We start from the raw sequence: 72,089 nt of genomic DNA, 5'->3' as shown, positions 1-72,089 counted from the left end.
ACTTCACTAATTTGTGAAGCTCAATTATATTTTGCTGCACATCAGAAATATATTGTTTGGTTTTTCTCATTGTGATGGATGATTAAGGGAATTTGGGCTTTGTTTTCCCTCCTATTTATATTTCTGTGAAACAGGAAGCCATGGCTGGATAATTTCATGTTCATAATCACCCTGGAGTGCTCAGAATTGTGAATATGAATGGGAATATACTTCAGAGATATTTTACTCATAAGAATGTCTAGGGGTGCCAATAATTGTGTCCAACGTGTATTTGAGAAAAACATTTATTTCATAATGATATTTCCCCCCATTTTAAATTCTTCTTATCCAATGAAAGGTTCGATTTTTGTGAATTTTTTTAATAAAAGATCAAAAGGATTAACAATGCAGATTAATTTTCACAGCCTTTCTTTGATCATGTTTACAGAGGGTGCCGACATTTTTGGTCATGACTGTATGTCATGCCACACCACATGTTTATCACAAAAGATGTAAAGAAAGACTGTTGGTGTTCTGAAAATATTGGTCAGTGTCGGATGTTTAATGCCTCATGCTCACTTCCTCTATTTTGTTTTTCTTCATTTAGATTAGCTTTGCCATCTTCTAACGCTCACTTAAAGCTAAGCTTTTAAACACTGCATAAATTATTATTTGTTTTACTTAGTATTTTTTATATTGTGTTCCAGTACAAATATCTAAAAATTTTTAAATCAAGATACATTGGTAACACTTTACATAACATCTTTAGGTATAATGTATTATAAAGGTATTCGTAATGTAATGCAATGTATAATGCAGTATTTCTTTTCATAAACAATTGTAATCAAATTTAAAATGCATTATAATATTTTCTGATCCCTTGTTATATTGAAATTGGTTGTTTATGCATTTTGTCATATACTTTGTGTTCAATTAATAAATAAGTGTTTATAATGTGTTTACAAATAACACATATATTACATTTAAGTGAGTTCATGCTCACAACAAGCGGGGAAATCTGCCAATGGAATCAGAAACAAATAAACTAGTTTTGCTTTGAATGAAGTTTAATTTTATTTCCCCATTTGTAGATTTTATTTCTTGATTTAAGCTTAAATGTAATTTCAATACATCCTTTTCAGAAAACAAGACTTAAAGAAAATTGCGGTCTAGTAATTTAAACATTTTTTAAGCAAATTTCAATAATAATATATGCATTTTCATACTGTACAGTATACAATTATGATGGCCAAATTCACTTTTTTAGCATTCAAGACTTTTTGTATTTATATAGACAAAATGATATCAAATTTAAACACTGACCATTTATTGGTAATCTTTCATAACATGACCATAATTATTCCCTCATTGCTATCGGCCAAAACTGTAAGTTGGTGCATTTACAACCAAAACAACCCAAACACAGGGAAGGGACTTTTCCGCCTCTTTATATCGCCATGTATCTTGCTAAGTGTCTTAAAAATAATTCACTATGTGTAAAACGCTGCCTCAAACAAACAGGACATACTGTTCACGTCACGTAATTCACCGTAATTCGGGTCGTCTCTCACAAACGGCTGGTATTAGGTTCTCCCGATGGGGACAGCTTACTAAAACCACCATTGCCAACGATGTCTAGCGAGTGCAAATGTTTATTTAAAACGTTACGTTTGAGTATTGATTTGATTTGATTTCTCTCTCTCTCTCCTTCTTTACTTGGCTAAAGTACTCCGTCTGTCCATCATGCTTTTCAGCGCCAGGCAGGTCTCATTAAGGTCCTCTCCGGTCCCAGCCAGCGATGATAAGAGAGACACAATGTCGACCCGGCCAAGAAAAACACTTAAACCCTGAGCTGGCTTCATGTTGGAACCTGGATATAGAATATCTCACCTTTGCGAGGAGAAAGAAATGAACAGAAACATTACGATCCGACATGTTCCTCCCCCCTTTTCTCCCCGTCGTCCACAGTGTGTATTTAATTACCACCAAATGAGGTTATGTTTCATTTGCAGTGAAACAACTCTTCTACAATTCTAATAAAATGTTCTGCATTTCTCTTATTATGGTTTCCCGTTCGCTCGGCGCGAGGCCTAGGTAAATGGCAAGCCGTTCCAGTGGAACCCACAAACCTTTCGTCCGCTGGCATTACCGAGTCGTGCCAAAGAGTCCATCTCATTCTGAAAACCTAGACGCATCAATATACCTCTTCCACATGAGGGCAGGAAAAACTAATTATAAAGGGGAAGGGTATGTTTGGAGCCGTCCGGACAATTGTGACAGGTGAACATAAACCATTCCCTCCATGAACTCAGTTTGCTTTGTCAATATGGGAGTATTCATTAGGTCCACGCTTGGAGAAACCTCTGAAATATTATGCACTGGCGTTTGAGAGATCATAAATACTGAGTGCACATCTGATTTAATCAAATATTGAAAGTTCACAAAATACTCACTTTTTGTTTTGCGTGATACAGCAGTCGTCTGAGACTAAAGAGTTTTTAATGCTGTTGAAATAGTCTCTTCTGCTCACTGAGGCTGCATTTGTTTGATCAAAAACACAGTAAAAATACTCAAATTTGTGAAATATTATTGCAATTTAAAATAACTGTTTTCTATGTGAATATATGTTAAAATGTAATTTATTTCTGTGATGCGCAGCTGAATTTTCAGCATCATTACTCAGTCTTCAGTGTCACATGATCCTTCAGAAATCATTCTAATATGCTGATTTGCTTCTCAAGATTTCTGATTATTATCAACACTGAGCTGCTGAATATTTTTGTGAAAACCATTAAACACACCAAAAAAAAAAAAAAAAATTATTATATATAAATGGTAGACACATACACAAGGAGACATTCAGGTCTAACGCTCCTGAATCCAGACAATCATTAGCTGTTGAGGATGTCCAGCGCTGCATTAGAGTCGTTCCTCAGGCACACATAAAGTGCTTTTGGAGGTTTATTGAGAATTAGGAGATGTTGGCGTTCATGGAATCAGGTGAGTAAACAGAAGGAGCCGTAACAAGCTGGAGACTCCCTGAGGAAACATGCAGACAGCAGATAGGGCAGAGCTCTGAAAAAACATGTATAAATAGCACTGAGCACTGCGTAGGTAGTTTGTGAACAGCACACAACCACTGAAACTTAAATAAACTTAACGGCAGAGAACAAATTGTACCTGAATCCGTCCAAATGATGTGTACAAATGTCTGTTCTGATATTACACCATCAACTTGATGAGCAAACACATTCAAACCTATTTAGTCAATATACATAATATATGTATATATCTACACACACACACACACTTGTCAAAAATTTAAAAGTTTATTTTTTATGTTTTTGAAATTAGTCTCTTAAGTCTGCTAATAATTTTGCTATTTTTTTTAAAGATTCTTGACCTTTATTTATTCATAATTACATTATAAATGTCTACCGTCACATTTTATCATTGCATTGTTGCTAAATAAAAGTATTATTTCCTCTGAAATATTTTGGTATATGAAACTAAATATATTTTCAATTTCAAAAATATATATTTTGTTGAACATTACATATTTACACATCATTATTACATATATTTAGCAGAAAAATATAATTTGTACAGAAAAAGAACATTAATATATAATATAATATAATATAATACAATATAATATTGCGTCTTGTCTTGTCTTCGCGAGCACTTTTTACATGTAATTTTCAGCATGTTTAGGTCTTTTATGTGCATATACATTTTTAAATTAAGAACTGTTTAAACATTTTTGAATGTCTGACACATTTAGTATTTTTGCATATGTAAAATTATATGCAATTTAATGCTAAATTGACTAAAAATAATAAATATGACATGACAAAATATTGTGTAACTTCAAAATAAACAAAAAACATTTTTATCAAAATAACTTAAACGAGTAAAACTAAACCCTACAGGTTTATGGTTATTGTTCTCCATGCCCTTTATGATAAGTTTTATGGATATTGTCTTACAATTCAAGTTAGCCCACTATAATCAGCTGAGTGTTTCTGGGAAAGCACATGCACACACGACCGATGCTGTGCTCTGATAGACGGCTTTGCTTGTTATCAGATCCCGCGCTTTAACTTCTGCTCCCTTTGGAGTTGTGACCAGCAGTTCAGTCTTTCATGCCATTTCTCCAAGAGTCATAAAAACAATACCCTTCAATTAGAGGAACTCCTGCATCTGATTAATCTACTTACATTGGCAGTAGCTGAGCATATCTCCACATATCATTACATCAGCTCATAAGCGCTGCAGTTATTAGTACAAGAAATTGCTGTTTGGTCTACAGCGCCGAATGAAGCGTATCGAGGTGGCGCACAAAACAATTTGACGGACGTTCTGTTTTGCCCTCTTAGCTTCTTATTTTCCAGAACGTTTTGTAAAGAAAAGCCTCATATTTCTGGTCCAAGAGCACTGGAGAAGGGTCTTATGTCATGATTGGGCAGAGTAACTGGCAAATAGTCTGACAGATGATAGTCAGCACGTCTTGAGATGGACACATGCTTCCAGTTATGAGTTACAGAGAAAAAGAACTGGGCTACCTTTTATAAACAAGGATGTTTGGGGCAGTGTTGGGGAGTTATAACTAACTAACTAACAATATAGTAATACTCGGTACCTAATCACTAACAATTAACAGTGTAGCAGAGCAATGCTGTATAACGATGTTTTCTGTTCATTCAGACATTTTACATTTTACATTCAGACAAAAACATATAGTCTAACAAAAACAGATGCAATTCATGTTTTATTGCAATGTTTGGTTCATGTGATTATTTCAATAATGCCTGATGAAAGTATTGCAGTAAAATATGATTTGCAAGCTATATGCAGGATTTATATTTTTGTATTATTACTTTTTATTAGACTACATGGGGGTGGCTTGGTTCCTGTGTAGCATTTTAACTTTCCCCTTTTTAATACTGAAAGACTTTAAGTGCCGCTGATGTTTAATTTTTTATACTTCTGTTTTTGTAGTTTAAATTTAGTAGTAAATTACTAATATCTAAACATGGGAACACTTTTTATGCATTATACATAACCCCAAGTAAATGTAGTTAATTAATATTACTCAGTATATAAATGTATAACCCTAAAGATTTCTTAAACAGTACAAACAAATATATATATATATATATATATATATATATATATATATTATTATTATTATTTTTATTTATTTATTTATTTATTTTTTCATTGTTTTTCAATGTTTTCCATTCTTTTAAATCCCACTAGATTTTGTTAGATTTGTGTTTAAAAACAAAAGAAACAAACAAACAAGAAAATAGTGTAGTTGGGGTAAGAAAATAAACCAACATATATTATCTAATAACAGATCTTAGTATCTTACACATGTTTGCTTCCCTGATTGATTGATTGATTGATTGATTGATTGATTAATTAATTGCCATAACAACCTTGTTCTGAATTTTGCTTGGTGAGCTCATTAACAATTGATAGCATTGATAAATACAACACACATACACAAACACAAACACATATATACATATATCAATCACAGGGAGTGAAACGCAGATGCATAAATACCAGAGGAATTAAGTGCGTGAAGAGCAAGAACGTTCAGGTTTTTAGCTTCAAAATACTGGAAAAATGGATTAAAATACTTCTGAGAAAACAATGCATGCTTATAACACTAAGTGTCATGAATAGATGGGTGAGAAATACAGGAAATGCTGCGTTCAGCTTTTTAAATGTCAATAGTTTTAACCCAGCTCGATATGTGTCACTACAGCTCATATTCAAAAACTTAATAGCATTCCTGCCAGAAATAGAGTAAATTATAAATTTATCATCAGACATTGCCAAAATGGCTTTTCAGTAATGATCTACTTTTTGTTAGTAGCATAAGTGTAGCTAACTTTTCTCTATTTTTAATTTTTTAGTATTTATTTTTATTTATTTTTTTCCAAGAATTGTAGTTTAACTGCTTTAAATTATGATAGATTGTTGTTTGGCAAAATTAAATCCTCACTTCAAGGAGTCAAGCACAGATTCTGGTGTCCAAACTGGCTTTAGGTGGTGCTGACGGGCCTTTCAAAGCCCAGTGAACGTGGAGCAGTCGGGTCAGAGAGGGAGAGAGAGTGCACTGGATCTGCCTCATTAGCTGTCAATCAGATAAGCAGCTCACTGACACCATCATTAGTGTAATTGTGTGTGTTATCCAGGCCTAGATCCAAAGCCTCTGGCACTGTGCACCGTATGCGTTCTATCTGATGGGTGAACACCCCACTTTGGCAAAAAAGGGATGCTTCTAGCTTGGCCGGTGCACACAAGCACAGAAATACGAGCTAGGATACTGGAAATGACGTCATGTGCCGGTCAAACGCGGATGCATTAACATTTCTGCAACACTTAAACTCACGGAGACAGAAAAGAAGAGATGACTGCTTCTTCACCAGCTCCCAGCTGAATTATGGGACGTGGAGGCAGACATGGCAAGGTTTCATAGCTCATTGGTTTTCAGAGCTGCGGCTTAGTCGTGCCGCACGGATGTAATTTGTACCACATGTGTTTGAACGTGCCCTCTCGGAGAAAAACCGGGTGCTTTAGACACTTCGCACAAGCAGCGCAGTAAAAAATACAAGTGTAAAGGGTCGACGTTCTCCTCTCTCGGTGAAAAGGCCGTGGCCTGACAGGAGATGACAAGGTGGAAGAGTGGTGGGGTTTGAGGGAAGGCAGGCGGGCAGAGGTCAGCGTGGAGGTGACTGCGTCAGGTACACTGTCAAACCAAGCCTCCGGTGGCTAATAAAGCAGCACTGAGCGCTCATTCAGCTGCGTTATTCCACAGAGTCCGGTTGCACACGTCGCTTGCAAGGCGCCGCTCTCTCATTCTTGCATTCAAGAATAGCTAGGGATCTCAACATGTGCTATTCATTTATTTGTTTGTTTGTTCATATCTATTTATCCTCTCTCTGTCTGTCATTTATTTTATTTCATTTTAGGTTAAACTTTATTTTAAGGTGTCCTTGTTACAGTGTAATTATACATTTAAGTACTGAGTAAAAGTAATTAAATACATACTATATGATTAGGGTTACTTGCATCAGTGTTGAGTGTAACTAATTACTAAGTAATTAGTTACTGTAATTTAATGACTTTTCCCTTGAAAAATTAAAGTAAGGGATTACTCTTATTCTTCCTGTAATTTAATTACAGTTACTTCTTATGTAATTGAACTTAATACTGGGTATAGACTGTAGAACATTTATATACAATACAATAGTGGATTTAACTTCAAAATGTTAAGTCTAACCTTAAAATGCATGCTTTTTATGTACCCTTTTCACTTTAAATACTTTGGTGAGTTAATAAAAATATTGGTAACACTTTAGCCTCCGATTCTCACGATTAACTAGTTGGTTATTAGCATAAATGTTATTGGGATATTGGCTGTTTATTATTACTTAAAAAGCACATATTAATGTCTTATTCTGCAAGACATTCTAAATCCTTAATCCTACCCAATTCTTAAACTTAACAACTACTTCACTAAGCATTAACAAGCAGTAATTAGGAGTATATTGAGGCAAAAGTCATAGTTAATAGTTAGTTAATAGTGAGAATTGGACCCTAATCTAAAGTGTGACAAGAATAATTGATGTAGTTACTTGAAAGAATTAAAAGAAGCGTTTCATGTCTATCTTTGTATCATTAACTTGTCGAGGTTGATATAGGATTTAGAAAGTAATTAGTAATGAGTAATTAAATACTTTTTGGAGAAAGTAATTAGTACAGTGATCTAATTACACTGTTGAATATGTAATTAGTAACTAGTAAATAATTACTTTTTTAGAGTAACTTGCCCAATACTGACTTGCATGCAATTATGCATAATTAATTGTTATTATTATAATGGTAAGTACATGTAATATGAAGGGCACCTTAAAATAAAGTGTTGTTTTTTATTTTTTGCTTATTTATCTATTTGTTTATCACTTTGCCTTTCATTCATTCATTAATTTTTATCATTACTAGTAAGTGATACATAATTTTGTCTATTAAGAAATAAACTACTCAAATAATTAAAAAAGATCAGCAGTTAAAAAAAAAAAAAAAAGTGCATAGTTGAGCTAAGATTAAAATTAAAAATGTCAATTTGACACACATTCTCTTCCACAGAAACCCTACAGGATATTTAAAGGGGTCATCGGATGCAAAATTAACTTTACAAGTTGTTTGAACATAAATGTGTTTTGGAAGTGTGTGTACACACATAATGATAAAAATCCACCCAGTGTTTTTTTTTTTTTTTTTTTTTAATCCCTATTTTAACATTCCCTTTCTCAAATCAGGCTGTTCTGAGATTCCTGTCAGAATGACGTAGTTCTGTATTTAAAAAAAAAAAAAAAGAGAAAAAATAGAATATAGCAGTCATCAGTTACTCCTGACATCTGAGCCGCTGAAGACGCAGAGGATTAACGTTACTTTCATTTTAAAGTGAATGCGCCGATCCCCGATCTACATGAATGCGTCTATGTTTGCGTGAATCATTCGTGATCCAGCTTGATCTTCAGAAGAAGTGAGTATAAGGGTTTTTATATGAATCTTTGCAAATCGCCTTTCCTAATAATGCGCTAGTTAGCCAGTTTCGCGGCTGAAGTTTAGTATGCTCCATAGAAATATATTACTAGATGCCTCATTATCGACTGTTTCTATGGGCCGCGATACATAAGCCATCCGCCATTTTTGGAACAGTCAGCGAATCTTTGAGCTCAGTGAGTGTGCGCGTCTACAACAGCAAGTTATAGGCTTGTATTTCTTTGAATATTCATTGATTATTATGGTGAATGCGAGATGGGTGACGCGTCAACATATCTGGAGCGGTCGAATAGAGCATCTACACACGTCTATGGTCTGCTTGTCACTTCACGGAAGAGAGGGGCGGAGTCAGCAGAGCTCATTAGCATTTAAAGAAACATTGACTAGATCAGCGTGATTTTGAAAACAGAGCTGATTTTGACAGGGTAAAGAAGGTGTTTTTTACACTACCATTGAGCAATTTTAACCAAAGTATGTTATAGTCTTTTCATTAAGACCCTAAAGAATCATATCAACTTGTGTAAAATGGGCATCCGATGACCCCTTTAATGCATTAGGTATCATTAACTAACAATGAGCAATTCGTTTGCGGCACTTAATTTACGTTAATATTCAATATAACATTTTTAGCATTCCAGATTGTATAAATTAATATTTTGTTGTTGTATGAAACATGAAACTATAATGAGAAATAGTATACATTTAAATTTACATTCTGAAATATTGACACCAACCTAATAAATTCTGTAAATATTAGTTCATATATAGAATTTCTTATTAAACAGTCTATACGGTCTACATAATAAGCACATATAGTTACTTGTTAATATGAATTGCAAGGTAACCGAGGTCCGAATTATGGCAGCATCTTGAATTAATTCATATTTTTTACCTCATTATGTCAAGCGTCTAGCAATGCCTGTGCTGCAGCCAGACAGACATTATAAATGTTGCTTTGTGCAATTTAGGTGATTTTCATTACCATTCCAAAACAGGTGTGAAAAATAGCACGTTTTGACAGCATTGCCATTTATTGTATATTTGAACGACTATAAACACATTTCGGAGACAGCAAATATTATGAATACATGCATTATACATATTGTATGTGCTTCATTTTGTATTTCGATGGCTGTGAAACCTTGGTAGCCCTCCAGGTATTTCTCATTCTAATGCCAACAGGAACATCCCCTCCTCACACACACACACACACACACACTCGAGGACACTGCGGTTTCTGACGGAAACAGCAGGGGCAGAAGCACGGGGCTCAGCGTGAGCCGTGGAGCCAGATGGGCGATCCCACCGTTCCCCTCCGCACAGGCCGCCTTTCACCTCTGTCTGATTCCACAAAGAGCAACTTATCCACCCTTCACCGGGTCCCCCTCCTTGTCATCCTGAACCGCTGCCAGCCGAGACCACAGCTTAATAAAATCCTGACTCCTGATATTCGCTGCCAAGCAGCAGAAGGTTAGGCTGCTTTTATGGATGCCATCAACTCTGATGCTGGTCTAGGCAGGGGTCACTTATATCTTATATTCTTCATTAAAGGTATTTTAGCCTATCCAAAGCTAATATCTGAAAACGAGACTCATTATCATGAATGACAGAATTAGTCAGCAGCAATTTAGCAATTGAAAGCAACACCCCTAAACAAACTGAGGTAATGAAACATCATTGCTATGTGAGAAGAAATCCACTCAAGAACTATTATAATGTGTTTATAAAAGTCCAGTGAGGTCCAGAAGTCTGAGATCACTATAAAAAAGATTTAATAATAATAATAATTTGCCTTTTTTCTCAGAATTGCACATTTATAATTCTGAAAAAGTCAGAATTGCGAGATGTTAATTTGCAGTTGCATGATAAAAACTTGTAATTCTGAGAAGAAAAGTCAGAACTGTGAGATAAAAGTTGCAATTACCTTTTCTTATATTTTATTTCCTGGCGAAAAAGCCCTAAAAAACAATTGAGAGATGTAAAATCAGAATGGCAAGAAAGTCAGAATTCTGAGTTTGTGTCACAAATCAGACTTTTTTCCCTCCAGATTGTGAGAAAAAGTCAGAGACGTGAGGGGAAGAGTATGGATTGTGTAAAAAGTTGCATGTATGTATGCATTTATGTATTTATTTCCACTTGGAAACATGCATCCATACATAACTGCATGTTATCTTGGTATTCTTCTTTTTCTGGAAAATGTATATTAAATGCTTCATTATTTCTAGGTCACCAATCAAATTTACTGATTTATGACAATGTAAGATTTAATAATAATAATAATAATAATAATAATAATAATAATAATGACCATGTTGGTATTCTTCTTTTCCTGGAGAAAAAAAAATAATAATTAATAAATTAAATGTTTCAGATCCTGCATTATATCCAGGTCACTAATCCAATTTACTGTAATTCATCATAATAATGTCAAGTAAACGTGACATCGTTCATCTGAACTGATAATATTCCAATGAAATAAAAAGAAAAATAGTTATTTTTAACTAGTGATCTCTGGGTCCTACTTTATACCTTTGGTTATATAGAACAGACGTTTGCGGTCACACGGCCGTTTAGGTGGAGTTTAGCAGTAAATGTGTTGCATTTAAATGCGGACAGGTTTCACGAACAGACAAAAGCCATTAAAACCAGCCTTTTATGACTGAGCTTTCTGAAACTGCCTCTACAGAAGGCCATACTAGCAGTGAAAAGCTGTCAGGACGGTCCCCTGAGCCAGATTCTGTTACCTTTGGGGGACGGCTGGCGAGAGAACATGCTAATTTGACGAGCCGCTGCTACAAACTGACAATTTGGAGAACTATTTCAGCACTTATTAGGCCGCACAAACCTCAGCGGCAACAGCTGTAGAGATGTTTTGACACTCTGCCAAAATACAGTGTCATTGTGCTAAAGATTGGATATGTTTCAGATAAAGAGACGTTTAGCACCAGTGTCACGGGACATTAATGCTTTTCTGAAAAATTCAAGATTTTTACACTTAAACAAAAAAAATACATCTGAAATTTGTCACCAAATAATTACCCATAATCAACATTTGGCGAGTGGCCCTTGTCCCTTGCATGCATTTTGAGATCCTTGTGGATATTCACATGTGCAACCTCTCAGCATCTGTTTCCTTCCACTTCAGCATCTATTAAAACATGAGAACATGGTTCTGTTTTAGTCAGTTGGTCTCCTTGCTCTCAGTGTTGCTGCAGAACTGGCACTTCGTCATTTAGGCCCAACATTAGGCCACATGTCTGCCTTAAATCAGCTGTGAGAGCTGCTTGAATACTGAGCCAATGCACTCACCCAAAAGCATTTTCCATCAATGTTGGTAGTGGCTATTTTACTAGCTGCATTGTTTTAGTATCGTTACAGGACGTCAGGTGTTTTCAAAATAGTAATGAGGTACTTTTTCCATCAGGTAGCAGTATAGTGGCTAAGCACTGTCAAAATGTGTTACTTTATTTTTGTATAGCACCATTAAAACAGCACGTTGACCGATGTGATTTACATAATTTGTGCAATAACATGCATCACACCATAATAAAACAAATAAAACAGGCAGTCAGTCGTTAAAAGCCGTAAAAAAAATAAGTAAGTGGCGCTCTAATATAATTATATTTGTCTTCACAGCATTAAAGCTGTGAAAGTTTGATTGTAAATGTTCTTCTCTATCATTTAATGCTGATAAGTCTGATTCATTCTAGTGAATCAGTGTGTGACATTTTAGTAAAGAAATAAACTGCAGCAATTTACTAAATATTCAAAAAGAAAAATGACATATCGAAGCTGGACATTCCTTTGTTCTTGCCAGTGGAAGAACATTTCTATTAACTTTCTACCATTAAAATCAATTGGAAATCAAAATTGACTCCTTGTGGACTGGAACCTTGGAATAACATGAACTAATCTAATTAAAAATTGAATAACTTGTTCCACCTCTTAAACAGTTTTCCTTTCCCGCTGTCATCACCATTTTATTTTATTTTTTGCCTAATTTTCAGCTTCCTGTCATATAAAGGCCCACATTCATGATCCATTTAATTTCCCAAAGGATAAAATCATGTTCCACCCCACTTTTTTATTTTATTTTTTGTCTCATTGAATATCATGTTTCGATCAAAAACATGCCACATTATGAAAATAAACTGAGTTTTAAATAGCTTTGGAATCCAATGGCTACCAGCAGCTGTTTGGTTGTCAAGATATTTCAAAATAATTTATTTTTGTATTTAACAGAAGAAATTAATTCTTAAAGTGTTATTTTGATATTATTATAGTTTAAATATTTAATATATTATTTTTATTTTTCTGTTTTAATTTTTACATAATTTCTGTTAAAGTTTTAGTGATTTTTGTTGTGTTTTTGTCTCTTTTTAAATGTATTATTTGATCAGATTTAGTTAAAAATATGTTTATATGTGACCCTGCAGCACAAAAGCAGTCATAAGCAGCTCAGGTATATTTGTAGCAATAGCCAACAATACATTGTATGGGTCAAAATTATAAATTGTTCTTTTATGCCAAAAATCATTAGGATATTAAGTAGAGATCATGTTCCATGAAGATATTTAGTAAATTTCCTACCGTAAATATAAAACTTAATGTTTGTTTAGTAACTTTTAGTAAAATTTGGACAACTTTAAAGGCGATTTTCTCAATATTTTGATTCCAGATTTTTAAATAGTTGTTTCTCGGCCAAATATTGTCCTATCCTAACAAACCATACATCAATGGAAATTGCTTATTCAGCTTTCAGATGATGTACAGTATAAATTAATTTAAAAAAACTGGCCCTTATGACTGGTTTTGTGGTCCAGGGTCGCATATATTTCTTACATTTTCAGTTTTAGGTTACTTTAGCACATTAAGTTAAACTAAATGAAAAACATTGCCTTCTCAACTAACTAAAATAAAATAAGTAAATCAAATAAGTATTTAAGGAATGGTTGGTTTCAGTGTTTATGTACAGTAACTATAATAACCCTGTCTTACGCACACTTCTTGTTCTAGGCGTTTCTGGATAGTCATATGCTTCAATTTGTTCATCACAATTATGTGTCCAATCTTTAAATATGTGCCTAGTTCATGTTGCACACACCAGTCTTGGCTTAAAACCACCGGAGTCTGGCTTTTGTCCAGCTGTCAGTGTTAGAAGACTTTTCCTGTTCGACACACACTTGCTACAACACAGAAGTGATGTGAGTGGGGCAAATCCCCCGCCACACACACACACACACACACACACACAAACACACACGCACACACAAACACACACACACACACACACACACACACACACACGCACAATGCTTTAACACATGTAAGTAGAATTTTGGCCAAGTAGCACACATTAGGTGTTACTGCTCAAACTTTTGATCTAACATAGTTACAATGTTTTAAATGGAACATTATTTTATTTGAGTTTTAGTGCCTCAAGACAAATTTGGAGTTTTGTGGCTTTTAGTTCACAGCAGTTAACAAAGTTAACAAAATGAACTTCTAGCAGATTTACAATCTTTCTACAGGCTTCATTTTCACAGGTTCTCCAGACTTATGCTAAGTTATGTTATGTCACCCGACTCCTCTCGGACCAGGATTGGACACAGAAGCATACGTGCAGCAGGAACATCTCCTGACGTGCTGCAGACAGACGTATGTGTTTTCAATGGCTTTCCTTCAATTACACGCTCAGCTTCTGCCGTGGAGAACAGACGGGCAGAGCTGGATCAGTGGTGCCAGGGCCTATAGAGTGAGGGCCTATCTATCTATCTATCTATCTATCTATCTATCTATCTATCTATCTATCTATCTATCTATCTATCTATCTATCTATCTATCTATCTATCTATCTATCTATCTATCTATCTATCTATCTATCTAAGTTTGGAAACATTGTGATTTGTAAGTGTTTTTATTGAAGTCTCTTCTGCTCACCAATCCTGCATTTATTTGATCAAAAATACTGTAAAAACAGTATTATTGTGAAATATTATTACAATTTAAAATAACTGTTTTGCATGTGAATATATAGTAAAATGTAATTTATTTAGCTGATTTTCAGCATCATTACTCCAGTCTTCAGTGTCACATGATCTTTCAGAAATCATTCTAATATGCTGATGAAGTGCTGCTCAAGTATTATTGGTGCTCAGCTATTAATAACGGTTCTTATTATTATCAGTGTTAAAAACAGATTTGCAGCTTAATATTTTGTGTAAACATTTCTATTCATGTGTAAAAGAACAGCATTAATTTGACCGTGTGACATTAAAGACTGGAGTAATGATGCTGAAAAATCAGCTAAATAAATTACATTTTACTACATATTGACACAGAAAATAGCACAATATTAATGATATTTTTATGCACAAATGCAGCCCTTGAGCATAAGAAATGACATTAAAACATTTAAAAATTGGCATGTTACCAACGTTTTGACAAGTACTGTATTGGTATAAGTATTTGTTATTTAAATTGTAATTAATTACCGTTTGCTCAATGATTGCATGTGTTGTTTTCAAAACTTGAGTTGAGTTGCGATCTATGCAGAGTGTTCCAAATCATTTACTTTTGAGGTAAGGGAGCTGCCTATGTGTACAGTGAGGCAAATCAAATGGTTTTGGAACACAGCAAATATACAATAGAAGACACTCTTTTAACTGGACAATTTGGCTTTTAAATAGAGCACAAAAGATATGTGCAGTGATCTTTATGCCCTTTGCGCTGTAAATTATAAAATGGCAATTATCCATATCAGTGCTAAATCCCACAAAGGCTTAATCCTGACAGACTTCAGGACGGCCTAATCCTGATGTATGCATCCACCTAAACGCATGCAGCCTGCTATAATCTTCTTTCATCTGTGTCTAAAAGAAACATTAAAGTCTGAGTGGCTCTTTGCAATTTCCTAAAGGTCAGCTGTGATGAAAGCACCCAAAGCGCTCCAAGGGAAGTTACCTTGAATTGAAAATATTGTCGGCAAAATCGTCCAAAATGTCTCGTTTTATTATTTCAGATGCACCTGGTATTTAAATCATATTATGGGACACAGTCCGTTAAGAATACTGAACTTTGCAAGAGCACTTGCTGGTGTGCCCACTTCCATGTGTTATATTTTATAATAACAAAGGGCCTTTAATTCAGAACGTTTAGTTTGAATCACCTGGCTACAAACAATGTTCTTTTCAGACTTTATGTGGCAAACTCCTTCAAAAAACAGCCCCGCCTTAGGCAAATCTGGTCATTTTCTGTTGATGTTAAATCTGAGATTTCTATTTTGGTTAATGAAAACTGCATGATAATGTTCAACCCAAAAGGCTTGATTTTTGTGTCGCTAAACTGACCCAGCAAGCACAGAGGAGTTACAACTACTGCATATAATTTACATCCTTGCAGCAAAATCCTTCTATATTAATGAGACACGCTTAAGTATAGGTTTATATTTTCAACCGCAGACAAAATAAATGGTCTGTGTAAACTTGCACGGGATAGCGGACTAGTGCTCTTTTCCAAAGCGGTAAGGGAGCGGCCTTCTCGACCTGTATATTTGCACAGACCTTTTCTCTTGTGATGTCATTGTAACACTATAAACAGTTGAAGACTTTTTTCACGATCGAGTGGCTGGGTTGTTACAGAGCAATGGACACGGACGCATGGCTGTCTTATTGCAGTGACTTGGCCTGGAGAATGTCCCTGGTGATTGTGTGTTCCTCACACTTCCACGGTGTTTGCTTTTTCGGGAGTAGTAAAGAGCTCTTGATGACTCCTGTGATTTTGTTTTTAGGATATGGCCAGGCTGAATCTAAATGAGGACTTTCTAATCTGCAATTAAGTGATTTGTGCCCTGCGGGGTGAGGGTAGATAGCATTAAATGGGTAAGATGACTCATATGCTGAGTTTACTGCAAAAAAAAAATAAAAAATAAATATATATATATATATATATATATATATATATACTCTTAATTAGTATTTTTGTCTTGTTTTCTAGTATAAATATCTAAACATTCTTGAATCAAGATGCATTTACTTGACAAGTAAAATTACTTAAGATATTAACACAATTTTGTTTTTGCTTAAAACAAGCAAAATATCTGCCAATGTGGTAAGAAAAATAATCTTAATTCAAAGGCTAAACAAGATGATTTTTCTTGCCCCATTGGCAGATATTTTTGCTTGTTTTAAAAATTGTGGGTTAATGCAAAATTGTGATACTTTTTTTTTTAGAAAACAAGACTTAATATCTTAAGTAATCTTACTTGTCAAGTAAATGCATCTTGATTCAAGAATGTTTAGATATTTATACTAGAAAACAAGACAAAAATACTAAGTAAGAAATTCATTTTTTTTTTTGCAGTAAAAACATGCTGAAGGGCTCAGACTCATTAGCTGCTTAACCTTTGCATAATTTCCATGAACAGGCAAGGACACTGAAGTATACTTACAGTAGCTACTTTTTGTTGGAAGCCAACTACTTTTTCAAAAGATCATAGACCGTGGGTTCTCTTTGCACATTTTCTATGACTTTCTTATTTAAAACACCTGATTCAGATCATCAGTTTGTTTTGAGATTGCTCCATAAACTGAACTGAGTGTGTCAGATAAGAGAGACAAACAAAAGACACACAACAAAAGAGAGATAATTACAATAAACATGGGGGCATCATTCCAGCCTTGAATTGCATCCACTTTTACATAATCAGATAATCAGTAAGCGAGATTCTGCCTATTCTCCATTCAATCACAGCTTCATCAAATTTGAAAATAGCATTGGCAAAAAGTGTCAGATATCTTGTGCATGGCTTTTAAATCTCGTTCAAACCTTGATTTTGGCAAACCTTGAACAAATTTATGAAGGTGAAGCCAAAAAAAGAAATCAGAAACATGACCTTTGTGCTCAACTCACCTTAATTATGGAATTCATTCATTATTTATTGAATTACTGTAATCATACTTTCTTCCTCCCCCTTAAATCTGGCATTTTACATTTGTTTCTATTTCTGTCGTTCACTGGGTTCATGTCTCCAGACATCAGTCTTTATTAGAGGATGCTAACACTGTGGTCTTGAGCGTTGCCCATGTGCTCAGCAGCAGGTTGGGTATTATAATCAGATGACTGTATTTTTTCCATATAAACAGCAAGTTGGCTCTTCCAGTAAACCCTGCCTTGAGTCCTCTTATAGGTTTTCGTCATTCTCTGGACTCTGTCCTCTTATGTTGTTAAGGTGCAGCGTTTCAGTTCATCTCCATCTGACCAGCACCAGCAAACCTCTTTCACCGTAGTGGCCACTGTAAAAGTCAGAGTGCATGACCTACTGCGGTGTTTCTGTGGTTGTGGTGCACAAGCACATTTGTGTGATTGAACATAGAGAGGAAATCCTTCTTTTTTTTTTTTTCTAAGGTACATTAAGTTTATCTTTGTCAGCCTTAAAGGCCTTTCCACACTGAGCACAAAAAGGCGAAACGAATATCGAAAAACTTTTCAGTTTCGCAAAGCGAAAACAAGGGCCGTCCAATAAGATTTGAGCATTACATCACGTGGCCAGAGCAACTGCTGTTACCCAAAAGGTCGACGCGGTGGCGCTAAAAGCTCAGAAGACTGTATTGAGCACGAGTGTAAAAACACAGAAGTAGTGCTAATAGGCTTAAAAATGGAAATATTTTCAATTGCAAATGTTATGGGGGATTAATAATAGAATGTGTTTAACACAATTATCCCCTTCAGTTTAATTTTATCATTGTTATTATATCAAATCTATGATACTTATTGTCTTCTCACAACATCTAAAACAGTGTGTCCACAGAGAAAGGTTCAGTCATTCATATGCTATAAAATGGATATATATTTTTTTTATAATGAAAAAGAGCTTGTTTTATCAAAGGCAACACTTAATAATATCTCATATCAAAGCAAGGTTGTTTTTCAATGACACATGCGTGTTTCATAAGGTTTCAAAGTTGTGTCCCCACTTTTTGTCAACACCATCAGACATTCATTAAAATGTAATAAAGTCAGGTAATATCAGGGGCAGCTGTCACTCTGAAGGACCCCCTGCCACATTCCTCCTCTGCAGAGTACATCAATGTCAGACAGGCTCTGGTAAGTTTTATAGTTTTAGAATATTTTAAATCCTAATATTAATATTTCCTGTGTCACAACCATGATATGTCAACACCATCTTCCAATTTCTGAGGAAATTATTTGAAATATTTAGATAATTGTATTCTCCTGAAGCAGGTTCTATCAGCATCTAGCATCAACAGAGAAAAGGAAATGGCTACTACATTTGTTTTGTGAAAGAAATGCCAAATTTGTCAACACCATCAGATGTCACCACCGTAAGATTTTCTTTCTGACGGTGGTGACGAGCCAATGACGGAGTTGACATTCAACGTGAAGTCATCATATTTTTGTGGTTTTCAAGTCATTTTTAATTATATTAAATATAAAATAGTATTTAATTTTTCTAAAAGTTGGGAGGTTGCATCAAAGCATAGCTCAGTAGTTTAGTACATATAAGATACATAAATGTAGTTTCATTTGTCTGAATACAAGGTTTTTATATTTTTTTTTCAGTTGTGCACCCTGTTTTGTCCCAAGAATCAGTGATATACTAGAATATTAGCCAAATCAATGTTGTGCCAAAACTAGGATTGCAAAGGGATGGATTGCAAATTTCTGAGAAATTTCCAGAATTTTTGGAAACATTCTGAAAAGTTTTGAAATTTTTGACAACATGTGGAACGTTTCTGGAGATTTTCTGCCCCTTTGCAACCATATGTAAAACTGTGCTTTTTTTAAGCCAGATGGTGCAGTTTTGAAATATGTTAGTAGAGACTGCGGTCACATTTACCACTGTTCAGCAATTTTTTGCAGAAAAACTCTAGTCATTTTAATAAAAATCCATGCAATCAGGAATTTCGTATGAGGGCAAAAGATTTCCCCATACAGATTCGGGTTCAAGTTGCATGCAAGATGTGCAAATTCACTGCATTAACACAGCAAACTTTACCACCATGATCTAGTTAGCCCCAGCTGATGAATGATGTAATTACACCATCTGCACCCAAAAAGCATTTACGGTTCAGGAGATTGGCCCAATAAAAACTTGTATGTGGTACTGAACACCCATATGCAAAGATTGCAGATTTGAAACCACATGCAGTACTTGCTGAAGGGTTGTGCACCAGCCAAAGAAGTGCATGAGGCAGCTTGCACTTCATATACTTGAAAGTATGCAATAGTTTTTTAGTTCCAATTCTGAATTTGTAATGTTCAGTAGCAAAGAAAAATGCACTCAGTTTCCCCCCGATACGTCCACCCCCTTGTAGATGTTGGACTTGGTTTTGCAATTCAGTCATGAAACGGCTGCTGTATATATCTTCTCATTCCTGACAGCCCCAGCAGCTGTGGGCAGTGCAGGAGGTAGTTTTTATCATTGTTTGATGTGTCCACCCACTGGGGGCACAGCGTGATACCGTGACAAGCAATGTAATTGGCTGTGTCTTCCTTCATCTCTCCGAAGGTGATGTCTGGATGTCAAGCTGTGAGGGCTCAAAGGTGGCCTCCATTTCCACGTCGACCCCCACAGCTTGGACCCACTGGATCCTCTCTGGCTCATTGAGTCACGCTCAAGAGCGGAACCAGGATGGAGAATGTGTACACACTGTAGTTTTAAGAGAGAGAGAGTTGAAGAGAGAAAATAGATGGTGAGCAGTCATCGGGGCATTGAGGCAGAGTTCAGGAGGCGCTTCCAGAACTATCCTGGCGTTTTGGCGTCAACACGAAGATATTCCACCATGAAGGTGAGGGTAACTGGATATATAAGAACTCTATGGTATTTTCCATTTGCATGTCTTACGAGGAAAGTGAATTAGTCCATCACGGTCATGCGTGCATCGTGCTGATCCAAATGTAGGCCAAAAGAAATCAATCAACTCTTCTCAAAGGTCAGGCTAAGTTTGTAACAATGACCAGAAGTAATGTTCTGGAACTACTGTAAAGATGGCAGTCTTGAAATAGCTAAAGGCTTTAGCTTAGCACAAACCATAAAGGAGGCCTTTTCAAGATTTTCAGACAACCCAGCCTACCAGTGGCAACATTTATAGAAAATTACATTACGTTACTTCTTGCACGTTTCAGAACAATTTCAAGTGTCCAATGAGTCTCACTAAAAGTGCATTCAGTTTGATCAGAAGTGGATGAACGTGAACCCTGAACCTAACTGATAGTATTAACAAAAGCAAACATGAGGTAAATGCGTTTACCGAAGCAGCCATGCTATTTTATCTTTCTTCTACAACTGTTTTATATTGATTTTTGTTTCACGGGACTCGTATCCGAGTGCTCCACATAGCAAGTGCGATGCTTACCGGGTGCGCTACCGAGCAAGTTTGCTATGTCAGAAAAGCCATATATATATATAAAGCTGGTTATGTGACGCAAATGTCAAAATGTATTAGTTTATAAATTATGCATTATGGTAAAAGTGCTTTGAGGTCATAACATAGTATTGTGCAAGGAACTGCACAAAAATAAATATTTTAAATCAACATTCTGCCTCTAAAATCATCATTTGTGTGAACATGTTGTTGGTGTTTTACTGTCACAAGTGTTCATTTCAGGTAGAAACTGCAGTGAATTGTATGTAAAGATACATTTTGGAGTTTGGCAACCATGTAGGTAGAGGCATGTTTTATTGTGGTGATATTGTGATGAATTATCAAATGATGTGGTGAATGAGAAAATATTCTAACACCCACATAATTAGTCCTAATAAGTTTGTTTGAGCTGAATGTGTGTGTACTTCTTTCCAGTTAGACTCATCCTGTCTGTTTCCAGGCAGAACAGATAAAAGAAGCTGCTTGATAGATTTATTCCAAAGATCAGATGGCAAACATGGAATGAGGAGAATCCCAAACAAGCACTTTTACTTGGGAAAGATATTTAGGTTCCAAAAACAAATAAACTGACAAGACACTGACCTGCTGTTTCTCAACATGAGATATGGTGTGTGTGAAGGTGTGGGAGTGTGTGTGTGGTTCAGGTTCATCACTAAGGTAATGAAGCACAGTTTGTGTATCTAAGCAAGGCGTGAAATGTGTGTGTGTTGCTTCATTTTCCTGCTTTGGTTCTTCCTCCATGTTCAGAAAAATTCCTATGGCTTTTCTGCCTATTTTAAAGTCATGGACTTAAAGTCTGGTTCTTTACTGTAAACAAGGCTTCATACATCATGCTACTGACTGTTGGTTCTTCTCAGTCTTGTCTTTTAACCCTAGTCCTCTGTGTGTTAGTGGATGACCCTAGTTTTAAAATAAGCCAAGTTTTGATAATGCCAGCATGATCCCTGCTTTTAGTCTAGTGAAATTCCTCATCACTGATTGGCAAGGTACTTGAGAGGATCCAGTAAACCTGAACCAGGACCTCAGGAGAAAGAAGACAATATCTGTGAACACTTACAGAAGATTAGGCCGAACAAGGGGGTGAAAGCTAGGAAATTTGCCATCGGAACGTCTAAACACACGGCTGACTGTGGCTCAAAGGGGTCGTGACCCTGACCTGACGAAAGGTCAGTGGGAACACACCTGTGTCCACAAAAGAAAGTTGCCAAACATCCTACAAATGCAAGGAAAAGTTAAATTCCCTGCTGAAAAAAGATCTCAAAACCAACCTGGTTTGCTGGTCTAAGATGGTCTACATTGGTCTAACGGGTCCCGTACTCTGATAAACTGACAAATAACTAAACCAGCAAGCCAGGATTTTAAGTCAAGTTTCAAGTGTAAAATATTCTTTTTTTTTTTTTAAGCAGAGATGACTTCAAAAGTACTTATGTACATTCATTTTTAGCAACAATGAGCCACATGTAAGTAAAATATCAGTGTGGTTGATATTTTGGTTAACGGTTTTATTTTTCCCTTTCCATTTTAATTTTGTGACTCTTCTCATCCCATGACTGTGAGACACAAACATATCTATAGAAAATCTGTCTCATTGACCCATTTCTACTTTTTTCTGTTGATGTGAGTTGCCATGGAAACTCGTCAAAACCAGAAGCCATATGAGGAAAAAAAAAAAAAAAGCCCTCTGGGATATGAAGTCCTCCAAGAGCCAGAAAAAATGTGGGTGTATATGTATACTGAATCGCTCGAGACCACAACCGCAAGCCACTGGGATGTCGACATTGGGAGCGAAATACATTTGCTTATGATAATTTCAAAAGTGAGGCAATGGAAGAAGAAAGGAGAACCTCTCAATTTTTCTTAATTTGTCTCTTTTCTTTGGTTGAGTTGTCAATTGTAGTTATTTGTGCATGAAATCTGTAGGTAACTATGACAAAACAACCCACCAGAAAACCCAAAAGTAAACTGTAAAATTGGCCTCAACACGAGCGGGTTATGCTAATAGTCTTGTGGTTTTGCTCTGTGTTTAACATTTGTACTGTCATATTTTGATGTGTTTATGTCTAAATTGATACTTACCGTTTTAGGAGACATGGTGTGTTGAAATATTTGTACATTTTCTGAATCTGCATGTGATAGTTGTCGAGTCTTTCTGGTGGGCGTTTTTCTTAAGGACTTGTATTTTGAAATATGTTTTGTTTCATTGTTTCCATTTTCACATTTCCTATTTGTTTAGTTTCTGTTGTCATGGTTTCTAAGTTTGTTCTTGTTTGCTTCCATGCTTTCCTACCGTCGGTTGATCTATATACTGTATCCTTTATATATAGCGTTGTCTGATCTTGCTTTAACCTTACATGTTATACTGTTACATTTGCATTCCTCCTTCACCTTCCAAGTGGATTAAAATATATTCTAGATTCTTTCTTGTTGTGAATAAATAGTCTGTGAATAGCTCCTCAAACCTTGCCTGCAATATATATAGTATAGCACTAAACATATATCGTATGACCTCCTATTACCTCCTAATGTGGTCATTTTGCAGTCCTGATGACTGACTATACAGCTTTAGGTCTTAACAACCTCCTGTCATCTTTCACAAGTCACTGTCACTTCTGAACTCTTTCCTCCTTCCTTCTTGCTGCTTTCAGTCAGTGTATCTGAACAAAAACAACCAAAAAGATCAAGTATTGTTGCATGTGTCGAGGCCTTATTGAATATGTTCTGTAAGTTCATCTACAATCTCTAACAAATGAAAAGTTTTAATTTAAAGTTTCATTCTCTAATACATTAAACATTTTGTTTTAGAGACTGATGCAACAGACTCTGTGTGTGATACATGATTTGGGATACAGCATGATATTAACTGGGTAAGCACTCATGTCTCTCTCTGCTATCAATCTCTGGCTGCACTGTTTGTTTTTGTGCTTTTGCTCACAGTGGTCCATCTTTGGTATGACATCTCTTTAAAAAAAAAAAAAAAAAAATGCAGATAAGCCAGAATGAAAACTGAAGCAAGAAGCTTCACATCTGGATCTGCAGGTTATTTTATTTTATTTTATTTTTTTGGTGGTATATCAGCACTGTCACTTGCTCACTTCATTCCTCCTTCCATCCATACAAGATTGTAATTTATATTTTAATTATATATATATATATATATATATATATATATATATATATCATGTGTTATATTTTAATTGAATTTAAATGTAATTAAAACAATAAAATACAAATGTTTAATAAAGTAACAATTAAATTAAATAAAAATAAAACTGAAATTTAAGGTGATGTGGTGTAAGCATTTTATTGTTGTTATAAATCTGTTTCCGACCTCTCGCTATGACTTTTTCTCCATCATCCACACTTTGTTCAACGCAATGCAATATTTTTATGGTAAGTGCAGTGGAGTCTAAAGCAAATACCGCAAAAATCATATAAAAATAAATTATTTTTATATAATATATATATATATATATATATATATATATATATATGTATATAATGTTTTTTTTTTTTTTATATTTTAAATGTAATTAAAAGAATACATTTAAAATGCTAAATAAAATAATAATTAAATAAAAATAAAAATGTATTTATTTGTATTAACTTTTATTAAATTGTATTTTAAGAAAGAAAGAAAGAAAGAAAGAAAGAAAAAGATTTCCCTTTTTCCAGTCATTTCACACACAGTTTCACATCTTTATTGCCATTGGACTGGACGACTGAATGAAAAGCTGCAGAGTTATAGTTCCTCTCAGATAATCTCGGCGGACTAAATCAGTCGAAAGACCTCCTGCTTGTTAGCGGGTTTCCCATGAATGCCCAGAGCAGGCCTGCGATAGCCAACAACCTGTTGAATGGTCTGCACATAATGCCATAGAGCCGCTCTAAATCCAAGAATGACAAGCTCTAAAAGCCGGATCGGGAAAAACGGTCGATCCCCCAATTTTACTACCACTTCCATCTCAAGTAGTGACGACTTTTCCTGCATTGGCTCGCGATTCCCAAACAGCTCGAACAGAATGCTTTTTATCCAGCGCTGAGACCCGTCTTTGTGACCTGCGGTTACCGAGATGGTGTTCTGGTCCAAACAGACCCCATTTCTCAAAACGCAGAAGCCGGTATAATGGATGTCTGGGGGATCCCAAAGGCTCTTAAGTGATTCATAGCCATCCACTGTAAATAAGCAAGAAAAACTGTGATTAAACAAAGCAAACATATTAAGACATGTTCTCTAATTGGCTCCCTAATTGATGCTTTTAGAGGGCAGGTATAAATAGGCGGCTAGTTTTATACTTTTGTTTGACATGCTCTTTTTCCGAGCGATGGGTGGCGGAGGGGGGCTAGGTGGCATTTGAGAACTATGCATATAAAAATCTGGTCTGTAGACGTGTGCCAGAGTAAATTGGGTGGAATATGGTCAGAATATTTCCCTGTTTGAGAGTGAAGGCAGTGGTCTTATTTGGGATGGAATGGGTGGGCCGAAGCCAGACGGAGCTGCTCAGAAGCTCTCTTTGTGGCCCAGGCGTATGTTCACCAAACCACAAATTATCATTGGAGCTGAGGAGGCCTCGGGCCTGGGCATCCCACACCACACACTCCTCCTGTTTAATCTGAACGCATAAACACACACATACATGAATTCAAACACCCTTAGCAGCGGGGAACAGGGCTAAGTGTAACATTTTCATGTCTTATGTTGTTACAATGTAAATCCTGAAACAAATTGTAAGATAAGGGAAGGTTATATATTATGTTAAAATAAAATAAAGCTGACAAAAGTACAAAATCTGTCTCCATTTAATTTCACATTTCATTCCATTTACCAAGAAGCTAATTATTTATTTATAGTATTATTTTATTTATATTATTTTTAAAATATCAGTCAAATAAAAAGCTGGCAAACTCTGTCCCCATTTATTAATTTAATTTAATTTAATTTAATTTAATTTTATTTTATTTTATTTTATTTTATTTTATTTTATTTTATTTTATTTTATTTTATTTTATTTTATTTTATTTTATTTTATTTTATTTTATTTTATTTCATTTCATTTCATTTCATTTCACTTCATTATTTCATTTCATTTCATTTCATTTCATTTCATTTTATAATTATTTTTATTTTACCCAGAACCCAGGTGATAACTATTTTTAGATATCAATAAAATAAAAAGCTGACAAAATCAGTCTCAATTTAATTAAATTTTATTTAATTTTATTAAATTTTATTTAATTTTATTTTATTTTATTTTATTTTATTTTATTTTATTTAATTTAATTTAATTTAATTTAATTTAATTTAATTTAATTTAATTTAATTTAATTTTATTTTATTTTATTTTATTTTATTTTATTTATTTTATTTTATTTTATTTATTTATTTTATTTTATTTAATTTAATTTAATTTAATTTAATTTAATTTTATTTTATTTTATTTTATTTTATTTTATTTTATTTTATTTTATTTTATTTTATTTTATTTTATTTATTTATTTATTTATTTATTTATTTATTTATTTATTTATTTATTTATTTATTTATTTATTTATTTATTTATTTATTTATTTATTTATTTATTTATTTACTTACTTACTTACTTACTTACTTACTTACCTACCTACATACCTACCTAAATACCTACCTACCTACCACCAAGCCAATTGAACACTATTTTTAGATATCAATAAAATAAAAAGCTGGCAAACTCAATTTTATGATTTTATTTTATTTATTATTTTTTTAAATATATTTTTATATTGTGTTTTGTTTTGTTTAACCAGAAGACCTGGCCAAAAATTCATTATGATTATAAATACATGATTATTATAAATATATATATATATATATATATATATATATATATATATAACAGAAGTAGATAAGTAGAACACAGTAATTTAACAACATAGTACAAATTCTAGCCTATGAATAGTTATTATACTCTGCAGTTGCACAATTGTTATTAGAATGTTTTTAAATGTGTATATATATATTATATTGTATTAGGTCATTTTAATGTGATGTAGTTACGCTTTACATGTAGTTACAGCACTACATTTCTGGACGTAAATTTGACCTGCAAGCATTTTACTGTATTCTTCCACTGTTATAAATCTGTTCCCTCTCTCGACCTCTCGCTATCACTCTTTCCCCATCTTCCACACTTTGTTCAACGCAATACAATATTTTCACGGTAAATGGAGTGGAGTCTAAAGCAAATACCTCAAAAAAATCGTCTCCATATATTTTCCTTTCTGTCCAGAAGTCACGCTTAAGTGCATGTACAGTGCACTGTGCAAATATTTTTCTATGTTTCACAGTTATTTTTAGTCATCGTCCCCTAGTTGTTTTCCGTGGTTTGTATAGCACACCTTGTTTCATAAAATAGGTAATTTCTTATGCACAGTCTAAATATTATAGAACATGAAATTAAAGTTCTTTCCTGACACAGAATAAAGCTGGCCAGTACTGAGTTAATATATGTGTTCTGGCACGGCTTCACTGTTTTTAAACTACCTTTACCACCTTACCGGCACTACATATATACAATGGGGGCCAAAAGTCTGAGAGACCGCTTTTATTTACTTTCAAAGTTTACATTAAGCTCATTTTAATTTTAAAATGCATGCTTTTGAATTGCTTACACTGTAAATGCCAGTCAAATCACTTAAGTCTTATTTCCATATAATCTGCTCTCTTGATTTGTATTAAACTACTTTCTTCCAGCGTTCATCAGCGTGTTCATGTGATTTGTGACTAACAGGCGTACTGCTTTTGATTGGTCTTTTCCAGATCGTCTTTCAGTCTCTGTACTGAAGCTTTGTGCCAAACAGATGACTGGTCATTTACTCTCAGACGTGTTAGTCACCGCGGTGTGCCGTATTAAAACCTCTGATTTACCTCGCAATCTGTTCACGCTTCTGATAGCACACTGAGCTTTATGGTCTGCAGTGAACACGAGGAGAAGAAACCATGCAGGAGAGTTGGCCTCCTCGAAGAAAGACTCCAGACATTTGACCTGGAAACGGAGAGAGAATGTTACAGGGCTGATTGTGTTATTGTATTATTGTTCTACTTTTATTGGATCAATATTTGTTTATCTATTACTTTTCCACTTTCACTGGATCTGTAAAACATTAATCACTGCTGATCAATGAATAAAACAGTGGAAGTAATGAGTGATCTGGGAGTTAAAAGTGTTTGTGGAACATGTTTCTCTTCTCCTGTTTTTTAGTTGCTTGGTTACGACTGACCGGCCTTGTTCATGTTTAGTCTCTGTGGAGAATCTCATGAGTTTTAAACGGCTTTCTTTCTTTCTTTTAAACAATTTTATAGTTAGTCACTTTGGTAAATGACTCTAATCTTTCTTTCTTTCTTTCTGTAATTGTTCTATCAGTAAACACATTGCATCACATTGTACATTAAATATTGTCACTCCGTGAATCTCAGTTGTCCACGATTTACAGATTATATGATAGTTTTTGTTATATTTCTTAATCATAGTTTATATTACACTATTATTACTGTGTAATTACATAAGTAATACTGACAGTCTTGTGGAACAGATAATTGCATGTTATTTCTAAAGCAATTCATTATATAAATGCGGATCATGGCTACCATAATATAAAGTGTTATACACACACGTAATATCTTAAATTCTTTATTTTATTTTGCCAAGAAGTCCATTAAAATTTTCAAGGAAGATCTGTCCAAGTATGCCCACCGTTACGTGATTATAAATACATGATTATATACTGTATAATCATAATAATATATTATATAACTGACCAGTCTGTTTCATTAAATGTTGAATCTCAAATTCTGAGTTTCAAATGACTCCAATCAAACATTCATTATTTCAGTAAAATGTAATTGTTGCATCAGTAATCAAATCGTTATGATTGTGTACATTAAATACTGTCACTCCATGAATCACGGTTGTCCACAATTTATATTATACAAATTGCATGACATATTTTGGTTTCATCGTTTATATTACAGCATTATTACTGGGTAATTACATAAGTAATACTAACAGTCTATGCACTTATCTTGTGAAACAGCTAATTGTGTGTTATTTCCAAAGCAATTCCTTATATAAATGTGGGGCTACCATAATATAAAGTGTTATGTACACATTATTCCTCATTTCAGTATGATATGAGTGAGTCCATTGTAAAAGTTAAAAGATAAAGTGGTGTTTGCAGTTTTTCCTTTGCAAAATAATAGAAAAACAGTTATATTGTCCCCACCAATCAGATGCAATGATTTACTGTGCTGCTTCTGATTATAAATCACTTGAAGCAGTTTGGTTAACAAATCAATTTTTTTTTTTTTTTTTTTGGATTAAGGGTTCTTTTTTTTTTTTTTAAATGGAAAACTGAGAAAATAACAGATGTTCATAAAGAGCGAGCGCGACTCATGGTGCATTAGGTTGGGTCAGAAAGACTGAAAGATTTACCACCGCCCGAGAGTATGGTACATGTGGCCGTTTAAAGAGTGCCATGTTTTTAATGATCTGTGTTTCCTCACATTTCATTTGACATTGCGGTGCACCATGGATTAGGGTGGCTGTAAAGCCCTCACCCCTAGTGGTAATGAGTCTGAACTGACCTGGCATCAGCCTCGATCCTGCACTCACGGGTTAAGTGTGGGCCTCTCTCGACGGGAGGAATCAGATACCAATATTATCCATTTATTCCTGCCTGAACCCCTCTATAAAGTGAAGGACCTTTGGAAAGCCGCTTTTGAATGGCGAGTCTGCAGTCAGGAAAGCAATCTGTCAATTAAAAGCTGAGCGGCTGCTTGCATATGAAACATAAGGCGTGCTTCGGATTAAACAGCACCTCGGCTGCTTTTGCCAAATGAAAATGTAGATTTTGGCTGCTCGATGCTCATTTTTTTCCTCTCTGGGAGCCCTAGACGCACAGCATGCTCGGATGTTGTAAAAAAGGCTTTATGTATTCAATAATTGCTTAACAGTTATATAAAATGTCATTAACTGCTCGAGTTGCTTCGGTTACGTCCACTGGCTTTCCACAGCCTGCGTCCCCATACGGCCCACCCTGCCCTCCTCGTCTGCGGGCCTTAACGAGGAACCTTTGACAGCACTGGCGCCAGTCGGGAGCTGATCTGCAGCCGGTGGCCCTTTCGGCTCCAGGGGCCCGAGCGCTCAGGTAGAGTACCTGTCTGTGTCCCGCAATCTGACCAAACAGATTCCAGCAGCAAGTGGATTTATGCCATCCCTCAGTCAACAAACCATTGCTTTCTGCTGCGTTAGAGCTTCCAAGAACAAAACTTGAACTCACTTGAGATGGATGATGACACTTCCATCTTCTGTAGATTTGCTTTGTATTTTAATTTAATTATTTACTTATTGAATTGAATCAACACTGCACTGACTCGAGCTCAATAATGGCACTACTATTGTCTGTTTTGAGCTGCTTTACAGCAGATTTTGAATTTGTCTCATAGTTGATAAAGTCTACATTATTGATTCTGTAATTGTCATGTTTATTACTGTGAAGCTGCTTTGTCACAATCCGTATTGTAAAAAAAAAAAAAAAATCAATAAAGGTCACTTGACTTTACTATGCGAATAATAGCAAATGAGTTTGTTAGTGAATTAATGCATTTTTTGTAAGTTCAAACAGACTTAGTATTTAGACTTATATTTAGTCTCAGTCCTCTTCCTAAGACATATAAAAGCTCGTTTCCACCATGGAATTAAAAAATAAAAAAAGTAACAACTTTTTATTTTGCAATTCAATTAAAAAAATCAGAATCGCAAGATAGAAACTTGTTTATTTTTTCATTATGTGGTGGAAACAAAACAAAACAATGCATTTTGGGATGTAAACTTAAAATTACAAGGAAAAAAGTTGCAATTAACTTTTTTCTTTTTTTTTTTTTTTTTTTTTATTCTGTGGCGGAAACTGGTTTCCATAGTGACATACTCCAAACTGTGACTTATAAAATGCAAATTACATCAAGCAAAAAATGCAAATATTTGGAATGACAGAGGTACGTGAGCCCAAGTTTGTTTGTATAGTATAGTACATTACCCGCATGCACACTTTCACTTTAAATACATTTGTTTAGGCTTGGCGTTTATATTACATGCTGTTTTTATAATGAATGCCATTATAATTTATGTTTGTTTTATAATTTTGTTTTTAATTCTTGTTCTGTTCTGAATACAGTTATATTTAGAAAATGTGTTGTGGCGTTCTGGGATCTAAAATCCATGTTTATAGTGTTTACGTGTTTGCAAACGTTTCATTTTATTACTGCTATTTGTCATTATTTCTGAATAGCACTACAAAGTGACTGATAGACCTACACCATTTTTTCTCTCAATGATGCAGTTTTTACTCAGTGCAACTTCTTGTCGGATGCAACTTATTTTCCAGAAAATGCAGTAATTGGCAAATCAGTGCAGGATGCATTTTTGTAAATGTACAGGGGATAAGAATGACCTACCTGCAGTAGGCCTATGACTAAATCGGAGTCTCCAAAGCTGCCGTTTTGTCTCTCATCTCAGACTGAGTAAGATGTTTACCTGAATGAGGCAAGTGATGAATACGGGTCATTATGCGCTCCAGTGAAAGTATATGGTGCCTTCGTTTCGCACAGGCATAATGCTCGCTGCAGATGTGTGTGCGCGTGTTGATGTTTCATATTTTCACTTCCACCACTACTGGGCCTTTTCTGGTTTTCTGCCCTTAATGATGCGCCTGGCAAATGTGTGCCATTAAATCTCGTCTTCCTCTCAATCCATCCCATGTTCTGCTCACTCACTCAAGTATTATTAATGCCATCAAGTGGTGACTTGGCCTTCGAGTCTTGAAAAGCTTTGGCCGTTTGTGGTTAACGTAACAGCAAGCACTCTTCAGAAGCAGGCCAGGTCTGTCATGTCTTCTCTCTGGGACTCTGGCTTGATGCACGATCTCTTGAACATCTCTCTAGCCGAGTATAGCCGGGTTCTTGGCTTATTCGGTTTACATGTTGGATTCGGCCATTTGGATTCATTCAAACCTCTCCCAGCTGCAAATATGCAGTAAATTAGTCCCATTAAAAGTGATTGATTATTGGATGGGTCCGCCGCTGTACCGCATCCCAGTTTCACAGCGTCTGTGTGGCCCACCTGCTCATGCAATCACAAGGATTGACTGGCGCTCCAGCTTCCTCCTGAGGTTTTGCTTGACTGAGGTGGGCTCGTGCCCTCTGAGGTGAGCTGGCAATAACAGCCTGTTCTTATGCTAAACATTGCCAACAGGCTATGAGCATATACTCGGGCCTGAAGGCAGTCTGAGAAACATGCACATGCACACTTACATATATTCAGAGGCTATGAGGTACAGTAAAGCTAGTCTATATATTCAGTCAGTCAACCATATTTCAGTCAACTTTATCTCTATACCATATGTGACCCTGAACAACAAAACCAGTCTTAACTGTCAATTTTTCGAAATTGAGATTGCTGAATAAATAAGCTTTCCATTGATGTATGGTTTGTTAGGATCGGGCAATATTTGGCTGAGATACAACTATTTGAAAATCTGAGGGTGCAAAAAAATCTAAATATTGAGAAAATCACCTTTAAAGTTGTTCAAATGAAGTTCTTAGCAATGCATATTACTAATCAAAAATTAAGTTTTGATACATTTACGGTAAGAAATTTAAATTTGTAGGTAAAAAAAATCAAAATAAATAAATAATAAAAATAAACATAAAAAACTGGAGCAGAAGCACACACCAAATCTGCAAAACGGCCTTTGAATCGGTTTTCATTTTTTTATAAAACACTCTTTGCAAAACACAACACACTATGTAACACACAAAAATCTAACAGGAATTAATATTATGGCAAAGGTGGTTGCAAATGTTTGCTTTTGAGATGTGTTTGTGATATTTTGAATGCAGTGCTGAGGATGTGAGGCATTTTGCATTTAGTTTGTTTTTGTGAAAAGTGGGGACATCCCATAGGAGTAATGGTTTTTATACTGTACAAACTGTATTTTCTATTGCCCTACACCTAACCCTACCCCTTACAGAAAACTTTCTGCATTTTTAGATTTTCATAAAACTCTGTATGATTTATAAGCTTGTTTCCTCATGGGGACCTAAAAAATGTCCCCACATTGTCTAAATTTACTGGTATTACTATCCTTTTTTGAGGATACGTGATAACCTGATAAATACCAGGTACACACACACACACACACACAAGAAGAAACTCATGGAAACGGTTGGCTTCATTTTTTTAGGTTCTATGAACACCTCATTTTTAATACAGTGTAACAAGAGCACAACAAATGAGTTCAGCAGTGTATATTTGAGTAGAGAGTCTTGTGTGGGCCACAGCAGAGAGAAGAACCTCCACACACACACACACACACACACACACACAGACAGAGACACACATACACACTCGTGCCGCTGAAATGCCATGTCTGTCATCTCCGTCTGCCCCCTGCCTGTCATCGTGGACCACTTTTACTCACCTCCCTCCGTTCCTCCTCCTCGTTTCCCCCCAGAAACCTGCTCCGGCTCATGCCATGGCTCTCTTTCAAAATATTATTGTTGATTTAAATGGCCCTAGAGTCATGTGCCCCCTTCTCACACAAGCCCTTGTCTATCTCAAATGAAAGATTAAAAATGGCTAAATGTCTGTGCTGTGTTTATATGGGTTTTATATAGTTTGATTTTGTTTTATAGCCTGGGTCCGAGCTCACTGCACCCCCAAGGAGGCTAAAACAAACTTGGGAAAGCAGCGCACAGACTCGGGTTACACAGCCTGTAATGTGATTGTGCTGGAAACAGATGTTAAATGTATGGAATTGAAATGTCTGCATTTGCATCTGCTGTGTTCCTCTGGATGATGCACTGCAGAGGGAGCTTTGAGACGACTGGGCTTTTAGCTCTGTGGCCGTCGTGTCAAAACGAGCGCTCGACAGATGTGGTTATGATGGTGATGTGAGATTGGCAGCGTCTGTTCATCAGTTGTTTAAATGTAAAATTAAGTTTTATGATTTCAAATCTCTTCAGGAATGGCAAATAGGTTTTATAAAATGAACAGTTCCTTTTGTAAATGATCAATGCATTCAAAGCATTGATCGCAGATTCAGTACGCACACACCTGTGACCACACATCAGTTGATAAGTATTTATGATAATGTTATTATTTATTGAACATCTATGTACTTTATCATATTCCTGTTGCCACAGCTGTTTTTACCAAAATGTAAAATGTGGTCTCTAAAAATACAGAAAGTTTTATATTACTAAGAATTAATGTATTAATTAATTTATTTGTTTGTTTATTGTAATGATATTGATGTATTGTTTTATTACATTTATTAAATAAACCAATTAAATGTATTAATTTAATAGGAAACAATATTATATTGTATGTCTCCACTTTGATACTTAAGATTACTTAAGATAACTAATGTGTGGGTTTCTTTAGATAAAATGTAAGGACAAAAAAATGTGGATATTTATAGCTAAATATCAATGAGGACAAAATAATAATAAAAATAATAATAATTGAATTGTAATTTCAATTATTTTTGATGATGATAATGTATTATGCTTATTAAATCTATTGAATAATTAAAAAAATATAGTATACTGTGTTATTTTAGAGAATATTTACTAAATATATAATAGTTAAATATATTTGAGGACATTTCAGGACTTGGCAGTAATTAATAACAATAATAATAATATTTCTGAAATATATGTATGCATGCATGTATGTATTTTTTTTATTTAAATGCAGAAAGGTTTTCTTTTAGAGATAGGGTTAGGATTTTTCTGTAGTAAGTATAATGAGCTTTATTTAAATATTGATATAAAAGTCTACGGTGTGTGTGTGTGTGTGTGTGTGTGTGTGTGTGTGCACGTGAGATGAGGTGTTGGGTCTTTTCCTCACTGTGTCTCTCTTCTCTTCTGGCATTCTGTGAGCTGTTATTCCCATCCATTAATCATTGAGCTAATTTGTTTTCACATGGTCCTGCTGACAGAGCGGGACTATTATTACAGTATTGGTGCTCCAGGTCGCCTCTCCGAGCACAGGCCTTATTATACCTCTCCCTCACCCTCACATCTCTCCGAGACACGGACGATTGGAGCAGACTTGTAATATAGTGCAGTGAGGAACAGCAGCCGTTTGAGGGTTTGACTGACAGTCGGTCGCTCGGCTCAGGCCTGCCGTGTCAAACGCATGGCTGACTGTGATGTGATGGACAAGCTTCTAGCGTTCACTCAGTCGGTGGTTTCTGCTCCGGCTTTAGCTCATCATCTCGTCACACACAAACACACATCAGTTCGGTGCCAGACAGCAAAGGACTGGCTCACAGACATTTAACACGCAGACATTTCACTAAAACTGTCAGAAAATTAGTTTTCCAGTTTTTTGTTGCACTTTCCTCTCATAGTTTGAAACGTTCATGCACTCTTGCTTTCTGTATTTAAACTTTAGAAGTAGCTCAGCTCCCCTGATGGAATTGCTTTGCCTCATGTAACTGCTCACATACCAACATGATCTCATGATAATTCATATGCATTTTACGTCAAATGTGGTTCTACAAAACGTACATTTACTTAGGTTTTTACAGACACTAAAATGTACAATACTGACATATTTACAGCATCTAACCATACAAATACTTATGTATTTTTAGCATTTAAACGTACAAAACTGATGTATTTATGACACCTAAAAATGAATCCTTATGAATATTGAAATCTCAACGTTAATTTTATTTTCATTGTTGTTTTTAGTTGTCATATCAATGGCCTTGTGTTTTCAATTGTATTATTAAACTGTTTACTTGTTTACGAGTACATAAATGTACGTTAGTGCTTGTAAATGTTATGTATTAATGCCTATGTATAAACAATGAGACCAGGCTGCACATACACACTTACAGTATTTACTTTTTAATTGGGAGCATATTATAGACTACATTTTATATAATACTAATTCTAATCAATATAGACTACACTTAGCCATAGCTTATATATACAGGTGCATCTCAATAAATTAGAATGTCGTGGAAAAGTTCATTTATTTCAGTAATTCAACTCAAATTGTGAAACTCGTGTATTAAATAAATTCAATGCACACAGACTGAAGTAGTTTAAGTCTTTGGTTCTTTTAATTGTGATGATTTTGGCTCACATTTAACAAAAACCCACCAATTCACTCTCAACAAATTAGAATACTTCATAAGAACAATCATAAACATTTTTAGTGAATTGTTGTCCTTCTGGAAAGTATGTTCATGTACTGTATATGTACTCAATACTTGGTAGGGGCTCCTTTTGCTTTAATTACTGCCTCAATTCTGCGTGGCATGGAGGTGATCAGTTTGTGGCACTGCTGAGGTGGTCTGGAAGCCCAGGTTTCTTTGACAGTGGCCTTCAGCTCATCTGCATTTTTTGGTCTCTTGTTTCTCATTTTCCTCTTGACAATACCTCATAGATTCTCTGTGGGGTTCAGGTCTGGTGAGTTTGCTGGCCAGTCAAGCACACCAACACCATGGTCATTTAACCAACTTTTGGTGCTTTTGGCAGTGTGGGCAGGTGCCAAATCCTGCTGGAAAATGAAATCAGCATCTTTAAAAAGCTGGTCAGCAGAAGAAAGCATGAAGTGCTCAAATTTCTTGGTAAACGGGTGCAGTGACTTTGGTTTTCAAAAACCACAATGTACCAACACCAGCAGATGACATTGCACCGCAAATCATCACAGACTGTGGAAACTTAACACTGGACTTCAAGCAGCTTGGGCTATGAGCTTCTCCACCCTTCCTCCAGACTCTAGGACCTTGGTTTCCAAATGAAATACAAAACTTGCTCTCATCTGAAAAGAGGACTTTGGACCACTGGGCAACAGTCCAGTTCTTCTTCTCCTTAGCCCAGGTAAGACGCCTCTGACGTTGTCTGTGGTTCAGGAGTGGCTTAACAAGAGGAATACGACAACTGTAGCCAAATTCCTTGACACATCTGTGTGTGGTGGCTCTTGATGCCTTGACCCCAGCCTCAGTCCATTCCTTGTGAAGTTCACCCAAATTCTTGAATCGATTTTGCTTGACAATCCTCATAAGGCTGCGGTTCTCTCGGATGGTTGTGCATCTTTTTCCTTCCATTCAACTTTCTGTTAACATGCTTGGATACAGCACTCTGTGAACAGCCAGCTTCTTTGGCAATGAATGTTTGTGGCTTACCCTCCTTGTGAAGGGTGTCAATGATTGTCTTCTGGACAACTGTCAGATCAGCAGTCTTCCCCATGATTGTGTAGCCTAGTGAACCAAACTGAGAGACCGTTTTGAAGGCTCAGGAAACCTTTGCAGGTGTTTTGAGTTGATTAGCTGATTGGCATGTCACCATATTCTAATTTGTTGAGAGTGAATTGGTGGGTTTTTGTTAAATGTGAGCCAAAATCATCACAATTAAAAGAACCAAAGACTTAAACTACTTCAGTCTGTGTGCATTGAATTTATTTATTACATGAGTTTCACAATTTGAGTTGAATTACTGAAATAAATGAACTTTTCCACGACATTCTAATTTATTGAGATGCACCTGTATATATATATATATATATATATATATATATATATTTTAGATTATAATTTTATTTAAATATATATATATATATATATGTAATTGGGGTCTGTAGGTTTATTTATTTTATTTTATTTTTAACATTTTTGGTCACCAAGACTTGCTTAATAAATAAATAAATAAATAAATAAATAAATGAATAAATATTATTAAAATGAAAATATAATAAAAATATTATTAAAATGTTAAAAATAAAATGTTTTTCTATTTGAATATACTTTAAAAAGCAATTTATTGCTGTAATCAAGGCTGAATTTTCAGTATCATTACTCCAGTCTTCAGTGTCACATGATCCTTCAGAAATCTTTCTAATATGCTGATTTGCTGCTCAATTATTATAAATGTTAAAAACTCTTTTTGCAATATTTTTGTGGATACTATTTGTGACCCTGGACCACAAAACCAGTCTTAAGTCGCTGGGGTATATTTGTAGCAATAGCCAAAAATACATTGTATGGGTCAAAAATATCCATTTTTCTTTTATGCTAAAAATCAATAGGATATTAAATAAAGATCATGTTCCATGAAGATATTTAGTAAATTTCTTACCGTAAATGTATCAAAACTTAATTTTTGATTAGTAATATGCATTGCTAAGAACTTCATTTGAACAACTTTAAAGGCGATTTTCTCAATATTTTGATTTTTTTGCACCCTCAGATTCCAGATTTTCAAACAGTTGTATCTCGGCCAAATATTGTCCGATCCTAACAAAAGCTCATTTATTCAGCTTTCAGATGATGTATAAATCTCAATTTCGAAAAATGTACACTTAAGACTGGTTTTGTCATCCAGGGTCACATTTGGTGAATAAAACAACCTTTATTTCAAAAAGAATATGCTTTAAAAATGTATTTACTGTACTTTTTGATAATTTTAATGCATCCTTGCTGAATAAAGTATTTATAAATACATACATACATACCTGAACCCTAACTTTTATATGTTTATCTACATACAACATCTACAATACATCTAAGCTAGTGGAAGTGTGTTTATGGACATCTATAGTACTGTCTTCCACATGTTCAGGGCTTTTCTTGTCATTGTATGTGTGTGTGTGTGTGTGTGTGTGTGTGTGTGTGTGTGTTTATACATCCTTGTTTCAGGTTGTGGTGTGAGGCGACTGTTTTTTGCAGAAAAAAAAAAGGTCTGTGATCCAGTTCATGTGGGAGAGACGTACAGACAGAGAGAGAGAACCCCAAAAAAAGATGAATTAGACCCTGTGGCCGAGCATGAAAAGTGGATAAATGTCTGAAATAACACATTGAGAGAACCAATCATGGCTTTGGCAACCCGTCCATGAAAAGAACAACTCCATTTGAACTTCTCCTCCACATTTCCCCCCTCTTTTTTATCCCTTTCCCTCATCATGCTTTTGTTTTCCTTCTCACTCTCTCCCTCAGCCTCTTTAATAAATGAATGACCTGCGTTCGCCTTAGTGTCTGCCTTTTAACCCGCCGTGAATAATGGGACATATTCTCAAAATGCCATCAAAATGCAATCTGCCCGGTCTCTTTAGTCTTGCTTTTAATGTACACCGAAATCAATCTCAACGCGCAGATTACAAATGCATTGGTCAAACAAACTAAAAATACAATGAAATGGCTTCAATATGTATTTTATGATTCACTTTTTACGATTTGTTTATTTTTGTCATACCGGATACATTTTCTGTGTTTTCTCTACTTACATCCTATGTGCGAGTCAAAGTCTGTTTTCGTTATTTTTTTGTCCATCATCGAGGTGCTTTTAAGTCCTGGAGTCTGGCTGCATATGACATAATGCACAGGAGCTGTCTACTCCTTTTCCTGCCAGGTAATGAACGAGCTTTAGCTTTTAACCGAGTTCTTACTCAGGCAGGAGTTAAACCAAACTAAACAACATATATCAGGAGCAACGCTGGGCATCTCGCCACACGAGATAAACGCAGAGAGAGTGACACTGAGACTGACAGCTGGAGAGCTAGTGAGGAAAAAGAGACTTAAGAACAGATGAAAGGAGAGGAAGAGTTTTAAACAAACCTTCATTTAGCAGCGCTCGCGATCACTCACGCACGTCGAGAACGCTCTGCACATTTACACTGAGTCTAAACGCTCATTCACAAAGCTTTCTCTGCTCTATCATTTGATAGAGTTCTCACTTCACATTTCTTAATGCATTCCACAGATTCACAGCAAAAAATGCAGGAAAGAATGTCAGGAGATTCTGTCTAGACCTCAGTTTTCTACATTTCTATACAGTTTTTGCCTTCATTTCAGTTATAATAAAGAAGTAGTGTTGTCACTATACTAGAATTTCAAACTTCAATACAATATAATTTAGTTTGATACAATATCGATATTCAATGTTCAATACCACGTGGCAAATATTTGAGTTTAATATTTGAGAATATTTTCATGTGTTATTATATTATTATTATTATATAATCTCCCTCAGAACTATCAGGTTTCAAATTATGGTTGTTGTTGTTGATATTCTTCTTCTTGTTGTTATTAATATTATTTTATAATTACAACACTTATGACCTTCTTTACTTAAAAGATTTAATTCGCTGCAGGGAGTCTGTGACGCTTCTCATTACAAATACAGTGAAATACTATAATCTTCTGTCCACCAAAAAATATTTAATAAATGTAAAAAATAAAGCATGCATATGCATGTTTGGATCGCGTGCATGTTTGCAATGCTTCCGTGTAAATTAATGCAGTGAAACGTTTCGCTCTGAAACATACAGATCTATGAACTATATGTTTCTTTAATTAAAACACATGCATGAACTCACTGTCGGAGAGAAGAGAGAGCAAGAAAGCACAGCTGCTATCACTGCATCAATACTGCAGAAAAAGTATTAAAACAGTTTGAAATATTTCAAATCAATATGCATTGTAAAATCTATTTTTGTGTTGTACTTTGTATATTTTTGAGGACACTAACGAGAAGCAATAAGAAATGAGAAGAAACTTTATGAAGGATCAGGACATTGTGAATTCAGTCTTACAGGAGTTAATTTTCTCCCAGCTAACAAAACTAGGTTATGAAAATATTGCGGGAACATTGCTTTCAAATGTTGAAATGTCCATAATTATAAGATTATTTCTTATTGAAAATGTTCTACTAATTTTATTTCCATTTTTGTTTACGTTTTATATTCTAAGAACATTAAAATGTCCAGTTTTTTTGTCGTGATAAGAATGTTTTTTTTTAAAAGGTTACAAAAATGTTTCTTGAAGTTCTGCAAATTTTTATTTTTAACCGAAGCATGACGTTATTTTAATGTTTATTTTTTAATATTCTAAGAACATTAAAATATCCAGGTTTCTTGTCGTGATTATAACATTATGGAAAAGTTACAAAAAAGTTATCTTAGAACATTCATCACTTACAAGTGGCATCATAAACACATTCCGAGAATTTTGCTTATGATAACATATATCAAATATTAATAAAGTTATAAGAACATCCCATAAACTTCACTTCAAGAATGTTTTGTCCTAACGTTTGTATAACTTTTTTCAAAAAAAATGTTGTGAGAACAGCCATTAGCTGATTCTTTCTGGGCAGACCTAGAAAAGTCTAAAGGAGTCTTGAACTCTGGGAACTTGTGTGATAGATCTACAATAGAAAAATCTGGACTGCCTCAGACTCTGTTGTTATGTTATGGTAGCCCAACCGAAACACAGGCAAGTTAAGCAAGCAAGGCTTCATGCTAGGCTAAGGCCTTGAACTCATTAACACATTAGCTGTCCAATCCCTTACGTAAAGCATTCAGCCAACCAGTGTCTGCTCTCTTGACAATAATCTGGAAGAGGGTTACTTCACAACAGGAAAGCAGAGACTTTCTCAGAAGAAACTTTCTCTGAAAACAAACCCGTCCCGCGACGATCTGCTCCTGCAGAGACCATATTGCTCTGGTAAAAACAGGGTGGTGGTTTATAAATTTTTGTCAATTATATCAGAGACAGTATGAGGAGGAGAAAATGAACTGATGGAATCCCAACACTCGACAGCTCGGCTGTTGGATTTTTAGCTGTCAGACGGTTACACAGCTCTCACCCATCATCTCACCCTTCATTACAGCATCACGGCGCACTGCATCTATCAGAACCGCTGGGGAACCTGTGTCTCAGTTGTATGACAACATAATGCATGTGTTGTTTATTACAGCATATATCTAAAAATTACTACTGGTTGTTTGTGCAATGCTGCATAAAGAGAGTGATTTTTAAATATATGCTGTGATATACAGTGGGTAAAGGGGAGATTATTTTATGTTTTTTTAAGTCTCTTCAGCTCACCAAGATTGCTTTTATTTGATCAATCATACAGTAAAAATTATGCAATATTGCTACAGTTTAAAAAGCTGTTTTCTGTGTGAATATCTGTTGACATGTAATTTATTTCTGTGACGCAGCGCTGAATTTTCAGCATCATTACTCCAGTCTTCAGTGTCACATGATCCTTCAGAAATCATTCTAATATGCTGATTTATTATCAGTGTTGGAAACCGTTTTGCTGTTTCATATTTTTTGGGGGGGACCTGTGATTTTTTTTTTTTAGGATTCTCTGATTAATAAAAAGTTCAAAAGAACAGCATTTATTTAAAAAAAGACATTTTGTGTTACAATACACAATGCTATTCAAAAGTTTGGGGTCAATACATTTTTTTCTTTCTTTTTTTTTTTTTTAATATTTATGTTAATACTTTTATTCAGGAGGGATGTGTTAAATGACTAAAAAGTCATAGTAAAGACTTATATTGTTAGAAAAGATTTCTATTTTGAACAAATGCTGCTCTTTTTTAACTTTGTATTCATCAAAGAAAAAAGTATCACATGTTCAACAATATGAAGAGCTTCAACACTCGTAATAAATCAGCATATTAGAATGATTTCTGAAGATCATGTGACACTGAAGACTGGAGTAATGATGCTGAAAAATCAGCGCTGTGTCACAGAAATAAATTATATTTTAAAGTATATTAATATAGGAAACCAGTATTAGAAATTGCAATAAGATTTCACAATATTACTGTTTTGTTTTGTTTTTTTTTCTCTGTATTTTTGATCGAATAAATACAGCCTTGATGAACAGAAGAGACTCCCTTAAAAAACGTTACAAATCTTACTGATCCCAAACTTTTGAGCGGCAGCAGTATATAGTATATAGTGTGTGTGTGTGTGTGTGTGTGTTTGCTTTGTTTTGTTTTCAGGAGTTTTGATGAACAGATAGTTTACAGCATTTATTTGAAATAGGAATATTTTGTAGCATTATAAATAACTTTACTGTCAATTTTGATCAATTCAATGCATCCTTGCTGAATAAAAATATTAATTTCTTAACTTCACACTTTTGAACAGTAGTGTATACATCTTTTTGTATGTATTTGTGCTTTGTTTTTTGCAAGGCAACACTATATTGACATATGATTTGTGTTTGTTGTAAGTGTTAAATCTTAAAAAAAAAAAAAAAAAAATTGATATTGCATATATTTTTGCACTGCTAGAGCAGATCTGATAACACAGAACCTTCATTTACAAAGACTAAACCTAAACTTGCCAAAAACTAAGACACTATTAATTACCTGCCTTGCAAAAACTGCTATATTTCCAATATGTATATTTCATGAATACTTAAATCCCCTATTTTCTTTAATAGCATCAGGAGGAAGTGAAAGGTGCCTTACGATTAAATCTGATTACGAAAGGACTCGCGATGACATTTTCCAAAGAAATCATGCGTTACAGAAATTAGCCAGGTCGCATTTCCAACAAAAACTTCTCCGTGTAGTAATGAAGTGACAATACGCTTTCTTAACCTGAAGAAAACTTAAAAAGCCTTCAAGCTTCGAATGAATATAATAAAAACTGAGTCATGAATGTGTCGCCTGACAGGCCTATATCCCTAGCGCTGGATTCATCAATCATAAACAACACACTAACGACAAATGCTCTTTTTAATATGAGCATAAAAAAAGACAAAGACAAACTCTTCATTCCTTGGTTTATTATTGCAGGCTCCTGAAGCCATTAGCAATCAATTCGATCATTATCGTTCGTTCATTCATTTTCTTTCCCCCTCAAGGGCTGGAAATCCATCCAAAGCATATAAACAGGCTTTAATTTCTGAGTCAGCACATGCACTAATACAAGCCTCTTCTCCTGAATATCTCTCAGTGCAAACCAGCGGTTGACAGGGTGGACGTGACTCGCCAAGCTGTTGGTTTGTCGGTGCTTTTGTAAATACGGGAGGACACCCCATGTGGAGGTTAGCCTTCAATGCATTACTGTGACTCCAGCTTGAGGAATGAGAGATTGTTTGTGTTTATGGGTAATCAGTGTATGATTACAAGGTACCACACGGAAAGACATACATTAACATCCACTCACAGAACATGTCCAGCGGTAATAGACCCAGTATGAATATATATATATATGAAATATGTTTATGCATGCAGCGTGTGTATTTACTGCTTCTTGGCCGGCTACGACAGGCTTTTGGAAAGTCAAACACGTTTGAAAGGCCGTGTTGTTTTCCTTCCAAAAAGCTGGTAGCAGATAAGCTCCGGGTTGCTGTAGTAACCTACCCAACTGGAGCCAAGGCCCAATTTTGGAAACCACAAAATCAACAGAAGCGTGATGGACAGAAAAGGGAGTAGAGGCAAAAGAAAGCAAGGTGTGTTTTTGAAAGCTCTTGAAAGGGGACGCGAAACAAGCCCGAAATGGACTAAAAGATCAGCATCCATCAATAAATGCCAGGGGACATTGATCATCTGGACTATTTAAAGTAAAGAGACATGTTCTGGATGCATTAGCTTAAACGTTTCTGCTATTTTATATGAAAAATGTGTGTGGGGAAAAAGGTAACGTCATGCAACATTAAGCAAAAACAGTTGAGGATGTATAATGTGAATGAATTTATTTCAGTTTAATACTTAAGACAACATAAAAAGCCATTTCAAATTATTGTTTGAGCATCGTATATATGTTTCCATGTTGTGTTTCCATTTATATTTTGGGCGAGTTCTGTGGAATCTAAAAGTCTCAGACCACATTTTTCATTTCAACATATTTCATATTTTTATTTTCATATGAAAAATAAATATAAAACATTTTTTTTCCGTAATATAGGATCTCTCTTGCTCTCTTTCTATCAAAGTCATATGAAAGCTTCCGTGATAATTATTTATATTTCATTAAAAAAATTGAGACCTTGTTTAATTTTGATCACTCATGTAAGCAGTGTTGGGTAAGTTACTCTAAAAAAAATAAAATGTTAATTACTATAGCTACCAATTACATCTTTAACAGTGTAATTACTCCACTAATTACTCTTTCTAATAATTATTGTATTATTATTTTATTTTTTTTACATGACACTGCTCTTTTAATTATTTCAAATAATAATTATAAAAAAAAAATTATAAATTATTCTTAAACTGACTAAAGAATTTAAAGGAAGAAAGTTGCATTAAAAACATATATTTTAATATAAGACGTTCAATTTTGATGTTAAATCCACTAATTGTTTTAAATTGTTCTAAACAGTATTTAATGCAATAACATCAGAAGTAACTCTAATTAGATTACAGAAAAATTCAGAGAATTCCCTCACTTTACTTTTTCAAGGGAAAAGTTATTAAATTACAGTAATACATTACTTAATAATGAGTTACACCCTATAAGACATTTAGAATTCCCAGCACTTCTTGTAGATATGTATTTCCTATCATTTATAGCATAGAAAATTTAAATGCTCAGATCAATTTTGCATTGTGTAGTCTTGATCCAATTATGAGCTGAAGTGAATTTAAGCAATGAAACCAGGAGAAAAAAAAAAAAAAACTGGCTGTGAGATTTATAGACAGAAAACAGACCCACTGTGACAAAAACCTGAACCATCGAGTCAACCAAAATTCAACATATTTAAAAGCGGATCAGGGAGTTATAAATTCAAATTTCATAGTCTCTCCTCTCAGTGGGTGAGGGCAGTGCATGATGCCATCCCAATAAAGCCGCCCCAGAGCCGTGTCGACGTGCTGTTTTGTTTCCCCCGATGGCTCTGAAATTACGCCTCATGTTTCGTTTCACTGCGTCTCACTGAACCTGAATCTGCAACCTCTCGAACCGAAGGTCTCGGTGTAAGAGAAGAGGCTTGCTCCTTCAGCTGCACAGTTACTCGTTACGTTATTTTGCTCAAAATTCACATGTGCAATTAAATGTGTGTAAAGGATCTTTTTTGGCATCGATGCTCCCATGAAGAACCTTCAGCATTCATGGAAATTTTCTCTTCCACAAAAAGCTGCTCATATTAGAAAAAGGTTCTTTAGATTAAGTGTTTTTCACAATAAGAAAAAGTGGTTCTTTTAAGGACTATACACTTAAAAATTATTTAACCAAAAACTGATCTTCTATCGATTCACTTGAAAAGAAGAAAAAAAAAAAAAACTTTAGGAACCTTTATTTTTATGGTATGATTGATGTATGATCAATAAATAATCATAAATTTGAACTATTACTGCCCCATTTTAGTAATGAAACCATTTTTTTCTGCTACTCTAATGACTTTTTTACATTCTATGATGGTTCACATCAGTAGTTGGGTTTTTACCAATCTTACCATGACATAGATATATTTGAAGACAAAATAATCATTGGATTTGCCTAAGTTTGCCAGGTTAGTATCACTGAAGTCTTATATCCATGCAATAGTTTGTGCATGTACTGTACTGCTGCTTTGACATTATTTCTGTGCCAATCTGTTTTTGTTATATACAGTGGGGCAAAAAAGTATTTAGTCAGCCACCAATTGTGCAAGTTCTCCCACTTAAAAAGATGAGAGAGGCCTGTAATTTTCATCATAGGTATACCTCAACTATGAGAGACAAAATGAGAAAAAAAAATCCAGAAAATCACATTGTAGGATTTTTAAAGAATTTATTTGCAAATTATGGTGGAAAATAAGTATTTGGTCAATAACAAAATTTCATCTCAATACTTTGTTATATACCCTTTGTTGGCAATGACAGAGGTCAAATGTTTTCTGTAAGTCTTCACACACTGTTGCTGGTATTTTGGCCCATTCCTCCATGCAGATCTCCTCTAGAGCAGTAAACGTGTCGCTGGGCAACACGGACTCCAAAGATTTTCGATGGGGTTGAGATCTGGAGACTGGCTGGGCCACTCCAGGACCTTGAAATGCTTCTTACGAAGCCACTCCTTCGTTGCCCGGGCGGTGTGTTTGGGATCATTGTCATGCTGAAAGACCCAGCCACGTTTCATCTTCAATGCCCTTGCTGATGGAAGGAGGTTTTCACTCAAAATCTCACGATACATGGCCCCATTCATTCTTTCTTTACACGGATCAGTCGTCCTGGTCCCTTTGCAGAAAAACAGCCCCAAAGCATGATGTTTCCACCCCCATGCTTCACAGTAGGTATGGTGTTCTTTGGATGCAACTTCTTTCTCCTCCAAACACGACAAGTTGAGTTTTTACCAAAAAGTTATATTTTGGTTTCATCTGACCATATGACATTCTCCCAATCCTCTTCTGGATCATCCAAATGCTCTCTAGCAAACTTCAGACGGGCCGGACATGTACTGGCTTAAGCAGGGGGACACGTCTGGCACTGCAGGATTTGAGGCCTTTGTTACTTTGGTCCCAGCTCTCTGCAGGTCATTCACTAGGTCCCCCGTGTGGTTCTGGGATTTTTGCTCACAGTTCTTGTGATCATTTTGACCCCACGGGGTGAGATCTTGCGTGGAGCCCCAGATCGAGGGAGATTATCAGTGGTCTTGTATGTCTTCCATTTTCTAATAATTGCTCCCACAGTTGATTTCTTCACACCAAGCTGCTTACCTATTGCAGATTCAGTCTTCCCAGCCTGGTGCAGGTCTACAATTTTGTTTCTGGTGTCCTTTGACAGCTCTTTGGTCTTGGCCATGGTGGAGTTTGGAGTTGGACTGTTTGAGGTTGTGGACAGGTGTCTTTTATACTGATAACGAGTTCAAACAGATGCCATTAATACAGGTAACGAGTGGAGGACAGAGGAGCCTCTTAAAGAAGAAGTTACAGGTCTGTGAGAGCCAGAAATCTTGCTTGTTTGTAGGTGACCAAATACTTATTTTTCAGAGGAATTTACCAATTAATTCTTTAAAAATCCTACAATGTGATTTTCTGGATTTTTTTTCCTCATTTTGTCTCTCATAGTTGAGGTATACCTATGATGAAAATTACAGGTCTCTCTCATCTTTTTAAGTGGGAGAACTTGCACAATTGGTGGCTGACTAAATACTTTTTTGCCCCACTGTATGTATATATATATATATATATATATATATATATTCATTTAAAGAAGCCCCAAAAGTGAAATGTGGAGTGGTTTGGTCATCTCACATGTTAATCAAACCGTCTGTACCGTCTGCTGTTTTTGGCCAGCATCAGACGCGATGTGATGGTTTTGTCGTTTAGTCACAGGTCCTTCTACGTGAGACTGCAGTCCTATCAGAGCTCCAGTTCTCCTGAAGAACCCCATGATTCTCAGTTTCATCGGTTCCCGGACGTTTACACAGTATCGAATCACACAGGCCCTTTTTTACAGAACCAATTAGATCTACTAAATCAAATGTGCTTGTTTAGGTTTCCTCCACTAATTTAGAGAGACAAAATCAATTAAAACCTGATACTGCTCAGGTCTCTCAGGTCTCTTAATGAGCATACCTAGCCAGTAATTACAGGTCTAGTTTACTTACAGACCAAACCGTGTGTGTCTGTGTGTGTGTGTGTCTCTCTCTCTCTCTGTGTGTGTGTGTACCTGTTTTTCTATTCAGGTGGGGACTTAAACCTGAATACACACAGACTCATGGGGACTCGTGTCACGGTGGGGACCTATATTGAGGTCCTCACGGGTAAACAAGCTAATAAATCACACAGAATTAAGTATTTTGAAAATCTAAAAATGCCTGTAGTTTCCTGTAAGGGGTAGGTTTAGGTGTAGGGTTGGTGTAGGACAATAGAATATACGGTCTTTACAGTAGAAAAACCATTACGCCTATGGAGAGTCCCCACAAGGATAGCAAACCAGACATGTGTGTGTGTGTGTGTCTCTATGTGTGTGTGTGTGTGTGTGTGTGCGTGTGCACGCTTGAGTTTGGCCATGAGTTTTGACAAACACACTGCTTCTTCTGAAATTTGACAAAATTGCTTACTGCACAGGCTTTTAAAATAAATCCCAAATTCAACATCACAGTTTTATTTCACCCTCATGTCTTTCCAAAGTTGTATGCTTATTTTTTTTTTGTGGTACAAAATGATTTTTTTGAAAAACTGTCCAGCACACTAACCCCAAAAACTAACCCAATTTTAATGTAAAAATAAATAAAAACACCATGTAATTCACAAGAAAGTCTTCTGATATCGAACACTAACTTTGTGAGGTAAACAGCCCAAAATGCATTATTTACTGTAGTTCAGTCAGTGAATTGTTTCATTGAGTTTAATAATGTGGGGACCAGATCAGGGATCAGTCTTCTGGGTCATGGACCTTTTAATCTGGTTCACAAATCAGACTTAATGATTCAATGTCTTCAGCGGTTTTCAAAGTGAAAATTGTTTCTTAACCAATTTTAGTTTTTTTTTTTTTTTTTTCAGTTTTCAAGTTTTCAGAGCAGTGATGTAACCTACAGGCCTGATCAGATAGTGGACTGATTATGAAATGGTTTATTGTATTTATGGTATCACTTTAAAATAAGGTTAAGATTACAACTACATTAACTACAAAAGCTTATGTGAACAATACTTGTACAACATTAATTAAATCTTAGTTACTGTTAATTATAACAGTATACTGTTAATTATAATTATTGCAGTTTAGCAGATGTAGTTTCTATGACCCGTGTGAAGACTTTTCAAAACATTGAATTCTTTTTACAACAGAAGAAAAGAGTCACACAGAACTGAATGTGAGTAAAAAGCAGAATTAATTTGTTTAGGTGAGCTGTTCCTTTAAGTGGGTTTAGTAGAGGTGAGTAAGGTTGGGATGATTAGAAACAAACAGGGCTGAAGTCCACGGGGTGGCACTGCGGTATCTGTTGCATTTAACTGTACAATCTTAAACTCACAATCAACTGTTTCTGAGGAAAAATAAATAAATTGTGCGTCACCTGGCAGCTCTGCAGTAATGCAGATCAGCGCACTGATAAAATTGCTTTTGGGTTTGAAATCTGATTATCTGGGCTTTAGCTATTACTCCACTTCACATTTAGAGCACTTTATTCCTGAAGTACATTAGAGGTTGTCAGCTAATAGCCAGACGTGAAGACTGACGTACAGGTTAGTGCTCGTGTCGCTGTAAACAGAGGGCGCCTGACCAGGGCCTCTGGGTCTCAGGTGTCCCTTTAATTCAATTTGAAACCACTCTTCATAAATAAGCATACCTACATGCAGGCCCACCAAACGTTATTCTCTCTGACACTTGCCATGATGTGTTTACTGCACTTATCTGGCTAACAGAGTCCAGAGTGGAACGAGAGAGTCCATTTATATAATCTTAAAATCTGTTCCAAAAAAAAAAAAAAAAAACACCCACCCACTCACTTTCTCACTTATTTTTTCCTCATAAAACTTTGGGTGTTCACCAAGAACTCAGTGCGCGCACAGATGGTTAGTTTTGTCTAACCCATCAGCAATAGCAGTGCATATGTAAAATGATGAATTTCATGAATGCACAATTAATGCGATATGCAGGGGCATTATGCGTTATGAGGGGCCAGCGGTGACGTGACTCATTTGGTAATTACTCAAAGCAAGATCAACAGTCTAGATTCTAGAAAATATCATAGTTTTATTTATTTTTTTCCCCTTAACAATTTAGTAGTTAATTATTATTATTATTATTATTGTCAACTTGCCCAAATGTATTTATTTTGTTTGTTTGTTTCGTTGTTTACACAATCATCCAGCACACTGATTTTTATTTGCATTTTTTTTTTAATTGAATTCATGTGGAGTTGATATAATTTTTTCACTCTAATATAATTTTAAAAACACCAAAAATTTATTCCACAAGACTATATATTAAACGTCTTCTGAAGTCATTATCAGCCATCCAAACTTGATCATACGTGACCATCAGGATTTCTGCAGACCTGAAAAAGGTCTTAAAAAGTCTTAATTCCCGCTTTCACAAATAAAGGCCCTAAAGGGTCTTAAATCTGAGCCGAAAGTCTTAAATTCAGAAAAGTCATGCATGGCATTAAATGTTACATGACACTAAATGCTGCGTGCACTGCGATGCGATGCGATGCACTGCAATGCAATGCAATGCAATGGAAAAAAAAATATATATATATATATATATTTCTCAGTATTTTTATCTTGTTTTCCAATCCAAATATCCAACTGTCCTTAAATCAGAATACATTTATTTCAGATGCAAAATGAAGATATGAAGTTGTGTTTTCTGAGAAATTTAACAAAATTAAATGTTTCTGTTTAAAGCAAGAACAACTTTCTGCCAATGAGAAATGCAAACTTGCTATCCCTTTGAATTAAGTTGATTTTTTTCAACCTCATTTTGATCAATTTCTCAGAAAACAAGACTTCGTATTAAAAGATCAGTTAGAAGTTGTATTGTCAAACTTTGAAAAGTTGCTTATATATTTACATTTAGAGACTATATTGGCGCATTGTGTTCCCTTCCTTTCAATTTATCCCTAAATGTGCTTTACTTGGTCCTAAAAATATCTTAAAAAGTATTACATTTGCCTTCATAAAACCTGCAGAAACCACAATGCACGTACAGTGAGTAATATATTTTTAACACATTTATTAACCTTTGTTAATGTTATTTAATAAACACTTTCATGTTAGTTCACAGTGCATCAACTAATGTAAATTTTGATTTTAATATGTTATAACTAACAGTAACTAAGATTTAATCAATGCTCTACAAGTATTGTTCAAATAATCTTATGTAGTTAATGTCGTTGTAATCTTAACAAATGTAACCTTATTGCAAAGTGATACCATAATAAATCTTTTCATAATCAGTCAACTATCTAATCAGACCTGCAGGTTACATTACCACTGTGAAAACTTAACTGTGTTAATGGTTCATTACTACTGATTTGGCCTCATTCTGCATGGCTGCGGTGTGTGTGTGTGTGTGTGTGTGTGTGTGTGTGTGTGTGTGTGCGTGTGTTACTGGCATTGGCTGTGCAGTGACCAGGCAACCTTCTGTTGTGTTCAACAATAGTTTTCTCCCTCACTGACTCATGTAATCGGGTCACGGACTGACCCTCTGGAGGTCATTCAGCAGCAAAAGCCAAAAAAAACAGATCCCTATTGGACGTGACCCAGTCAGGCCCATTATATGAGGAAAACCCTGATTGCTGCTCTCTTAGACTCCATATTCGGACTCGATTCAGTGAACGCAGATGAAAGAAGGCGGACGTTTGCGCTGATTTTTGATTGAAATCACAATGTATGGATGGGGTTTCTGAATCATCCAAAGCATGCCATCAAAACTATTCCATGGTTTCCTGGAACGTCAGAGAACAAATTGCCTGAAGAAAATTAGCTTCTTACTCACCATTTAATGACTAATAGAGCAATTTAACTGTTAACTGTGACAAAACATGGAGTAATATCAATGCTTTCAATGATTGTGTGTTAATATCATTGTTATTATTAAAGAATGACAAACTACATTTGACCTTTCTAAATTCATCATGGGGACACAATGGGGAACAAAAGTCGAAAACTACACTTGAAAAGTTGAATACACAAGTGTGTATATTATGGATGTGCATCTCCATAACTGATGACTCGCTGTCAAATGATTTGGTTCCATAAAACAAATTTAACAATGATCAGCCTAAGTCACTGTGGCTACTTATGCTGGAAAGCTAACCTGGTCCAGGGCAGGCTAACTGTCAGGCTAAGCTGAGCTCCTCTAACACTGACCAATAGGAAAGCAATGATATTACCACTGACTCTCTCACATACTATCATAGCCATGCATTAATTCTCTCTGGTTTTATGACAGCTGTCCCTTTTATAGTTAGAACAGATAGCATTAGAACATTACAATCTAACATTGCTCTTTAAAGCTTAAAAATCACTAAATTAAAACTACATTTTAGCTGCTATAAGAAACACTCATCTGAGCTTATTAATTAGGACTGCATCAGCTTATTTTAGTAGCCATTACAATAGTACTAGTTACTACTGCTATGCTATCATATAAATATATCCCTTTACGTAGGTTTAACATTCTATAAATGGCACATTTAATGTCCAACAACGAATATTTTAGCAAAATGCATATTTGACTCAGAATTATTGCGCTGTGTCTGTTAAGATCGCATAAGCCTCGCCCACTCGTGACGACAAAATGGATATATTTACATGACTTTCTAACATTTACAGCTGAAAAATATAGTCATGTCAGTTATGCACTGAGGAAAACACAACGTCTCAAATGCATTAAACAGCACAAATATATTGGCTGTTTGCCGTGGTGGATCGATTAGATCCATGATCGACAATAAGGACTGATTACAGTGTTGCCAACTTAGCAATTTTGTTGCTAAATTTAGCAACTTTTCAGACTACTCTAGCAGCTTTTCTTCCAAAAGCATCTAGCAACAAATATAGCATTTTTAAAAATTTATTTGTCAACTTTTTTGATAAAAAAGGCGCACATTTTCCATTCAAATTACACAAAAAGAAGAAACCAAAGATGCCTAGCAGTACACACGTCACGTGAATTAAGTTCATTTATGATACACTTTGTTAGTAGCTTCTAGCTTGTACCTGCGCTTGTTGATCAGTTAGTACACTGTAAGAAAAATGGAAAAGATACTAGTAATTTTCCATTATCCATTGTAACCATGTAACCCGACAATGTGTAATTTAAAATGCAGGTAAAAAAACAATTCTTTCATATTGTGCCCTATTGTTACAGACTTTTCTTAGAGTGTAGCATACTAACTAACTACGAATACACTGCTTAAAGCATAATTGTTGAGAATGTGTAGTATTACTAGTTTACTAGCTATTAAAAAAAAAATTAAATTGTAATCATTCAAAAATGTGTAAGTGTTCAATAATTCAATGCACTTAAAAATACAGTTATTTATATTTTAATATTATATTATGCATATTATTTTACAAACAAATCTAAATTAACATATAAAATATAGTTTTTTGCTGAGATCTGATGGTGTGACACAATTTTGAGTCGTGATTACGCAATGGCGTCATTGCGCTATGACATCATAACCTCATTTAGCAACTTTTAGCAACAAATCGACTTTCCTTTAGCAACTTTCTCTGAAAATTACACTGGCTGATTAAAAATAAGCGTGCACAAATTATGTGAACTAACATTGTCGTTTATGGAACCGCTTTAGCCCCGATTGATTTTTTGGGTTATTTCAAGTCAGGTTTTGGACTTTAATCCCCGTTTTTCCTCAGGTCTCCGTAGTCTTGTTGTGATTCGTCATATTCACGCACAGCGGTGATGAGAGAACGCACTTGAGGAGAAATCAATCTACATATAAAATATTGGTCACAGATTATTGGTCACTTGGTCACAATAAAAGTGTAGCGCATCCATTAGTCATTATATATAAATAAATCAGTTTTTACCGATGCAAATGTGTTAGAAACGATGCATCGCGATACCACTGTAAAAAGTGATAAGTTGACTTAACTTAAAAAAATTGAGGAAACCCGTTGCCTTAAAATTTTTAAGTAAATGATAATTAAAAAAAATAAGTTAATTGAATTGTCAAGTTCACTTAACTTTTTTTTTTTTTTTTTTCATTATCATTTACTTAATCATTTTAAGTCAGCGGGTTTCCTCAATTTTTTTAAGTTAAGTCAACTTATCACTTTTTACAGTGTGCCAACTTGTAGCCGATGCACACTTTTTAAACCCCTAGTGTATATATTATGTATGCATGCATGCATTCATTCATATTTTATATAATGTATGTTATGTAACGTTTTTCATAATGATTGGTTATTTTCAACTTTTCTATCAAATTAAAATCCTGCTAATATTAATAGTAGGAAACAATGTATTAAATTAAATTCAATTCAATTAGCACTTTGAATCAGTGTTAAATTTATGCATTGTTTATTACAACAACAATTATTTTACAATAAGGCCTAATAAAATAAAATAAAAATGTCTCAGAAGTTACAATATCCCACTTTATATCTCATATCCCTGATTGCTGCTCAATAGAAGTTTCTGCTGACAATATATGGATGGAGTTTCTGAATCATCCAAAGCATGTCATCAAAACGATTCCTTAGTTTCCTGGAACGTCAGAGAACAAATAGCCTGAAGAAAATGAGTTCCTTACCATTTAATGAGTAATAGAGCAATTTAAATGTGAACAGCGCCAAAATGCAGAGTAAAATCTGTATTTTCTGACTGTGTATCGGGCACTGATAAAGTAGGAGGCTTTTTGTGTTTCAGTGTTACTGTGGCAATAAACTGGCTCCCAATAGAAGAGACCTCCCATGTCCATGGCAGCCAAGTTTATTATAAAAACGTTGCCACCTTCAACAGACCACATGCTCTGTTATTTGTTTGGATAAGTCTGTAACCCCGTCCATCACAGCTGTGCTGAGTTCCCGGGAAGAACAGAAAAAGTCCAAGCTGTCATTTAGAAACAGGCGGGTTGGAGGAGGCGAGTTTAGTGACTTTGTGAAGGGAAATATAAGGTCGTCCGGTGCCCCGCCGCCAGTACGTTTCCAGACATAATGGATTGTATGGGGGAAATGGTTCAGGCCGCTAAGTAATGGCTTTCCTCCCCAGCAAGGGATGGGAGCCCAAAGCGGCATCGTTCACCTTGCCCGCTGAAATCCGTCACCTCACATAACGCAAAATCCTAGCACTAATGGCTTGAGTAATGCGCAGGGGTGGGTGTGCCTTAATTGGGATTTAAGTGCTCTTAGTGTGCAGCTTTCTGCTGAGTGAAGCTGAAGGAACAGAACAGGCACGTGAAATCAGGCCAGGCATTACAGAGACTGCAAATATGAATTCATCTGGGAGGGGAAATTGTGGAAAATGACCATAGTTTGGGGCAGTTTAACTGTAAGCTGTTTCCTATGCGACTTTAAGCATTAGATAATTATTAAATCATTGAGGAACGAGTATCTTCGTGATCCGTTTTACTTCAGAACAAGAACATATATGCTGTCATTTAAAAATGAATACTTTTACTCAGCAGGGATGCATTAAATTGATCAAAAGTGACAGTAAAAACATTTGTAATGTTACAAAAGTTCCAAGCAAATTTTTAAAAAATTAACTTTTTTAGAATCTTTCAAAAAAAAATAATATTTTTTAAAAAATAAGAGGCAGCACAACTGTTTTCAAAATTGAAATGTTTGTTGAGCAGCAAATCAGCATATTAGAATGATTTCTGAAAGATCATGTGACACTGAAGACTGAAGTAATGATGCTGAAAATTCAGCTGCACATCACAGAAATAAATTACAGTTTAACATAGGTTCACATAGAAAACAGCTGTTTTAGATTTGTAATAATATTTCAAATTTTTACTGTATTTTTGATTAAATAAATGCAGCCTTGGTGAGCAGAAGAGACTATCAAAAACATTTTAATTATGGCTAAGGGTCAAAGGTCACATCACACCCTGGATGGTTAAAAATGGCACTGTGATGGGCAACCTGACGGGTGAAGGCCGTGTAGTTTGGGGATCATGCCACTAATAGAGATGGGATTGTCTTGTGATTTGATCTCTGTGTGAGTGAGAGATTGCACACATTTAGTCTTTGAATTCAAGGAAACGTTTTTTTTTTCAATTTCTAGCCAAACAAAACATGACCTGATATGATTTTTCTTTTTTTTCTTTCCCTCTCTCTCTCTCTCTCTCTCTCTTTTCAAGTTTAATGTGTCGTTTAACAAGATTTCCAGCGAACTGCAGCTCAACTTTTTTGTCCAGCACCATCAGCTTCCTAAACTACTTCTTCAGACATGCACCCTTTTGTCTGGAGTTTGTGCACATGGATGTGTGCTAGATGGGATTGAGGATGGTCATTTTTGAAGAAATAGATCTCAGTCAACAGTTACCCTCGCACACCTCTAGGAAATCGATAGGTGTGTAGGAAAAATAACAAAAAAAAAACCAGGTCCAAAAAAAGAATAAATCCCACACACTATCTGCACTTGCAAATGTATCAAAATATAAATGTAATCACACACGATAATTGGCCCCATGACCCTCATCAGGCATGAATCAGTAAGCAAAAATCAGTCAGTTGATGAAAGAGGAATTCTTCAACTTTAAATTAATTAATGAATTAATGAATTAATTTAAAAATATAATTTATTGTTGTGATCAAAGCTGATTTTTCAGCATCATTACTCCAGTCTTCAGTGTCACATGATCCTTCAGAAATCATTATAATAAGCTGCTGATTATTATTATTATTATTATTATTATTATTATTATTATTATTATTATTATTATTATTCACAGAGGTACAATGGTGGGCAAAAGTCAGAGAGCAAACTGAATTTCCGTTCAACTTTTTAATATGCTGATAATGATAATATTAATACTAAATATCTAATAAATTGTATTTTGTATTAAATTAAATTTAAAAAATGACACATTTTCAAAGTGATCTCAGAAGTTTTGACCCTCACTGTGCAATATATCTCATAGCTGGCTCAGTTTTGCACAAGCTTTTTGAAATCTTGCAAAAATATGAAAAGTACACACTTCAGATGTGCTGCACACTGTTTACATAAGACTTTCAGATCATATCAAGGGATTTTAAGAGCAATTCATCAGTCACATAAAGCAGGTGAAGAGAGGCTGATATCTGATAATTCAGTGTAGATATAAGAGCAGCATTCATAAACATCTCCTTTCCCTCTTACACTAACGCCACAGCCGAAGAGAGCGAGAGGGAAACCCCTGCCGCTGATATTTATACTTTCCAATTTACCCCTGAAATTTATAAGCTCTTTCTGGATTTGAATCATTTAGACATTTAATAACCCAGATAATACGCAAATGATTTCAGAGAATTATCCGGGTCACCTGGATATCGAGTTATAAATACGTTTAATAACTTTCAGCCGTGCTATGCATTTGATTACCTGACAATAACAATCATTGCTCATGCGCTTATGCTGTTGTTCTTCATAAAATGATATCCTGAGAGGTATTATGACAGCTCATAATGCATGTCTGCTGTATTAATTCCTCCCAAAAAAGCGTAAAGGTAGTGTTTTTGGCACGGGTCTCGGGCACGTCGCATGTGGCAGCGTGTGAGTTGTCATGACGTGGTTTGTTCAGTTCACTGCACACATACTAAACCGTATTAGACACCCTATAAATCCTGCTGCCCCAAGAAAGCAAACAGTAATCATGATACATGGCTGACTGATGAATGAACGACTGAATGTGAGAGGAGAGAGAGCAACAGAGCATTGTGGGTAAAGGGTGGAGGTGATATGGAAGGGTGGTGCTCTACCAGAAACCCCTCGCTAGGAGTGTTTTTAAAAGGCGCAAACAGGGAGCGATGGCGGATGGAAAGAATTCGGCGTCTACCTGCTCGGTAATGAGCAAAAATTATTCTTTGGCCCCTGGGAGCTGGCGGTGGAATCAAGAGACGCTTCTCGGGGCGGGAAAGACTGTTTTTTCTCAAAATAAAATAACAGAAATGTAACCTTCCAATTAATTCCAATTTACATATCCCCGGCTCCAGTTTCCATCTGGGAGAGTGCCGCGGGACGTCATCGCCATTGCCTTCGTTTGATTAGCTAATTAATAATTCCCTCGGTGCTGCAATTAATTTGAAATTAGCCAAACAGATGGGCTGCACAGGAGTAAAAGAGGTGTGCTGCATTTTGACAGCTTTCTTCTGTGTAAAAAAACTTTGGCCAGCAGAGGTGTGTCCGCTTCTGCCACTCTGTGAAGCTCAGCGGTAAATACTGCCAGAGATTAGGGCCGTTTGTTTGCTTTTTGTGTCATTAACGCCGTCATCGGGGCCCTGGCACCGCGGCTTTACAGTTTGTCACCTGCTCCGTGCTGCGTTTAGGCCGAAAAATCACATGAAGTCACGGCTTTACAACAGTTGGCAGAATGAAGGCACCTTGTGCCCTAGTCTGGATCTAGACCAAAGACATTACCCTACAGCAGTGATTCCTACGGGTGACTGGAGAGACTTTGCTTAAAATAAAATAAAATAAAATAAAATAAAATAAAATAAAATAAAATAAAATAAAATAAAAAAATAAAATAAAATAAAATAAAATAAAATAAAATAAAATAAAATAAAATGAAATAAAATAAAATAAAATAAAAATAAAATAAAATGAAATAAAATAAAAAAAATAAAATAAAATAAAATAAAATAAAATAAAATAAAATAAAATGAAATGAAATGAAATAAAAAAAAAAAAAAAAAAAATAAAAAAATAAAATAAAATAATGGGTGTTATATGATGCAGAGAGAGAGAAAGATAAAAAAAAATGTTAAGGTTGTTTGAAGGATTAAAATAGCATAACATTTTAAAATAATATAATTTATTATTATTAATATTATTTTATAAAATGTTATATTGTTTGCACCTTTCTGTACAGCTGTACAGTTCACAGTAGCCAATGACTACCAAAAAATACTGTGGAAGTCAATGGCCACCTTCAACTGTTTGGTTAACAACATTCTTCAGAATATCTAATTTTGTGCTCAGCAGAAGAAAGAAACACATACAGGTTTGGGACAAGTGGAGGATGAGTAACTGATGACACAATTTTCATTTTTGGGCAAACTATCCCTTTAAATGAACTTATGTAATGTATGTATATATATGAAGTAGAAGTTATATACAACTATATACAGTATAGTTGAAGTAGGAGTTAATGATGTGTAAATATTTTTTATGTTGCATATTTTATGATGGTATAGGTTTTGTGTATGTCTCGGCCATGCAGGACATTTCTGTAAAATATTGTTATTTTTTTATATATAACTTGCACCAATTCAAACTATGATCATAATGTGGGTTAAAGGCAAAACGCTGCAGATTTTATGCCGATGAAGAGGTTGTGATGCAAAAAAAAGGTAAAGAAATGCTGCTCTAGAGCAACAACGCATCTGTTAGCTATAACCCAATCCAATTAAACATCGATTTTGCATTTGGCATTGGGTAAATCGTATTTCAAATCATCATTATCAGCTCCTCTGTGTGGGACGGACCACCGGTGCCAAGCCAGGGAGTCTCACCAGACCTACCAAGAACCTCAATAACACCAACAATTCTTCTTCCCCTCCTGACAGTTTCAAATGGCAGAATCACCTCACTTTATTATGAAACCGTGAGTGATGGCAGAGCGCATTAGCCTCCAAACGGCTGCAATTACTGTGGCGCAATTAGCACCAATCACAATTAAAGCAGTGGTGCAATTATACAAGCAGATGCCCGTGAGTCATGCAGCTTTAACAGGATGAGCGATGGACGAGATGTTGCTGGATGAGAGAGACTGCGTTAACCCAGAGCCTCTCGCGTGTGTGGTACTCGGCCCGGGTCGGCGCTGGCGTGTGGGCCGTAATTGGCCAAATCCCTCCCTGTAGAAGCTGGAGGTCACTTTCACATTCAGTGGGCACAGGTTTGGGAATGTGTGCTAGCGGCTCCCAAAGCATAGCGCCAGTGTTGGGGAAAGTTACTTTTATAAAATAATGCATTACAATATTGCATTACTCCCTAAAAAAAGTAACTAATTATGTTACTTAGTTACTTTTTATGGAAAGTAATGCATTACTTTTGAGTTACTTTTAAAAAAAAAATCTGGGCAGGGCCTGCTTGTTAGTTTTTAGTATAAAAAAAAAGTTATTTTTTTACAAATGTAAAAGCCTTTTCACACCAAAAGTGAAACGAATACGCCTCAGGCTGAAGGAAATGTAAATTCACGTCTGTACAGTAGAGCAAATTAATTGCATGAAGAATATGACGCAGGAGAAGAACGTTCAACACTATTCAGCCAAAAAAAACAAATGTGTAATTTTTGCATAGTATGGTTGAATTGGATCATCGAAGGTCAGTAGTAAAGACATTGGTTAATAAAATGAGATTAAATGCATAAATGATATCAGTCTTATTTAACATATTTAATTATTGCAGGTTTGTATAATATTCTGAGTTTGCATTTGACTGTTTTTACTCATTTTGAGGAATGTGGAGTGTTTTTGAGCAGGTGAGATGAGTAAATACATGTTGATATTTAGTCTAGAACTACAGTAAGATCATGTTCACACACAACGCTCTGCACTTACTGCTGATTTCTCTCAACATGGCAACATGAGAGCCTTCAGTCAATACATGAGAAACAAAGTAACTCAAATATTTATTTCTAAACTAAAAAGTAATGTGTTACTTAAAAAAAAAAAAGTAATCTGATTATGTAACTGGCGTTACTTGCAATGCGTTACCTCCAACACAGCATAGCGACTGAGCCGGCGCTAGTCAGTTGTTTGAATAAAACCAAGTGTAAATATTGTCCGAGACCAAGTCAACACTTGTGTCATGCATTTTCAATTTGCCGTTCAATTAAGTCCATTTATTTTTTTCCTTTCCTAAGGGGGAAAGAAAAACAGGCTTGGCTGAGGCCGGAGAGATTGGCTGAGGCTAATGAAGGCGCCTCAGAGCACTCGTTTAATGGCATCTTTTGGCTCTGAAGATGAAGAAATTTGGAGAACAACACTGACGACTCGATTATTACAGACTAAGGATCTATATAACCCTTATTTACTATACAATATTTGGAAATAATCCTCTTAAGCCACATTTCCTCGTGGATACTAACACTGATTGGCTACACTCTCAGGAAAAAAAGAAAAAAAAAAAGGTACAAAAGCTGTCACTGGGGCGGTACCTTTTCAAAAGGTACACCGGTTTCTACCTAAAGGTTCCATATTGGTACCTTAAAGGTATGTATTAGTACCTAAAGTGTACATTTTAGTACCTAAAAGATACAAAAGTGTACCCATTGAAAATGTACCACCCCCACTGACAGCTTTTCTGCCTTTTTTTTTTTTCTGAGAGTGTACATACTTACAGGATAGTCTTTGCTCTATTGCCTCTGCTCTTAAAGGGATAATTCATCAAAAAATTATACAAATTAAAATACAAAATAATGTCATCATTTACTCACTCTACTTTCCCTTGTGAAGAAGTAATATATATATATATATATAAAATGCTTATATAAATAAATTTTAAAGAATATATTGAAGTGTGAACTGATTGTAATGTTTTTGGACACTTAACTGCATGTTATTTCCAATTAAATGTATTATAGTTTAAATTTATATTTAATTAATGTAATTTCATAATTACTTTCAGGGTTTTGTGAAATATGTCAAATGGTCAAGCAAGCATTCCATTACATAGCATCTAAAATGTACAGTACTTCAGTGTCATTTCTATTGAAACTAGTATGTCATGTATTTAAAATGTTGTATATGTAACTAACCAATGATTGTGTCATTTATTTTAAATGTTAACTTTAACTGTAATATTAAATAACACGCTGCAGTTAAAATTATAATCAAGTACTTTACATGTGCTTTAGAATGTTAGTCAACATCAAAATTGTACTTATTTCTTTTGAAAATGTACTTCTTTAAAGCACGAGAAAAGATTATTAAACCGTAATGATTTAATTTAACATTATTACCAAGTGCACTTTTTTTAAATAGTGTACTTAAGTAAGTTAAGAAACATGTCTACTTTTAAGTACATTTAAGTGGCCTTTTATTTTAGTATTATTTTAGTTTAACTATAGTTATACTGTAGTTTATCAACAAGTGTAGTTGTTGTTGCGTTTTGTTTAATACAGTTTTAAGATTTGAAACACACTGGAAGTACACATTCAATACAATTAAGCACACTTAAGAAAAATATTATTTATTTCTATGCAACATAAAGACAGATATTTTGAAGAATGTTTCAAATGTTTTTGTCCACACAATGAAAGTCAAAGGGGTCCAAAACTTTTCAAAGTGCAGTTTTTTTTTTTTTTTGTGTTCCACGGAAGAAAGTTTTTTCAGGAATTTCCACCCAAAAATGAAAATTCTGTCATCTACTCACCATCATTTTGTTCCAAGCCTGCATGCATTTCTTTCTTCTTTGGGACACAAAAAAATAAGAATTTTGGGAAGCAAAACAGCTTCAGTTCCCATCGACTTTTTTTGTCTGATGGAAATCTATGAAAATCAATGGGAACCGAAACTGTTTGCTTACCAGCATTCTTCAAAATGTCTTATTTTATGTTCCACAGAACAAAGTTATACAGGTTTGGAACAACATGAGGCATATGCAACCTATACAACATGAGTAAATAACAGAATTTTCATTTTTTGGGTAAACTGTCCCTTTAAGCCGTATATAAATGAGATTCTGTTTTGGTAAAGAGCCTCTGCTGTGTGATTAAATGTAAAATGTTAAAGCTGGCTTGCGGCCAGTCACTGCATTAGCCCTGCGGTTTCACCTTACGGCCACAAGAGGGGGCCGTTGAAGGACCCATTCAGACAGGAGGTTAAAAAAATATAGTTAAGATGTTGCCAAAGACGACAATAACTGGAAAAAGCACAATTTCTGTTCTCTGCATCGTGTAACACATCTTATGGTGTCCTCCTGACTGCCTTGCATTTAACACAATCCTCACTGCGATGACAGTCGGCCAAGGTTTTGTCAAGATTTAGTGTGTTCGGTGGCTGCCACTCAGCCAGTTTTCTCATGTTTTCAGTTCTGATTTGTATCCAGCCATTGCTAGTGTCTTTTTCACCATGCTTGACTTACATGTAAGCAACCATGACATTGCATTTATACATCACATGCTATCAAGTCAAAACTAACCGCTGTGCCAGTCAAAACAAGCTTCCGTGATTGATTAGTCCTGCCTGACTTGAAGTCCATGACGTACCGCGGTAAGCATGCCAGATTCATTTGGGAGTCAGCGCCACACGACCACCTTCGCTTTCTGTCAATGATCTCCACAACAGCTAATTTAGCAGACACATTTCTCCCAGCGTTTTATTTGCAAAGACACAGTAAACAGAATTTTGAAGAATTACACACAAAGGCCTTTGGCAGATTGTGACACAACAATTGTATATAGCTGAAGAACAGACAAAAATAAGCAACGGTTGGAAATGATCGGTCAGGGGCGTAGGAACGGTTCGAAAATGGACAAATTAAGGCATTACGTCCATGGAAAGTAACCATTATCTCTCAAAGAGTGAATATGAGGGATATGAAAGGAAATCTGTCCTCTTAGTTATGATGATTGCTATGGGCCTGCTGATGCTCATACTATGAGAAATACTACAAAAAACTCCATATAGAACAAGGCATCATCATCATTAATAATAATAATGACAATAATAATACAGCTGAATATAGAACACCTTATTTTTAATTCATAATTTCATGTACTATATTCAACTTTTTGTCAATGTGTTGTGGTGCCTTCGTCATGTACCTGTAAACACGATAATAATAAAAAAAAAAAAAAAAAAAAAAATATATATATATATATATATATATATATATATATATATATATATGCAGTCAGCTAAAATGGGCTATCAGGTAAAAATCAGGTAATAAGAGTACTAAAGCAATTATAAGTAAGCTTACCAACAAAGCAAAGGTTTATGAACAATGTTTTGACATGCAATTTCAAATAAAAAAAAAGTTTAATTTATAAAATAAATTTTAGGTAGAAATGGCTGGTTAAGCTAAAACTGGCCACAATTTTCAGCTAAAATGTCCTGCATACACACACACACACACACACACACTTTCACACAGAAATTGAGGGTGAAAATAGGTTTATAGGTCTAGATATGTATCCATACAAAATCTTAACAGTCTTTTTAAAAAATTGCATACAGTATGACAGGAGGACAAGCAAAGAAAGGAAACAGAGAGATGAGAAGAGAGAAGAGAAAGGGAAAGAAAGGAAGATGTCAGTAAAATGGGCTGCATACACACACACACACACACACACACTTTTACACAGAAATTGAGGGTGAAAATAGGTTTATAGGCCTACTGTAGATAATGCATCCATACAAAATCTTAACAGTCTTTAAAAAAATACAAGCATACACACATCCATGCACACAAAAGACACCAATGCACAGAAACACACACCTATACAACATGATCAGTTCATTTTTAATTGCATTGTTTAATATTCATTCAACTTTCTATTTAATGAAATACATTTATGGTGTCGCTATGGCACACTAAAGACAATAGTGTCAATTTATTGTAAAAAAAAAAATAAATAAATTTAAGCTGAAATTACCTGTGTTGTCCCATTTTACCTGAATGTTGTACCGTGGCTCAAGAAGGTACCTGCTGATACTCTAACTCTTATAATTTTAAAACGTTTATACTTATTCACATTTTAAAAAATATAAAAATATTTAAGAGACCCATGCTAATTTATAAGAATATCTCTAGATCTCATGCATTCCTTATTTGATGGTATTATAAGTCATTTACAAAAAAAAAAAAGTGGCCCATTTTAGCTGACTTCACTCTATATTGTATTATAAAATGCATCTGAATTTAATGAAAAATAAATAAAATTAAAATTAAAAAGTTAACTGTTAATGCATTTTTTTTTTTTTTTTTTGGTAGTAATGCTGCATCAGATAACGTTTTTAATAGACAGAAAATGCTATCAAATATATATTTATATGTATTATATTTATGTATTCATTTATATATAGCTTTCTGCAGTCGGAACATGAAATATCTCACCAGGCTGTTTCTTAACTGGCTGTTTGGTCTAATGAGGATAATGAATTGGTCCTCCTGGGTTATTGTAATGAGCTTCCCTCCCAAAGGAAAACATGCAGATCGGGGCTGAGAAAATAAACAGTGCGAATGTGAGATCACTACACTGAAATCATGTTCTGCTTAGCATGTGTCTGTGAAAACACAAGCCATGCACTCTTGCTTTTTCCCAGCTTCCCAAAAAAAAAAAATATGGTTTCACTTTATTTTGGTCCCTTTAACACATTCTGTTGACTATAAGTAATGTTTCACATATCTACAAGCTCTCAACAGAGTGTTAGTAGAGTATTAGTAGACTGCTAGGGTTAGGGTTAGAATAAGTTAGCATGCACTTGCAAAGTTACTTATCGTCAGAATCAGTAGAATGTCTGTTGGGAGACCAACACAATAAAGAGTTAGCAGATATTAATCAGACAGTCTACTGATACTCTACTCAGAGTTTGTTGACATGTAGGTGCAAAGTTACTTATTATCAACAGATTGTTCAAAAGGGATCATCAAGGGATAAAGTGTTACCAAAAAACTCATCAAAGCTGCCTTTAAAAATGACCAGTTCTTCAAAAATAATAATAATAATAATAATAATTTAAGTACATAGTAGTGCATGCAGTAACGAAATGTAGCAAAAAGCTAAAAGTAGTAAACCTAATACTATATTTTTGGAAGTGTGACGATCAATGCGATGATCAAATTTCTAGCATCGGAAATAGATCATGTCGAATTACTGTAATTTAATTACTTTTCCCTTGAAAAAGTAAAGTAAGGGATTACAGTTACTTCTGCTGTAATTGCATCAACATACTGTATACACTGTAGAATCTAATACAATAGTGAATTTAACATGTTAAAATGTGTTTTTAATGTAACTTTTTCCTTTAACTCTAGTCAGTTCAAGAATAATTTATGGAATTTATTTGAAAGAATTAAAAGCAGTTTAATGTCTATCATTGATATTGAATTTAGAGAGATTAATTAGTTGGTATCATTTTAATTTGGGGATCAATCCTCACTATTAACTAGTTGCGTGCCTATTATTAACATATTGGCTGTTTATTAATACTTATAAAGCATATATTCTGTATGACCATATCTCTTCATCTTACCCAATACCTAAACTTAATAACTACCTTACTAACTATTAATAAGCAGCAAATTAGGAGTTTTGAGGCAAAAGTCATAGTTAATAGTTAACAGTGAGAATTTATCCCCAAACTAAAGTGTGACCCAGTAATCTACTGTAAATACACTGTTGAAGAGGTCATTAGTAGCTAGTAATTAATTCTACGGTAACTTACCCAACACTGAATGAGATTCGTTCATTGATTCATCAATTCTGCTCTGAATGAGTTACACACATTAATCTGATTAGTTCAGTTACCTATAAATGATATATGTGACCCTGGACCACAAAACCAGTCATAAGGGTCAATTTTTTTAAATTAATAAATCTTTCCATTGATGTATGGTTTGTTAGGATCGGACAATATTTGAACGCGATGCAACTATTTGAAAATCTGGAATCTGAGGGTGCAAAAAAAATATATATATATTGAGAAAATCGCCTTTAAAGTTGTCCAAATGAAGTTCTTAACAATGCATATTATTAATTAAAAATGAGGTTTTGATATATTTACGGTAGAAAATGTACAAAATATCTTCATGAAACATGATCTTTACTTAATATCCTAATGATTTTTGGCATAAAAGAAAAATGGATAATTTTGACCCATACAATGTATCGTTGGCTATTGCTACAAATATACCTGTGCTGCTTATGACTGCTTTTGTGCTCCAGGGTCACATATTTATTTAGTTATACATATCATATTACACCCTTGTATGTATTCAATGTAGCTACTTTTTCCAAAAGGGACAGCGGATGAACTTTAAATCATGGGAATCTCGTAGCAGTTTGGCAGGCCAGATTTCTGCAGCCGTTCCTCCAGCGGAGCACATGCTGCACATCTGCCATAAAGCGAGCGATAGGAAACTTGTTTGAGGTATTTAGGGTGCAGGAACGTGCCCTGAGCTGCTGATTCACCGTAACTCATCCCACGACCTTTATATTCGTCCCGCAACCGCTGTCTCTGCTCCCAGTGCCCATGCTAAATGTTTCCACTTAATATAGTCTGACTGCTTCTGCCCGCTAACTATTAAGAAAGATCTAAAGAAAACGGAGGGTTTATTTGTGGTAATATGTGGCATATTCAATTGCGTGTGTAAGTTTTGTACCAATAATAGATGAAGTCAGTGCTTAGCAACGCCCTACCAAGTTCCATAATGTTCTGATGACACTGACGACACTGAGAGTTTCCTTTAATTCCAAGGGAAAATGGAATATATGAAGTATCATATTAGTTAAGCTAAATATTTATTTACAAAGCACTTTCCTTTGAGAAGCTTTCTATGAATCATTCAGTTTTTTTTAGTTTTTTTTTGTTTGTTTTTTTTTCGTTTCTTGACATGACAGTGGACTCGCTCTCTCTCTGTCCCACTTTTTCGGCTCGGTCCTGCCAATAAGATATGATAGAGTTGGGCAGACTGGCATGGGAATGGCACTGTGGCGGTTAGAGGCCGTATTTTGATTGGCGCCTCGTTCCTGGTCCAGTCTCCACATGCGTCTGCCAAACTGTACACATTCAATCAAACAACACTGTTTCCATGGATACTGCATGAAATTAGAAGTGAGCACCATGATTGTCTAAAGCATTTTCCAATTTCCTTGGAATGAAAAGAGTAAACTGTAAATTTACTTATGTACATAATGGGAATGGAAAGGGCAGGCAATAATCGCAAATTCTGTTGAACTGGTATTTGTGTGTATATAGAAAACAGTGAAATGAATAGAGCTTTATCATAGAGATTTTTCTAGTGTGTGTATGTCTCGTCTTGCCAATAAAATTGTATCACTGCAAAGAATATAAATTGAATACATATACATTAAACTCTGGCTCTGGCAACATTATTTCTAAAATAATTAATGTGACAAATTTGAGTATTAATTTAGTACAATGAATTATAAAATACCATATAATATAATGGAATATACATGTGTGTGTGTGTGTGTGTGTGTGAAAACACAAAGCTAATTTACATTTTATTGATGTAAAAATTCATAAAAATTAAAAAATCATACTGTTCATTGTTAGTTCATGTCAGCTCAGGTGCATTAAATAATATTAACAGATACATTCTTAATTTTTGGATGACACATTGCTAAATGTTGAAATTAACAGTAACTAATAAATTCTAGTATTTTTATTGTTAGTTTATGTTAACGAATATAGTTATCTAATGAAACCTTACCGAAAATCCTTATTTACCCTGATCAACATAATTGGTTATACCGCTATGACAGGCAGTTATGTCATGCTTGGTAATTCTCATAAAGTAGTTTTCCCATATAAAAATGAAAGCACAGCAAACAAACATTTGACTGTAAAGCATAACGCAAGCTTTTCCTGTGCGTCACACGCAGGATCTCTGAGCAGATATTACCTCTCTGCACAGATCTTGGACCTGTGGTCGCACTCAAAGCCTGACTTTAAACTAAACACTGAGCAAGAAACCTCAGAGCTGGACTCAGATCAGTGTTTATAGCTGGCTTCTTCCATCTCCCACACAAACAACGATGAGCAAATGCCTGTTGCATAAATGGCAGCATGGCTGGGCTCCCGACACGCACAGCATCCAGCCCTGTGAGGCAGAGAAAAATTCAACCATCCAAACAGGAGATTTGAGCGTAATGAGTCTGAATCAGCCAAAACCCGCAAAAACAAACAAACCCACATAAACACAAACAAACTTGGGCTGAATTATGTCATGCATAATGGAGCACCCTTATATTTTGGCACTTGTAGAATATGGCAGAACTTCTGCAATATGCAAAACATGCTGTTGTGAGGTGAGTGAGAGAGATTTCTGCTGTCTTGCACATATAATTCATTTGACTCTGTCTGCTTTTCCTGTATATGTCAATGATTGATATAACTGGGACATGACGACATGAAATAAAATAATAAAAAATAAAATAATAATAAAAAAAAAAAATAAAATAAAATAAATAAAATAAAATAAAATAAAATAAAATAAAATAAAATAAAATAAAATAAAATAAAATAAAATAAAATAAAATAAAATAAAATAAAATAAAATAAAATAAAATAAAATAAAATAAAATAAAATGAAAAATAAAATAAAATAAATCAAATCAGTGGCAGCTCCAACAGCATTATCTCTAAAGTAGTTAGCACTACAAAAAAAATAGTGTTAATTTAGTAATATTAATTAAAAAATAAAATAAAATAAAACAAAATCAAATCAAATCAAAAACAATGAAATAGAATAAAATATAAAATCAAAATTAACAATTATTTTGATTTTATAAAATAAAATAATAATAATAAATAAATAAAAATCAATTAACAATTAATGGCAGCTCTAATAACATTATCTTTGAAGTAGGTAGCACTACGAATTAGAATGTTAATTTAGTACAATTAACTGTAAATAATAATAGTAATAATAATAATAATAATAATAAATAATAAATAAAATAACTGATAAATAATGACAGCTCTAAAAGTTATGACATCAAGTCCCCTCACCCATAAGTAACTTGTGCTAAAAAAATAAAATAAAAAAGTGTTTTCCAATACCATCAGAGCAAAGTAAATTTTTTTTTTTTTTTTTTAAGTTTTAAACTGTTTTTAGGTTGACATGCTGTGTTACAATAATGACAGATGCTGAAATCAGCAAGATGTGACACGATGGCCAATAATCTGCATGGAGTCAAACTAATAAAAATATCACACATGGAAAACAATAATTGTTCTGTGTAAACGACCTTAAATCCACTTTGGAAAATGTTTGAAGACTCAGTTGCATAAAATGCATTGCTGTGAACTGATGGACAGTGAATGTTCAATGATATAAAATCAAATAAACACTCATCTCTTTGTAAATTCTTCAATAATTTACTCCTCAATAATGAAAAGTCTTCCTTTGAGAACTCACTGAGCAAACCTTAGTGTTTCATTTGTATTCACAGCTGCTTGTTTTGATAGATGCTAATAAAACAATATGTGACTTATGATTGTAAGTATCTTGAATAGTAAAATGCCTGCTAAGAACGTAAAGCATTTCTAGAAGCATTTTGTCTCAGGGCTGTTGGAGAACACAAACGTGATAATTAAACACTCTTTATGTCTTCATATCGGGGAGGCTGGGTATGGTTGTAACACTTTTTGTTTCAGCATCTGTAACTCGCTGAATTGTTGAGCTAGAGTGCTCAAACTTTTATACAAAGCACCCAAATGTGGAACCAATTCAGACCTCTGCAAGAATATCACAGCCCTTACAAGGTGATGTCAAATACATGGAGTGCCTTTGTTATAATCTACCCCACTGCCGGGGTATGTTATAACACAAGCTGGGGCAAGACAGCAAAAAAAAAAAAAAAAAAAAACAGCAGCCACCCCATGAAGTATGCTTCAAAAATAGCTCTATTGAAACAATCTAAAAGAACAATACAAAATAATGTCTCACTTTCTGTGACTGACCACAGCTCAAATCCAATTTGTGAAATTGTGAAATTATGATTTTTTTTTTCAGTCAGAGTCACAATGTTGACAAATCAATGTTTTTAACCCTAGAGTGCAGGCTTGGTGGATCCAGAGACTGAATAGGGCACATTTTACCCACACTTTCTTTGGCTATGAGCTTCCAAATAGCTCCATATAGACAACATGAAAGTTCTCAGTTGTATGTAAGTGGATGCTAAAATGTGTTACAACTTACCCTGTCCCATGTCATTCAGTGTTTCGTTAGCTGTATTAGCATAATGGTTTCAAATAAGCAGTTTAAAAATGCATATGAGAATCTACAGTTTATTCTAATGTAAGTTATATGATTTTATCTGCAACAGTTTAAGTACTAAACAAAATGTAGTTTTGGTCAAAAAAAATTTGCATTCTTACATCAAAATCAGTTGTTTCTTTATAAAATCTGATATACCGGTTTACAGCCTTGACAACCATTCATATAAGATCGGGGTTGGAAGTGCGTAAATAATGAAATGATCAAAGGACTCCATTGCATGCATCTTTACATGCGCAGGATGAGCACATGTGTGCATCCACACCTCTATCTGCGCACATGATCCTGGCTTCACCATCTCCAAATGGAAGCATTTACATTTTATTGCTGGCCTCTCTTTCACGGAGCAGCAATTTCACTCCCTGAGAAAACAACTCGTACCAATTGCTTATAATTGGTGGAGATGCCGGCCGTATGGCAGAGGGAGTGAAAGGTTAGCGACTGTGGGCCACGAGCCAGCTGCGCTCAAGTCTGCGTTCATTAATAACCCAATTGCAGCCAGAGCCAGAGCTGTCAGCAACATTTAAACAAGCAACGCTGTTCTATAGCGTATTTATTGGTAACGTATAACTGTTTCTCGCCAGATAAAGGTCACGGTGGATTATGCTGGCGTTGCTTTAGTTGCTAGATCATGCATATGAATACATGCATGCTGTGTTTTGAGAAGAGAAGAAAATAACCTGACAGATCTAATGTTAGTAAATGACTATGCTAAGATTCAAGCACT

The 72,089-nt window shown here is 34.9% G+C and overlaps 1 long non-coding RNA gene across 1 annotated transcript; it reads left to right on the top strand.

Moving 5' to 3' along the window:
* Positions 1-23,256: 23,256 nt before the first annotated feature.
* On the top strand, positions 23,257-28,154 carry LOC131551634 (uncharacterized). The gene is made up of 3 exons (XR_009273809.1): positions 23,257-23,692; positions 23,775-23,836; positions 27,766-28,154. It is a non-coding gene; the product is annotated as an uncharacterized LOC131551634 (long non-coding RNA).
* Positions 28,155-72,089: the final 43,935 nt, after the last annotated feature.

Source organism: Onychostoma macrolepis, chromosome 12, assembly GCF_012432095.1.
Source record: "Onychostoma macrolepis isolate SWU-2019 chromosome 12, ASM1243209v1, whole genome shotgun sequence".
Taxonomy (NCBI): domain Eukaryota; kingdom Metazoa; phylum Chordata; class Actinopteri; order Cypriniformes; family Cyprinidae; genus Onychostoma; species Onychostoma macrolepis.
Note: the sequence above shows the minus strand (reverse complement) of the source record. Positions and strands in the feature narration are given on the sequence as shown.